The following is a 72,089-nucleotide window of genomic DNA, read 5'->3' as shown; positions in this document are numbered from 1 at the left end:
TGGTATTAGCATATTCATATTCACATTGTTATACAATACATATGTCAAAATGTTCATTGTCCCAACAGTTGTTTGGTAATATTTGCCTAAATAGATCTGGAGACATTCATAGGGCTAGTACACCTCATTCACACCTGTGTTTTGTAGATTGAACATCCAAAGCAATGAATATCCAAAATTCCATGGTTTGCAATTGTGCCCATTCACACCTGAGTGTAGTGTTGCTTGAAGCTTTTAGCTATAAAAAATCCATGAGTTTCTTTTATCCCCCATTCACACTATGTAGCATGTCATACATACTGTAAGCACGTTTAAGTGCGATGCATATATGGCAGCCCATTCATTTCAGTGGGCTGCTTTACCCGTGACAAAAGCAGCAAAGAAGCTTGAATATCTTTTTTAGCTTTTTGCATTAACAGTGCATTTTGCCAAGCATTTTTGGCATGCAAAACTGAATGTTTATTGTTGCATTTAGGGAGGAACTAACAATAAAAGGAACATAACATGTGACAAGCAATTTTGCATGTGATCTCACACTACACAAGTTTGAATGAAGCCTTAAACTACAAGCTTCAGGCAGCATTTACATTTGTGTAGTGTGTGAATGTGCAGCAAAATGTGCTTGAAAAAATGCTTGAGCTTCTTAGCTGTGTTTAACACTCTTAGAGCAGGCCATTGAAATGAATGAGCTGCCCTATGCATGATAGCATGCATATGTGTGATATGCTACATAGTGTGAATGTGTCCTGAAACATCAAGCAGTTTTGGCTCCAATGGACTTCAATGAAAAACATGTGAAAACACGCTTATCATATTTTTTTCACCCTTGTTTTCCCAGTTTGGAATTTCCACTAGCTTTACCTTTCCATTGGCTACCAATATTTAAAAAAAAAAACTTAAAAGTGCCTGCAAAAACAATAGAAAAAATACCTGTGAAAACACTTAAAGTGGTTCCAAAGGCTCATGGTTATTTTATTTCATGCAGGTAAAAAAAAACTTTGGTGTGCAGCGGACCCCCTCCCTCAATCATTACCTGAGCCCCTTCCAATCCAGCAATTTTCACAATAGCCTTGGTTGTATGGGGACTCTTCTTCCTCATTGGCTGAGACAGAAGCAGGAGCCCATTGTCTCTCGCTGCTGTCAATCACAGCCAATGAGGAGAAAGCAGGGGGACGAGGCCGAGCTTCGGCGACTCGGGAACAAGCATGCAGTAGTGCCCCCAGGGCAAGCAGCTTTCTTTTGGGGCACTGCTCGAGAAAGAGAAACACCGGTGGGGGACCCACAATGAGGAGGATCAGGGCTACTCTATGCAAAACTACTGTACAGAGCAGGTTGACATGTTTTGGTTTTTTTTTGCTTTTTAAACGAAACTTTAGTATTACGTTAAAATGAAAAAAAAGCCTGTAAAAATGACCAACGATGCTCATTTCAAGTGTGAATGCAGCCCAAGTGTTCACTAGCATATGTGTTAAGCTAGCCATAGATGGATCAAAATTTTGCCGGCTCAGCAGGGGCTGGACAAATTTAGATCCATGTGTGGCTGTGCCTGTTCAACAAGTCAATTGTTAGATCGACTTCTGTCAAACAGGCTTGTTGGAATTTTTTTTTCTCAATCTGTCTGCTGCAGCCGCTAATCAGTGTATTCTGACAGTGAAAAATCCCACAATCAGAATACAATGTGTCAGCAGGGAGGATCCTCTTATACACCTGTAAATGGAGAAATCAGTTAATTATTTTACATTCAGCCCGCAGGCTAAATAAAACAAAAAAAAAGAATCGTCTAGGGCTAGCTTTTTTCTTGCAGTGACCACTGAGACAAAGTTAATAATAGCCAGTTATGGCCACAACATGGAACAGTGATTCATGAAAGCCTCACAGTGACTACTTACAAATGTAACGTGTAATACTTTAATGGAAGAAATTTCTCATCAATCATTTTATGCAAATCGATCTAACTGTTTACCCATTATGGTATTGTGAAGCCAAACACTTAACTAAATTCTAAACATGAATGGAATAAAGCCACGAAAAACATTATACTGTGTTAAGTTTCATTTTGAATGAGTGACACTCCTTATTACATAGGAAGAGGCACATAATTAATGATCTATATGTGTGCTCTATTTCTGGACAATGACTACTGTGTTTTTTTTAATCATCAAAATAACATGCAAACTATTTTAACTGACTGTGTCATAATTTACACTGCACGCAGAAAGATAAGAATAAACTATGCAAATTATAGAAACGGTTTCCTTTTTTTCTGTTTCCTGTCATTGTGAGATAATATTTGGCTACAAACCCTAGCCTATACAGAGAGTCCTGTGTATTAAACTGGAACTAAGCTACGATGCAAGTCTGTAACTAGCATTAATACACATGTTGTGTTTTTCGATACGTTGCCTACAGTAGTTTTATTACCTGGAAACATAAAATGCAGCGCTAAATATTAAAATCGATGAGAAAGTGACAAGTGCATGAAAAGGCGCAAATGAATGCGCTAGGTAAGTGTAACAGAAAGTGTCATCAAATGAGTGACGAGAAAAAACGTGAATGGATAATCAATTAAGTGTATCAAGTGGCAAATATATACATTAGTGAACTGTATACAGTAGTGATCAATTAATGATTAATAATACTGGAAAATATATCGTAATAAATTAGATGACCATCGAAGATATCTTTAAAAATAGGTAGTTCAATAAAGATGATGCATCAAACTTCCGTGCTTCTGACTTCTTGTGATATAAAATTGAAGTGTGCTTGCAATATTAATGAGCATGTAATTATATCCGGGAAACACTGGTGGTCATCAGGGTTCTGTCAGGGACAGGGGGCTCTACTGGTACACACACAGCACACAGGAAAGTCACTCCAGACCTCACAAACCGGACCCTCTCGGCCAGAGGCGGACTGAAAACTCATGGGGCCCCGGACAATAGAGGATCTTGGGGCCCCTGTGTCCTTGCCCAAACTCAAAAAAGCCTATGAAAAAGGTACCAGGGGCATCTCATGGGGCCCCCTATTGACCCCGGGCCCTCGGGAAGTGCCCGAGTTTCCAAATGGTCAGTCCGCCCCTGCTCTCAGCATACAGGGACAGCTCCTTCTATGCGTCTTCACCAGGAAAATAGATTGCCAAACTGGTACTACTCCACCTTAAATGGCTCAGAAACAAGCCACCAAACAAAGGTACTGACGGAATCTTTTCTTTGGTTCTTCATCAGTAGCCTCTGGGTCAATCTGCAGCACCTCAAAGGGATTCAAATTGAAATAGGAGGATCCAGGCCTGGTCAGCTTCTCAATTTGCTGCTTTGGAGTAAGTACAGAGTCCCTCTCAATCTGTTTAACACTGAGATTCCCCCTCATACGGTTCATTAGTCAACTTGAAGATGAGCGCGCCACCCCCTCAATGTCTCTCCTAATGCTGCGGTTATGTCACCTCCAAGAAGAAATAAATACCTCTCATGGTCTGTGGCTTATGACAAAATCCCCAGGTGCTTGTCTGGTGTACAATTAATACATGTTGGTGATGTGGTGCCATTCATTCAATAATTCGTAGGGTGCATAGGACTGCACACTTTATAAACTGCCCCTATTTCTGTGCTTGGGAGTCACAGGGGATGTGTACAGCTGTCTACAATCAATGGCCATTTTATTAGGTACACCTGTTCAATTGCTTGGCAACACAAATTGCTAATCAGCCAATCACATGGCAGCAACTCAATGCACTTAGGCATCTATATGTGGTAAAGACGACTTGCTGAAGTTCATACCGAGCATTAGAATGGGGAAGAAAGGGATTTAAGTGACTTTGAATGTTGCATGGTTATTGGTGCCAGACGCGCTGGTCTGAGTATTTCAAAAACTGTGGATCTTCTGGGATTTTCACACACAATCATCTCTGGGGTTTACAGAGAATGGTCTGAAAAAAATATCCAGTGAGCGGCAGTTGTATGGACGAAAATGCCTTGTTGATGTCAAAGGTCAGAGGAGAATGGGCAGACTGGTTCAAGATGTTAGAAAGGCAACAGTAACTCATGTCAATATGGACCAAAATCTCTAAGGAATGTTTCCAACACCTTGTTGAATCCATGCCATAAAGAATTAAGGTAGTTCTGAAGGTAAAAGGGGGTCCAACCCAGTATTAGCAAGGTGTACCTAATAAACTGGCCGGTGAGTGTATATAAACCAAAGGTTTAATTCACCTTTAACCACTTGTCAACCTGCACCATTTTTGGGGATTTTAAACAGACTCCTGGTGGCTAGTGCATTTAGATTTGCTCTGTGGGCAATGGGCTTTCTTGTGGAAGTGGTTTGAGCAGCTGTAAAAGTTCCTGATCATTTCTACACCCCACTACGTGTACCACCCCACCTGCCATGTATCCCTGGCTCCACTGTCTCACCTGGGACAGGCTTGGTAGATGGAATGGTGGGGGGATTAGTGAACCTCCATTTGCTGATCTCCCCTCTGCTGAATCAATGCTGACGTGACATGTATTACATCACTTTTGGGATCATTTGATACTTTCCCAGGCTGCTTTGACCAGGGAAGAAGCTAATGGAGCATGATCTATTGGCTTTTTTTATGGTTTCTAAAACTCACTGCACATATTACAGTCTGATTATACAATCTCTTTTAGCTCTACCAACAACATGGTAATGCAAGGGCCTGGCAGAATGAAAACAAATTAATTGAATAGTTTTGGCAGGTCACCATGTTACATATGTAGCTTTGGTCATTCTAAAGCCGACTGTATGGTCAGATTGTAACATGTATGGTGACACAGATGTCTATGCAAATCGCACCAAAAGTAGTGCATGCAGTAATTTAGAAATCGGTGCGGCTCTGACCAAGTCGGAACTGCACCGATATGATCGCTCTAATTGCGGACAATAAGGTGAGACTTGGCATACGATTTGCAAGTCGCATGGCATTGAAATTGCATGCCAAGTTGCACCCGATGTGACCGGGTATTAAGTCCCACTTTTCCTGCTGCCATAGTCAGGAAGAGGTTATTGTAATTATGCAGAAAAATATAAATACAAGGCATGTGGAATAAGGACACAAAGAATTGAATATATTAACCTCTTGATGACCAGCGATGTACTACCTGTGCATTGGTGGACTTCAAGTGGTTCTACCAGGATGATGCCTGCAGCTGCAAGCATCATCCTGGTACCGTTTTTTAGCACCAATGGTTGGCTTTTTTGTACAAGCAAACCTAGCAGCTAACTAGCTGCTGGACTGCTTGTACAAGTAGCGGAAGGGGACATCCCCCCTCTTCTGCGGCTTTATCAGGCTGTCCCGTCCCACTGGGACACCTGATCAACCAGCCGGCACTTTTGCCAGCTGATCATAGAAATGAACAAAGACCAGAACCGCTTTGTTCGTCTCTATGATATAGGGAACTGGAAGCGATGACCTTAAATCACTTCTTTTTCTGGTAAATATAAACAGCTCCATTAAAAAAAAAAAAGATTTACCTGTAAAGGCGTTTAAAGCATCGCCTATGGAAAGTAATATTTTTGCTGTCGCCATTGCATGGGCATGCACAGTGTTAACCTCCCTGGCGGTAATCCCGAGTGTGGCTCGGGGTTCGTTTTCAGTACCAAAAACGGTAACACCGAGCCACACTGTAGTGTAACTTACCTTGTCCTGTGATCCCCCGATGTCCTCCCACTGTGTCCTCCGGCTGATGCCGGCATCCGTCTTCCGGGTTCCCTTCCCTGCGAGAGCCACGACGCAGGGGGGCAGAACCGGTGGGAGATTCAAAAAAGTAAACAAAACATGACATACACACAATACATTGTAATCTGTTAGGATTCCATTATTGTGTCAAACCATTTCACATACATTTTGTCCCTAGTACTTTGTCCTGTGCCCTGCCTGCATTTTTACTGTTCTTTCTGCCTGGAAACTTGAGAACATCCATGGCGTCCAAAAAGCGTCCCTTTAGGTCAAAAGTGGTTTTAGACCAGCAAGAGAACAGCGACTGTGAATTAGAACTACTTGCAGAATTGAGTGATAATGATTCATGGGGAAATTCGTCATCAGACACTGAAACTGACGAGAGCGACAATTCTGCGACTGAGCTCAGTGATGTGCGAACTTGGTGCTCTAGTTCAAATTTCAGTGTTTTTGGTTTGATTACTTTATTGGATTACATTTATTATTATACTATTATTTTTTATTATTTTATCATTTATTATTTTGTGTTTCAAACTTTATCGTACCTGGGATGTGTATTAGACTCTTGTTTGGACAGATTTAAGTAAGTTATTCCTAAGAATTACAGGCCTACAATATAAAACAACAAATGTCCATGCAAAACAATGTACTGCTTTGACATTCAAAAATATTGACATAATCAGACCGCCAGGAAGGTTAAAGCATGATATGTTTGGTATCTATTTACTCAACCTTCTTTTATTATTTCAGGTACTTATATAGCGCCTTCAATTTACGCAGCACTTTACATATATATTGTACATTCACATCAGTCCCTAACCCTCAAGGGGCGTACAATCTAAGGTCCCTAACTCACATTCATACATATACTAGGGCCAATTTAGACAGGATCCAATTAACCTACCAGCATGTCTTTGGAGTTTTGGAGGAAACTGGAGTACCTGGAGGAAACCCACACAGGCACAAGAACATACAAGCTCCAGGCAGGGGGTGTAGTGGTTGGGATTTGAACCAACGACCCTAGTACTGCCAGGTAGACCCATTTGGCCAGTGTCCTGCCCACATACCATCCTCTAATTTATCAAAAAATTGGATTATGTATTTTTTTTTTGCATCCAATCTCAAAAAAGTGTTTTTTTCTCAAAAAATTGTGTTTGAAAAACCGCTGCGCAAATATCGTATGACATAAAAAAAATTGCTACACCCACCAATTTATTCTCTAAGGCAAGGGTGTCAAACTGGAGGCCCTCCAGCTGTTGCCAAACTACAAGTCCCATGAGGCATTGCAAGATAGATAGTTACAAGCATGACTCCCAAAAGCAGAAGCATGATGGGACTTGTAGTTTGGGAACAGCTGGAGGGCCGCCAGTTTGACACCCTTGCTCTAGGGCCTCTGCTTTAAAAAATAGATATTGTTTGAGGGTTCTAAGAAATTTTCTAGCAAAAAAAAAAAAGTCTTGGTCATCAAGTGGTTAAATGCTGTCATTCCAGATAAGCAGGGCTTGCTCTTTTCCCCCATGAATGTGATGACAGAAGAGAGGACAGGATGACACGATAGCTGACAATAGGCCGTGCAGGCTCTCCTGTTCTGTGAATGGGAGATGGAGTGTACGTGTGACAGCAGGAAGCAACTGCAGAGCCCCGACGTCCATTCACACGAGGCCCCGCCCCGTCCTCCTCCCTCCCCGCACACTCTTATGAATGGAGCTCTCCCACACATAGGTGTTGTTAGGCCGCTCTGCCTGGTGACGTCATGGCTCCAGCTCCGGCTCATTCATTCACGGCCCGGCCATTGTGAAGGGAGGTAACAGGAGACAAAGACACGGCTCCTCATACATCCTTCTCCCTGACGTCTGGAGATAGAAGTCACACTACTGCTGAGTGAACGACGAACAGGGCTCATATACGCCGCCCATGTCCTCTACATTGCCAGGGGGTTCTCTAGACGTGTGTGTGTAATAATGGAGCGCGCACCGGATTCCAAGGTGTGTGAGGAAAGAGTGGTTGTAGAGAGGGTGAAGGCTAAAGCGCTCTCCCCTCCCCCCATTCTTTCTTTTCAGACTCTTTCCTCAGCCCTCCCCAACACACACAGCAACAAAGCTGAGAGCGCCTCAGCCCGCATCCATGTATACCCGCGGACGTGCCGCACTACTCCTGCTGGCCTTTAGGTGGCGCTGTAAATATATACAGTACACCTATCAGCCATAACATTATAACCACTGACAGGTAAAGCAAATAGCATGATCTTACAATGGCACCTGAAAGTGGTGGGGAAATTTTAGGCAGCAAGTGAACATATTGTCCCTGAAGTAGATGTGTTGAAAGCAGAAAAAATGGGCAAGGGTAAGGATTTGAGCAGCTTTGACATGGGCCAGATTGTAATGGCTAGATGTCTGGGTCAGAGCAGTTCCATGACTGCAGCTCTTGTGGGGTGTTCCTGGTCTGCAGTGGTCAGGACCTACCAAAAGTGGTCCAAAGAAGGTGACCAAGGCTCATTGATGGGTCCAGCCTTCTCACGTATCTAAAGGAAGAGCTACTGGAGCTGAGAACGTTGACACGGGTTCCGATAGAATGGTGTCAGAACACACAGTACATCGCAGTTTGTTTTGTAGGAGGCTGTGTAGTCGCAGACTGGTCAGGGTACCCATGGGGTCGGGGTCCCTCACTGTCACTTCTCTTAATCAAGGTAGAGCATCAGAGTCCACTGATAGCCTACCTCCTTGGCAAGGTATATCTCCCGATCCACACTCGCCACTTTCCAATTGTGTTGGTGAGAGTGGAGTAGTGCCTCATTGTTGGTGTGGATGGAAGGAAAAATGCCACATTATTGGTGTGGGTGGAAGGAATAATGACCCATTGTTGGTGTGGATGGAAGAAAAAATGCCACATTATTGGTGTGGGTGGAAGGAATAATGACCCATTTTTGGTGTGGATGGAATAAATAGTACCCCATCGTTGGTGTGGATGGAAGAAAAAATGCCACATTATTGGTGTGGGTGGAAGGAATAGTGCCCCATCATTGGTGTGGGTGGAAGGAATAGTGCCCCATCGTTGGTGTGGATGGAAGGAATAGTGCCCCATCGTTGGTGTGGATGGAAGGAATAGTGCCCCATCGTTGGTGTGGATGGAAGGAATAGTGCCCCATCGTTGGTGTGGGTGGAAGGAATAGTGCCCCATCGTTGGTGTGGGTGGAAGGAATAGTGCCCCATCGTTGGTGTGGGTGGAAGGAATAGTGCCCCATCGTTGGTGTGGGTGGAAGGAATAGTGCCCAATCGTTGGTGTGGGTGGAAGGAATAGTGCCCCATCGTTGGTGTGGGTGGAAGGAATAGTGCCCCATCGTTGGTGTGGGTGGAAGGAATAGTGCCCCATCGTTGGTGTGGGTGGAAGGAATAGTGCCCCATCGTTGGTGTGGGTGGAAGGAATAGTGCCCCATCGTTGGTGTGGGTGGAAGGAATAGTGCCCCATCGTTGGTGTGGATGGAAGGAATAGTGCCCCATCGTTGGTGTGGATGGAAGGAATAGTGCCCCATCGTTGGTGTGGATGGAAGGAATAGTTCCCCATCGTTGGTGTGGATGGAAAGAATAGTGCCCCATCCTTGGTGTGGAAGGAAGGAATAGTGCCCCATCCTTGGTGTGGATGGAAGGAATAGTGCCCCATCCTTGGTGTGGATGGAAGGAATAGTGCCCCATCCTTGGTGTGGATGGAAGGAATAGTGCCCCATCGTTGGTGTGGAAGAAAGGAATAGTGCCCCATCGTTGGTGTGGAAGGAAGGAATAGTGCCCCATCGTTGGTGTGGAAGGAAGGAATAGTGCCCCATCGTTGGTGTGGATGGAAGGAATAGTGCCCCATCGTTGGTGTGGGTGGAAGGAATAGTGCCCCATCGTTGGTGTGGGTGGAAGGAATAGTGCCCCATCGTTGGTGTGGGTGGAAGGAATAGTGCTCAATCGTTGGTGTGGATGGAAGGAATAGTGCCCCATCCTTGGTGTGGATGGAAGGAATAGTGCCCCATCGTTGGTGTGGAAGAAAGGAATAGTGCCCCATCGTTGGTGTGGAAGGAAGGAATAGTGCCCCATCGTTGGTGTGGAAGGAAGGAATAGTGCCCCATCGTTGGTGTGGATGGAAGGAATAGTGCCCCATCGTTGGTGTGGGTGGAAGGAATAGTGCCCCATCGTTGGTGTGGGTGGAAGGAATAGTGCCCCATCGTTGGTGTGGGTGGAAGGAATAGTGCTCAATCGTTGGTGTGGGTGGAAGGAATAGTGCCCCATCGTTGGTGTGGGTGGAAGGAATAGTGCCCCATCGTTGGTGTGGGTGGAAGGAATAGTGCCCCATCGTTGGTGTGGATGGAAGGAATAGTGCCCCATCGTTGGTGTGGATGGAAGGAATAGTTCCCCATCGTTGGTGTGGATGGAAAGAATAGTGCCCCATCCTTGGTGTGGAAGGAAGGAATAGTGCCCCATCCTTGGTGTGGATGGAAGGAATAGTGCCCCATCCTTGGTGTGGATGGAAGGAATAGTGCCCCATCCTTGGTGTGGATGGAAGGAATAGTGCCCCATCCTTGGTGTGGATGGAAGGAATAGTGCCCCATCCTTGGTGTGGATGGAAGGAATAGTGCCCCATCCTTGGTGTGGATGGAAGGAATAGTGCCCCATCCTTGGTGTGGATGGAAGGAATAGTGCCCCATCGTTGGTGTGGAAGGAAGGAATAGTGCCCCATCGTTGGTGTGGAAGGAAGGAATAGTGCCCCATCGTTGGTGTGGAAGGAAGGAATAGTGCCCCATCGTTGGTGTGGATGGAAGGAATAGTGCCCCATCGTTGGTGTGGATGGAAGGAATAGTGCCCCATCGTTGGTGTGGATGGAAGGAATAGTGCCCCATCGTTGGTGTGGATGGAAGGAATAGTGCCCCATCGTTGGTGTGGATGGAAGGAATAGTGCCCCATCGTTGGTGTGGATGGAAGGAATAGTGCCCCATCGTTGGTGTGGATGGAAGGAATAGTGCCCCATCGTTGGTGTCGATGGAAGGAATAGTGATCCCTCTTTGGTGTGGATAGGACTAGTGCCACATTTTTGGTGTGGGTGGAAGGAATAGTGCCCCATCGTTGGTGTGGATGGAAGGAATAGTGCCCTATTGCTGCTTTCGGTGGAAGAGATAGTGCCCCATTGTTAGTGATTGGAGAAGGAACAGTAGCCTATTGTTGGTGTGAGTTGAAAGAATAGCACCACATCGTTCGTGTGGGTGGAAAGAACAGTTCCCTATTGTTGGTGTCTGTGGAAGGAATAGTGCCCCATCATTAGTTATAGGGGAGGAATAGTGACATATTGTTGGTGTGGGTGGAAAGAGTAGCACACCATTGTTGGTGTGGGTGGAAAGCATAGCGCCCCATCACTGGTGTGGATGGAAAGCATAGTGCCCCTTCACTGGTGTTGGTGGAAAGCATAGTGCTCCATCACTGGTGTTGGTGGAAAGCATAGTGCCCCATCAGTGGTGTGGATGGAAAGCATAGTGCCCCATCACTGGTGTTGGTGGAAAGCATAGTGCTCCATCACTGGTGTTGGTGGAAAGCATAGTGCCCCATCAGTGGTGTGGGTGGAAAGCATAGCACCCCGTCGCTATTGTGGGTGGAAAGAATAGTGCCCCATCATTGGTGCTTGTGGAGTGAATAGTGCCCCATTGTTGGTGTAGGTGGAAGAACGAGTACCCCATCCTTGGTGTGGGTGGAAGGAAGAGTGCCCCATCCTTGGTGTGGGTGGTAGGAAGAGTGCCCTATCATTGGTGTTGGTGGAAGGCATAATGCCTCTTTGTTAGTGATAGAAGAAATAATGTCCCATCATTGGTGTGGGTGGATAGAATAGCACCCACATCGTTGGTGTGAGTGGAAAATATAGCGCTCTATTGGTGTGGTTGGAAAGACTATTGCCCCATCGTTGTGGGAGAAAGGAATAATGTTCCATTGTTGGAGTTGGTAGAAAGAATAGTGCCCTATTGTTCCTTTTGGTGGAAGGAATTATTATTATTATTATACAGTATATAGCGCCAAAGGGTATGCTCAGCACTGTACAGTAGCAAGGGGGACATAACATGAGACAAGACAGTAACAATACACTACACGAGGGGTTCGAGAGCCCTGCTCTTTCGAGCTTACAATCTAGGAGGGAGGGGAAGGTGGCACAGGAGGAGATGGCTGTGGGGGATGGAGTGGTGGGTGGAGTGGAGGAGGTTAGTTGTTAGGTGAGGTTGGGGTAGGCTTCCCTGAAGAGGAGGGTTTTCAGGGTGCGCCTGAAGGTGAGGAGGGTAGGTGACAGTCTGATGGATTGGGGTAGGGAGTTCCAGAGGATGGGGGAAGTCCTGCAATCGGGCGTGGGAGGAGGAGACCAGGGAGCTAGAGAGCAGGAGGTCCTGTGAGGAGCGGAGGGCACGGGTAGGGTAGTGCCCCATTGTTAGAGATAAGAGAAGGAACAGCGCCCCATTGTTGGTGTGCGTGTAAAGAATAGCGCCCCAGCCTTGGTGTGGTTGAAAAGAATAGTTTACCATCATTGGTGTGGGTGGAAGGAAGAGTGCCACATCATCGGTGTTGGTGGTAGGCAAAGTGCCTCATTGTTAGTGATAGTAAAAGGAATAATGGTCTATTGTTGGTGTGGGTGGAAAGAACAGCACCCCATCGTTGGTGTGGGTGGAAGGAAGAGTGCCCCATCAGGGGCGAACTGACCATTTGGAAACTCGGGCACTGCCCGAGGGCCCGGGGTCAGTAGGGGGCCCCATGAGATGCCCCTGGTACCTTTCTCATAGGCTTTTTTGTTTGGGCAAGGACACAGGGGCCCCATGATCCCCTATTGCCCGGGGGCCCCATGAGTTGTCAGTCTGCCCCTGTGCCCCATTGTTGGTGTGGGTAGAAGGAAGAGCACCCCATCGTTGGTGTGAGTGGAAGGAATAGCGCCCCATCGTCGGTGTGAGTGCAAAGGGATAGCGCGCCATCGTCAGTGTGAGTGGAAGGGAAAGCGCCCCATCGTCGATGTGAGTGGAAGGGATAGCGCCCCATCATCGGTGTGAGTGGAACAGCGCCCCATCATTGGTGTAAGTGGAAGGGACAGTACCCCATCATTGGTGTGAGTGGGACAGTGCCCTACCGTTGTTGTGAGTAGAAGGAACAGCGCCCCATTGTTGGTGGAAGGGACAGCGCCCCATCGTTGGCGTGGGTGGAAGGGACAGCACCCCATCGTTGGCGTGAGTGGAAGGGACAGCGTCCCATCGTTGGCGTGGGTGGAAGGGACAGCGCCCCATCGTTGCGTGGGTGGAAGGGACAGCGCCCCATCATTGGCGTGGGTGGAAGGGACAGCGCCCCATCGTTGGCGTGAGTGGAAGGGACAGCGCCCCATCGTTGGCGTGAGTGGAAGGGACAGCGTCCCATCGTTGGCGTGGGTGGAAGGGACAGCGTCCCATCGTTGGCGTGGGTGGAAGGGACAGCGCCCCATCGTTGGCGTGGGTGGAAGGGACAGCGCCCCATCGTTGGCGTGGGTGGAAGGGACAGCGCCCCATCGTTGGCGTGGGTGGAAGGGACAGCGCCCCATCGTTGGCGTGGGTGGAAGGGACAGCGCCCCATCGTTGGTGTGGGTGGAAGGGACAGCGCCCCATCGTTGGCGTGAGTGGGACAGCGCCCCATCGTTGGCGTGAGTGGGACAGCGCCCCATCGTTGGCGTGAGTGGAAGGGACAGCGTCCCATCGTTGACGTGGGTGGAAGGGACAGCGCCCCATCGTTGGCGTGGGTGGAAGGGACAGCGCCCCATCGTTGGCGTGAGTGGGACAGCGCCCCATCGTTGGCGTGAGTGGGACAGCGCCCCATCGTTGGCGTGAGTGGAAGGGACAGCGCCCCATTGTTGTTGTGGGTGGAAAGTATAGTTCCCTATCGTTGGTGTCAGTAGAAGGAATAGTGGCCTATTCTTGATGTGCCTTGAAGAAATCGTGCCCTATCTGTGGTGTCGGTGGGAGAATAGTGCCCCATGTTTGGTGTCATCAGGAGATGGTGTGCCCCAAGGACGGGGTAAAGTCTCCCTCGGTGTCATAGTTGTGGCAGCCCTGATGACACGTGTGTACGGAGGCCGGGGATGCTGTGTTCTCCCTCCCCGTCACAACTGTAGGGCGGAGTGAAGGACAACGTGCACCAGATTGGGCTCACTCATCTCGCTGGATGCAGACAACACGTCAGTGAGGGAGGCAGAGTAGTGCGTTGTGTTCTGTCGTCCAGCAGGTACCTTTGTACATACAGCCTTCCTCCCTCCCGCTCTGTATTATGCTGATCATGGATGAGCTGAGGGAGATGGATTGCAGCGTACTGAAACGGCTGCTCAAAAGAGACGGCATCCCGAACCGGAGCAGTACCGACAGCGGCCACAAGCTCCATTCCAGCCCGAGCGCTAATAGTAACGGCATGAGCGGAGGCGGCAGTGTGGGGGTCGGAGGTACTTGCCTGCTTCTGGACTGTAGACCTTTCCTGGCGCACAGTGCGGGCTTCATCCAGGGATCGGTGAACGTACGCTGTAACACCATTGTCCGGAGAAGGGCCAAGGGCTTTGTGAGCCTGGAGCAGATCCTACCGGCGGGGAGCAAGGACGAGGAGGAGGTGCTGACCCGGCTCCGTTCAGGACTCTACTCTGCCATCATTGTGTATGATGAGAGGAGCCCCAGAGTCGAGTGCTTGCGGGAGGACAGCACGGTGTCACTGGTGGTGCAGGCTCTGCGCAAGGACAACGACAGCACTGACATCTGTCTACTCAAAGGTACAACAATGCACAGGGTACCATTCACATACCACAGCACTGTCACATCATGGAAGGGGAGCTTTATCAATGAAGGCTCCAGCTCCATTCACAAGTCTGGATGTCTTAGCTATGGCTGACTGTTTGATCTACAAACACCATATGGTACATTCGGGCAAAAATGAAGAATAGTAGAAGCTTTATAGGCACCTCTATTGGACCAGGTGGGGAACCCAAAATGACAGTGCCTTGTATTGGTAGCCATCTTTTTGGGGAGTCTCCGAACAATAGCAATGCTGTAGCTTGGGTTCTCCGAGAACACCAACAACCAGTGTTTCTGCATCTATTCTCTATTTCCAGACATACACTTAAGTGTAGAGTAGGCTAGGTAGGTGCTCAGTTCTAGTTGTGTCATGTTGTGACTTAGTTGGTATCTTCTGGCCACGATTTGCTAAAAAACAGGTTGTCACAAGGTGGGTTGGAGACCTGTCAATCCTCCAATTTAGGTTTTAGAAGCTCACATTTATTTTATTTATTTTTTTACCCCTATGCCAACCTAGGTTCTAGCTCATATTTTTGATCCCTACACTTATCTAGGTTGTTTAAGATCGTATATTTGCTTCCTACACCAATCAAGGTTTTAGAAGCTCACGTTTTTGCTCACTACACTGATCTAGGTTTTAGAAGCTCACATTTTATCTCCCTACAACAGTCTAGGGTTGAGAAACTCACATTTTTGTTCCTTACGCTAGTCTGAGTTTTGGAAGCTCACATATTTTTTTCTCTACACTAGGTTTAGACACTCTAATTTTCACTCCATACAATAGTCTAGGGTTTAGAAGCTCACATTTTTGCTCCTTACGCTAATCTAGGTTTTAGAAGCTGACATTTTGCTCCATTCAACAGTCTAGGTTTTAGAAGCTTGCATTTTTGCTGCCTACAACAGTCTAGGTTTTAGCTGACATTTTTGCTCCCTACAACAGTTTACGTTTTAGAAGCTTGCAGTTTTGCTCCCTACAGCAGCCTAGGTTTTAGAAGCTTGCAATTTTGTTCCCTACAGCAGTCTAGGTTTTAGAAGCTCGCAATTTTGTTCCCTACAGCAGTCTAGGTTTTAGAAGCTCAAAATTTTGCTCCCTACAGCAGTCTAGGTTTTAGCTCACAATTTTGCTCCCTACAGCAGTCTAGGTTTTAGCTCGCAATTTTGCTCCCTACAGCAGTCTAGGTTTTAATTCGCAATTTTGCTCCCTACAGCAGTCTAGGTTTTAGCTCGCAATTTTGCTCCCTACAGCAGTCTAGGTTTTAGCTCGCAATTTTGCTCCCTACAACAGTCTAGGTTTTAGAAGCTTGCAGTTTTGCTCCCTACAGCAGTCTAGGTTTTAGAAGCTTGCAGTTTTGCTCCCTACAGCAGTCTAGGTTTTAGAAGCTCACATTTTTGCTCCCTACAACAGTCTAGGGTTAAGAAACTCATATTTTTTTTTCCTCTATATGCTAGTCTGGGTTTTAGGAGCTCACATTTTTGTTCCCTACACCAGCTTAGGTTTAGAAGCTTTCATCTTTGCTCCATACAATAGTCTAGGGTTTAGAAGCTGACATTGTTGCCCCTTACGCTAGTCTAGGTTTTAGAAGCTCACATTTTTGCTCCATTCAACAGACTAGATTTTAGAAGCTTACATTTTTGTTCCCTACACCAATCTAGGTTTTAGAGGCTCACTGATTTGTTCCCTACACCAATCTAGGTTTTGGAGGCTCGCTTATTTGTTCCCTACACCAATCTAGGTTTTAGAGGCCCCCCTTTTTGTTCCATACACCAATCTAGCTTTTAGAGGCTCACTGATTTGTTCCCTACACCAATCTAGGATTTAGAGGCTCACTTATTTGTTCCCTACACCAATCTAGGTTTTAGAGGCTCATTTATTTGTTCCCTACACCGATCTAGGTTTTAGAGGCCCACTTATTTGCTCCCTACAACAGTCTAGGTTTTAGAAGCTCACATTTTTGCTCCTTACACCAATCTAGGTTTTAGAAACTCACATTTCTGTTCCCTACATTAATCTAGCTTTTAAAGGCTCACTTATTTGCTCCCTAAAACAGCCTAGGCTTTAGATGCTCAATGTTTGCTCTACATGCCTATCTATGTTTTAGGCCCTCAGTTTGTCCCATACATTAATCTCCATTTTAGACCCTCACATTTTTGATCCTTACACCAATCTATGCTTCAGACCCCTCACATTTTTGCTCTGTACACCATATGGTTACCATATACGGTGTCTGTGAATTTAATAGCATATTGATATAACAATTTATTCCACAATATCTCTTGGAAGGTTTGTTTTTGCATGGCAGGCCGCAAGTACTATACTCAAGAAAGCTTAAAATGACCCTTCGACTATCACTGTAATTTAAAATTTAAGGGAACAGCTTTAATAGGCCCTAAATCTGGTCTTCTTCAGTAAGGCAATAAAAAGCAGAGTATCTCGCAGCAACTGGCAAATTATCTTTCACTGATTTGAGTAAACAGACATCCTATTCATATGGCTTTCTGCTGATTATCCTTTGTAGGATCTTGCTGTATAAGCCCTCCTTTGTCATGTTATTCATTAGAAGTGTGCTATTTTTTCCTTTTTGTGTGCACCAACTAAAAATATATATATTTTTTTTTGAGTCAAATGATAAAATGTTATAACATTGCAAGCATCTCCCATGTGGTAAAGGGGAGACCAAAAGCGAGATAATAAATACACACAAGAATTACATTTACTGCCAGGAATATTGTGTTTGCTGGCAGTTTCAGTACTTAAATGAGCTGTCAAGTAATGATAACACAAATATTGTAAGTATTAACATATGGTTATTCGCAGTTCTATTTCCTTTCCTCTATGGTTGCCCAAATGTATTTACTATGTTGTTTAACATGTAGAAATAATTAGATTTTTTTTGTATTGTATGGTATAAAGATTCATATCTTTATACCATACCATAAAATTTGATATGGTATAAAGATTAAAACATGAGATGTAGCAGATATTAATAGGTGACACAAAATGGTTTTGTAACAGAATCATACGAATGTCAATGTTGAATCATACACTTGAATGAAATGACTTCCAGCCGACAATCAGTTTGACTTTGGTTGTAAAGTGAAGTCATTCAGGATCTAAAGGCAGGGTAATATTGAGGTTCTTCATACAGTCACCCATGTGTAATACAGACCTGCTCAGCCTTTATTTGAATGGGTAAACCTCATTGCAAGCAAGCCTTGACCCCAATGAACCAGGGTGGGAAAATGCCATATGTTGTAAACTCATTAGGTGTTTTTTTTCTTTTTATAACTTTGATCTTTTTCCATATAGATGGGTATGTTTAAGAGAAATAAGTATTATCTATACAGTGAACACCCTTAACCTTTTAAACCTTCTTTGTCTCACTGTATCCTGTATAGGTTGAACATTGTGAATTGCTAGACACAGACATTTTTAAACCCGAATCTGTTTAGTAAATGCAATAACTACATTTAGATGTTGTTTTATTTCATACTTGTTAGATGCAGTGCTCTTGTGAAATCCAAGAACGTCAATTTCTATTTACACATGATGGATGGAACTGTGTTTATATTTAATTCATTGCTGTCTGTAAACCTGCCAGTCCATTCACGATTTCTCATTGATATCCAGCTATACTCATTCATGATTTTCTACAGCGGAAGAGCCCGCTGATCACAAGATCTTTTTTAACTTGCATTACATTCATTTTAGGAATTCCGCCCATCTGACTTTTTTTTTTTCATTTTCTTTTTTCTTCTGCTGAATATTTAGCATACATTCTTGTCATTTCTCAGCCTTTGTTGTCTGTGAGTGTGTGAACAGCCCTCGATCCCCCCTCCCTCATCCCACCCTGTTATTATCCAATGAAAAAAGACCAGAATTGTTACCTTTTTTCTAATCAATGAAACTTCAATATCAACAACTATGGTGCCTGTTTCATTTTGTGCTTAATTATTCAAAGACCGGAGTGTTTAAATATATGTCTAGGCCATAATATTATTTTTCTTTCTATACGTGTTACAAACAAAGAGAATGCAGAGCAGACATCAGAGGCTGGAGCCGTCAAAATTAAATATGTGCTAGCTTTTCCAAGTGTATTCACTGAGCATGGTGCACATTGTGAGAATGGGATACAAAGGGAATGTATTCACGCCAACCTCTCCTATTTTTAAATAGTTTAATCTATAAATGCTTTTGGTTGATATAGCTAACAGCACTTTGATTCAGATTTTTAGATTTCAGATTGTGCTGCCTTTCTGAATGTCTGTCTACGTTCCTGCTTTTACAGGAAATAATACTGCCATATAGTGATATATACTGTATTACTGTTCATGACATACATGAGTATACTAAGAGTATTGTTTTGAGACAGACATGTTGGTCTACATTAGTCATAATAGTAGCTGTAATGTTTCATTCACATTTGTAACCCTTTAGACTTCCACTTCCTTTTCAGTCTTCCTCTTTTTACCACATTCAATGCGTTTCTTTCATTTTGAACAAGAACCTATTACCTGAAAACAGCAGCATCTAAAACATGTGACCAGACACAGCACATTAACTGACTATAATACAATTAATGCATGTCATATTTGGTACAGGATAGTCCAGTATTCACCCATTTGACATGTGTATGAACCTACAGTTTTCTAGGCAGGAAAAAATATTAAGAAATTGAATATTCCATTTCCAACACAGAGCATGCTAACTGTACAAAATTGTTCTAGTATACAGCACTCATTGGACACATGCAGATTAGGTATATTAATATGGCATTTCATATATTTATTTATTTCAGGTACTTATATAGCGCCGTCAATTTACGCAGTGCTTTACATTTATATTGTACATTCACATCAGTCCCTAACCCTCAAGGAGCGTACAATCTAAGGTCCCTAACTCACATTCATATACAAGGGCCACTTTAGACAGGATCCAATTAACCTACCAGCATGTCTTTGGAGTGTGGGAGGAAACTGGAGTACCCGGAGGAAACCCACGCAGGCACAGGGAGAACATGCAAACTCCAGGCAGGAGGTGCCGTGGCTGGGATTCAAACCAACGACCCTAGTACTGCCAGGCGGAAGTGCTAACCATTTAGCCACTGTGCTGCCCCAATACATAGGAGGTCTAGAAGTTATTGCCTGATACTGATTATAAAAATATGGTTGATGGTAATTGTAAAACGTGTTTTTTTTATTTTCTTTAAGTGTGTAGTTGGGAGTAGACCATTCTATTTTTAATAAAGCATTGTAAATATAGAAGATATATTAAAGCCATGCTAAAATAACAGGGCTTGTTTACACTGTGGCGGATTGTTTTTCAGAGGGCGCTTGACAGGCGGCTGGGAGGCAATATGTCGCCTCTTCACATCTTGTTTAACACTAAAAAGCTGCACACACACGCCACAGCTATATAAATTGCACGTGGTTATAGCACGGCCCCAGGGGGAATCATTTTTTTGCAGCATGTGTACAACCCCCTCTGGTGTTCGGTTAAGAAGTGCGGTCAGGAGGCTGTGACACAACCACTGATTTTTACTGCTCCCCCCTTCCACTAGCCGTGTGTGTGTGTTAACAAGGTATAGGTATTCAGTTAGACAGACCACCTCTCCAGATAATGGGTATGAAAATCAGGAATACAATTAGCCTTGGACCAAAGTCTTGGTAGTGCAGCCCTACTCTGACTGGGGAATCAAACCGCAAACTAGAAAAAGAAGCACACGGGGCGCAAACACCTAGCGCACTATCCAAGGTTTATTTAAAATGTAGAAAGAAGCGAAAGCATACTCCCAGACATAAAAGCCTATAAACGTCACTGAGATGACTCAACTTGGTGACAGAGTTCCTGACTAGTATTGAAGTTGACATGTTTCAGGGATGTGTCCCCTTCCTCCAAGCTAAAACAAGAGCTTTTTTAGCTCTGAGGAAGAGGACACGTTCCTGAAACGCATCGGCCGACTTCAATACTAGTCGGGAACGTTGGGTCATCTCAGTGACATTTATTGGCTTTTATGCTCCTATGTCTGTGAGTATGTTTACGCTTCTTTATACATTTTAAATAAACCTTGGATACTGCGCTAGGTGTTTGCTCCCCGTGCGTGCTTCTTTATTCAGTAAGGCATTTTACTAAAAGATTTCAGTTTTGTAGTCTTACCCCCAGTTGCACAGTTGTCTAAATATATCTCTGCGGTTCAGTAGACATCAGATCATGCTGCTCACTGCACTCTATAATCTAACAGACCTGGTCACACCCACTTACTTTCTTCAACACTGTAGGTTCCATGTATATGAGCCTACCCTGACTGCCAGCCGTGGGAAACCACAAATTGCGCAAAAACCGCGGCAACCGCGGTTTTGCTACATTTTGCATTTTCCTGCAGTCAAAATGTTCCTATCCTGAGCGGGATTCTTCCGGAGGGAGGTTTCACCTCCTAAACTCTGCTAAAAGCCTATGTGTACATGGACACATAGGCTTTTATGGAGTTGAGTTTAGGAACTTTGGCAAAAAAATGCCAAAAGCTCCTAAACTCGAGTTTAGGAGCTGCTCGTGTACATGAGCCCACAGCCCATAGATTATGCAGTTTTATTTCCTTCCACCTGGTGGAAGGAAGAAAATTGCTTGATTCCCCCATCAACATGGTCAGCGATGGTGGGGGAATCCTTCCCGCAGCGCTATTATGTTCTGTTGGTGTCGAGCCCTCCCAGCCAGAAGAAAACCATGATCACTGTTTGCGGCTGCAGCCAACGGCAGTGATCGCATGAAAAAAATCTGACAGGCTGGTTGGTCGAAGTCAATCGAAGGACCGACTTCAATACAACCAGCCTGCCCATGGAAAGATCACATCTCGGCCAGAACCTGTTGAACTGGCTGAGATTCAATCCATTTATGGCTGGCTTTAGTCTGTGTAAAGCTGCTTATGATAATGGGTTTGACTGTTTTTCTGCTAGCATAGAACACCTGAGTGAAAGAGCAAGAATAATAGATAAATGAAGGTTTTTATTTTTTGCATTCATTATTATAATTATATTATTATTCATCTCCCTTAACTTTCTGGAGCTGTGGGACTTCTTTTTGGTATATGACGGTGTACATGGGTCTTTCCCATGAGATCTTGCAAGTTTAGAAATTGAAATTTCCCAGAAAGGCACTGGTGATGCATCTGTGAGGCCCTGCTTATAGTGCCTAACTCAACCAGAGAGTGGGAAAACACTGATGGTAATTAAAAGAAACAAACATTTAATGCATATAGGTTGCTTTCAAATCTGCATACCAGGGGCGGAATGACAACTCATGGGGCCCCCGGGCAATAGGGGATCTTGGGGCCCCTGTGTCCTTGCCCAAACTCAAAAAAGCCTATGAAAAATGTACCAGGGGCATCTCATGGGGCCCCCTACTGACCCCGGGCCCTTGGGCAGTGCCCGAGTTTCCAAATGGTCAGTCTGCCCCTGCTGCATACAGAGTGGCTGGATGATCCTATTAGTCTGCTACTATGTGGTATGGTTGATGTAGAACAATGCAACCATATATCAGTTTGGATTCTGTTTTGTGATGCTTTTGCGTGGTGCATGCATTGCTTCGTAGCATTGCATTGGTTTCTTAACTCAAAGTCTAAACCTCTACATTTTTTTTTTCATTTCTATAAAAGTGATGAAGCCTAAATACCTCCTGTTTTAAACAGAAGACATGGTGTTTTTTTTTAGCAAGCACTGTCATTTTTCCTTGAACACAATTTTTGTTGGCGTGGCTTTGTAACATTATCTGTGTCTGTCAATTTCAGATTTGTAGTTTCTTCTTTAAAATGGGTACATAAACATCAAAATTCAGCAAGGACCGGCCGAATTTTGATCTGTGTGTGGCCCTCCCTGTCTGACAGAAGTCACTCGGTACTGCAAGAAAACTCGTGATCAGCTGCTGCTCATAGTATATTGTTTTCAGCCATTCTGAGCTGAAGCTCCATCTTGCACAACACTACTGAACAGGAAGCAGTTGTGGCAAGCAAATACGACTACCTCATATGCAGTAAATATAGAATTTTAATAGTAAATAGCAAGATATTATTTTTTTTTTTTTTTACATTAAAAACATTCTTGTTTTAAGGTTATTGCATGCATTTCCTAAACAAAGAAAAAAAATATATATTTAATTTGGCCAACTTAGCCCCACATTGTACTGTAGTAGTAGGCACTCTAAGCCACTGCACAGTTTAAATTGTCAATGGTTTCAGTGGGTACAAGTATGGTAGGGTTGGAACCCAATGGCAACCAGGACAACTGATCAGGTCCTAGATTTTTAAAATGACCAATGTAAGAGCACCCTATAGCACAACTTAGCCAGTTCTGCCTTGTGGTTTTGTGGGATATCCATACAAATCTCTCTAACATTAAGATTTCATGCAAGATCTAGCAGCCACCTTGAAGGAGACCAAACTCTACCTTGCCTACCTGTGCAGTAAAAGATCACACAAAAAAATCTGATTGGTCACTATGGGCAACTACTCCACTTTGAGGTCATTTTCTTTTTCCATTTTTTTTAATTAAACAGGCTATTTCTTTGATGTAAACCTGAAACAATTTTATTTTAAAGTCACATTAAAGTGTTACTAAATCCAGGACCATGCATTCACCATATCTGGTCTCCCACAGTACACAGAATGTGGAAATGCAATTATTTTAGTAAATATAAACTGCTAAATACCTTTTCTCATCATCAGTTAGAGCAGTCTTGTGACTTCTATCAGTGTCCAGCCGAGCACCTGTTAAAGCTTGTAGGAGGAGTTTTCATTTTGCTCTAGGAGGATGGAGAACCCCTGGCCTCTGTCTGGACAGTGCTGATTGGCCCTGTGCTGATCACATGCGCAGTCTCAAGAAAATAAAAATATGTATCTCTAGCAATACACGCTAAACTCAGCATGTGCAGAGTGACTCCACACAATATGTCTTATCCGGAGATAAGAGGGGGGGGGAAAGAGGAGCATCAGAGAAGTCAGGATCAAACGGTGTTTTTACACAATGCAGAGGATTAACCCCTTAGGTTCCACAGTGCGTATAACACGCATGCTTTACTGCATATACAGACTGATTTTACTGTTGTGGGTTTAGTAACACTTTAACTGCTTCCACGACGCCGTGTAGCAGATATACTGCTACACGGCGGCACCTGTGTGCAAAATCACGTATATATATGTGATTTTGCATTTCCGAGTAGGGGTGCACACGCACCCTACCTGCGCCACCATTCACGGCCACGGATGTTAATCACCGGGTCCCGGACGATAATTACCCCCCAGCGCCTGGTGATTACCGACAATCACCGACGGGGAGGAAGACTGTATTGTTTACAGTCTTCCTCCCTGTCAGTTCAAACATACTGCTTGGGATGGCTGTGCTCAGCACAGCCATCCCGATCAGTGTGCTTACAGTAAAGCACCCGCCCCCTAGTAAAACACTCCCAGCACACAGTTAACCCTTTGATCACCCCTCACATTAACCCCTTCTTGCCCAGTGCCATTAGTATAGTGTCAGTGACACCAAGTTAGTTCAGAATGTTTCCCAGTGTCCGAATGTCCGCCGCAGTCCCGCTAAAAGTCGCTGACTTTTAGTAGAAAACAAAAAAAAATCCCAGTATCTATACCACCATTTGTAAACGCTATAACTTTCATGTAAAACTATCAATTTACACGTACTGGAATTTTTTTTAGCAAAGACATGTAGCACAATACATTTTGGCCTAAATTTATGACGAAACTTGATTTTTTTTAAAAAAATTTTACTGGACATGTTTAATAGCAAAAAGTCCAAAATATTGTTTTTTATTTCTCAAAATTGTCGGTCTTTTTTTGCCTTTTAGTGCAAAAAAATTAAAACCGCACAAGCAATCAAATATCACCAAAAGATAGCTCAATTTGTGGGAAAAAAAGGACACAAATTTCATTTGGGTGCAGCATTGCATGACCGCACAATTTTCAGTTAAAGTAACGCAGCGCCGCAACGCAAAATATGGCCTGGTCATGAAGGGAGGTAAATCCTCAGGAGTGCAAGTGGTAAACTATTTTTTATTTCTTATGTATATCTTCATAGGATGGTAAAGGGGGAAAGAATGCTCATCTAAATGGAAAGGTTGGCTTTTACTTTTGGCTTTACCACCCCACTTCTTGTGAGAAACTTTGCTATTTTGTGGCAATTTTCTAATGTCAAATATATCATTTTTTTGGCAAGTATCTCAGGTTTAGTTAATTGCCTAAATGTAGCATTGGGGAAAACTCACACAAGTTGCATATTTTTCATATTTTGTCTTCTTTAGAAAAGAAGGCAACTCTGATGAAATGGGTCTAGTGGTGGCCTATATGTTATAGAACATGTTTGTGATAGGTGTACTATATTTGGTTGAATCCAGTGGATTCAAAGATTGATTACTTTAGTTTCAAAGCTGTTCTGAACACTTTATTTGATTTAATATTGCAAGAATCAACCTGATGGACCAGCACCAACCATCTTGTGTTGGTCTGGGTTGATAGGGTTATCTCTGATTGCTTGCTGTGTACAATACTTTAAAATTTGTTCTGCACACAGTCTGTTGAATAATCTTGTATTCAATAAAACAAACAAACATACAGTGCCTTGAAAGAGTATTCATACCGCTTGAAATTTTCCACATTTTGTCATGTTACAACTAAAAACGTAAATGTATTTTATTGGGATTTTATGTGATAGACCAACACAAAGTGGCACATAATTGTGAAGTGGAAGGAAAAGGATAAATGGTTTTCAAAATTTTTTACAAATCTGAAAAGTGTGGCGTGCATTTGCATCTGAGTTGATACTTTGTAGAATCACCTTTCGCTGTAATTACAGTTGCAAGTCTGGGCTGTATACAAATGCACGCCATACTTTTCAAATATTTATTTGTAAAAAATTTTTAAAACCATTTATCATTTTTCATCCACTTTCCAATTGTGTGCCACTTTGTGTTGGTCGATCACATAAAATCCCAATAAAATACTGTGACGGTCGCGGCGTCAGACCCCCAGCCCTTCTCACCAACTCGTGACCGAAGGACTAGCCAATCTAAAACCGCACTGTCAGGTGTGTAACAATACCACGCTCAGCTGCACCCTGCACACAAATTTTCCAGCTAATGTTCCACAATCTATGTACCGCAGCCTGAGAGCGATTGTTACTGGGTCAGGTTAATTACGCAATTAACCCTCCACACTGCCACCACCTCCTTTTTGTACAGAGTAGGAGGAAACTCGGCAATCTTAGCAGTAACACTATGATGTTTGAATAAGCGTCTGTAAATGGTGCAATAAAAATATTTACAAAAAAAGATGTAGCGCATATATATATATATATACAGTCATGGCCGAAATTGTTGGCACCCTTGATATTTCTCCAGGAAATCATGTATTTCTCACGAAACGTATTGCATTAACACATGTTTTGCTATACACATGTTTATTCCCTTTGTGTGTATTGGGACAAAACAAAAAAAGGGAGGAAAGAAAGCAAATTCGACATAATGTCACACAAACCTCCAAAAATGGGCTGGACAAAAGTATTGGCACCCTTTCACAACTGCGGATAAATAAGAATGTTACAAGCATGTGATGCTCCTGTAAACTCACCTGGGGCAAGTAACAGGTGTGGGCAATATAGAAATCACACCTGAAAGCAGATAAAAAGGAGAGACGTTCACTTAACCTTTGCATTGTGTGTCTGTCTGTGCCACACTAAGCATGGACAACAGAAAGAGGAGACGAGAACTGTCTGAGGACCTGAGAACCAAAATTGTGGCAAAATATCAACAATCTCAAGGTTACAAGTCCATCTCCAGAGAACTAGATTTGCCTTTGTCCACAGTGCGCAACATTATCAAGAAGTTTGCAACCCATGGCACTGTAGCTAATCTCCCTGGTCGTGGACGGATGAGGAAAATTGATGAAAGATTGCAACGCAGAATAGTCCGGATGGTGGATAAGCAGCCCCAAACATGTTCCAAAGACATTCAAGCTGTCCTGCAGGCTCAGGGAGCATCAGTGTCAGCGCGAACTATCCGTCGACATTTAAATGAAATGAAACGCTATGGCAGGAGACCCAGGAGGACCCCACTGCTGACACAGAGACATAAAAAAGCAAGACTACAGTTTGCCAAAATGTACTTGAGTAAGCCAAAAGCCTTCTGGGAAAACGTCTTGTGGACAGATGAGACCAAGATAGAGCTTTTCGGTAAAGCACATCATTCTACTGTTTACCGAAAACGGAATGAGGCCTACAAAGAACAAAACACAGTACCTACGGTAAAATATGGTGGAGGTTCAATGATGTTTTGGGGTTGTTTTGCTGCCTCTGGCACTGGGTGCCTTGACTGTGTGCAAGGCATCATGAAATCTGAGGATTACCAAAGGATTTTGGGTCGCACTGTAGGGCCCAGTGTCAGAAAGCTGGGTTTGCGTCCAAGATCCTGGGTCTTCCAGCAGGACAATGACCCCAAACATACGTCAAAAAGCACTCAGAAATGGATGGCAAAGAAGCGCTGGAGAGTTCTGAAGTGGCCAGCAATGAGCCCAGATCTAAATCCCATTGAACACCTGTGGAGAGATCTTAAAATTGCTGTTGGGAAAAGGTGTCCTTCCAATAAGAGAGACCTGGAGCTGTTTGCAAAGGAAGAGTGGTCCAAAATTCCGGGTGAGAGGTGTCAGAAGCTTATTGATGGTTATAGGAAGCGACTGATTTCAGTTATGTTTTCCAAAGGGTGTGCAACCAAATATTAAGTTAAGGGTGCCAATACTTTTGTCCAGCCCATTTTTGGGGTTTTGTGTGACATTATGTCATATTTGCTTTTCTGCCTCTGTTTTATATTTGTTCCAATACATACAAAGGGAATAAACATGTGTATAGCAAAACATGTGTTAATGCAATACCTTTTTTGTGTGAAATACTTGATTTTCAGGAAAAATATCAAGGGTGCCAACAATTTCGGCCATGACTGTATATAATATATATATAATTATATATATATATATATATATATGCAGAGAGCAATACCACAACAGAGAGATAACAGAAAGAAGTTTAGAGAGGTAGAATACTTGCCGTCAGCCTTGGTTTAAGCAGCTTCAAGGGTCCTGAGCAAAAGGGTGCCTTTTCTCCCAAAGTTGGTTCCTGATGTTAAAAGGGAGATCTCTTCAACTTATCTCTCTCAGGCCTGACAGCCTATTTTCTAGTCCACCAGCAGGGTGTCTCCTTAAAGCAGAGAACCAATCGCCTCATTTGGGGAGGGTGTTTAGGTGGGGAACTCTGCTATGACCAAATTCCTCACACGTTTATACCATGGTAAATAATCTTCCATAGGTACATGGAGCATCCTATCCACTGGTAGGATAATATGCAGAATTATCTGCTAAACGTCTAGATATCAGATATGACATATCTACCTGTGATGGTTAAAGAAATATCGCTTTCTGCTCTCGGGTAGATGTAATCTAGGGGTGTAATATATCAGGCGACTCACATTAAACTGAGCTATCCGAATATATGTTTTGTTCAATTGTATGTATTCCCTATTTTAAGTTATGAAAAGTGGTTTTTAAATAGGATGTATGTTTTACTACTATTCTGGAATGTGTTTCATGTCCAGTGAAGGACTGGTTTATAGCTTTACAATCATCTCAGATCGAGAAGCTAACAGACACCCGGGCACCAGCTAATTGGGATTACAACCATGAAGTGTATCCAGCTGTGCCTGATGCCCTTTTGAACCCAGCACACGCCACATTCCTGAGGGAGGGGGATTGGAGGGAGAGATAATGATACAAGATGGGGAATCTTGAGCAAGATGGATGACCGCATCCATATCTATGTGCACAATTGCTACAAATACATTTTACGTTTTTGCTTGTAACATGACAAAATGTGGAAAATTTCAAGGGGTGTGAATACTTTTTCAAGTCACTGTACTTACTGGACCAGCCCCAACCATCTTGTAAAGGTCTGGTCTAACAGGGTGAATTAGAATTCACTCAAGAAACATCAACATTCAAATAAGATTACCCATGTCTCTGTATTTAGAACATATTTGTTTAGCCTGGAGTTCAGCTTTAATAGTCTAAAAACCGAATCATGCCCCTTTTTTATACACCTAATTGCTTTTTCTGAACATGAAGCACAAACATACAGAATACGGTAGGAGAAAATTCAGTAGCAGAGGGGATTTATCAACAACGTACTAGCAGATCTGGGCTCCAGACTGGTTATTTTTGTGGTGCCTGTCATTTTAATAACGGATTTTAACTCCTGTACCTGCAGTCTTGGGCAGGTAAATGAGATGAATTTACAAACATGAGCAAACAGATTTATCAGGGCTGTACCTACAGGGGTCACAATTGCGCCCCCCCGTTACCTGTATAGGCAGCTGCATATAGAGGTACCAAGCTCTCCATTTTCCTCCTCCAGCCACTGAATGCCTGCGAGAGTGAGAGGAGCAGAAGCGGGCATTCAGCAACTGCAGGAGGAAAATGGAGAGATTGATTCCTTTATATGCAGCCGCCCCTGTTGCTCCTCCTATCCAGCTTCTTTCTGCTACCCCCCCCCATGCTATTTCCCGCCCCCTGTAACTCTGCTGGGTTCTCCCCTTCCCTCTCTTGTCGGCTGCATTGACTCTATCCATTCATAACTGAAAAATGTGTTTGCTGTGCTTCAGTTTATGAATGTACGGGAAGCTCTGTACAGAGCTACTCCTGTCCATTCATTCAGTGCAGCTGAGGCTGCAGAGAAGGAGATTGAGAGATGTGTCCTCAATCTCCTTTCTCAGTCTCAAAGGTGAGATGTCTGTTTAGACCCTGATATCTCACCAAAGCCCCCCAGCGGGGCTCTAAAAAAAACATGATAAAAAGAAACAAAATTGTAAAAATAAAATTTAATTAAAATAAACTATCACCACTGGAATGCTCAGAGGGAAGGGCCCCGACCAGGGGAGCCCTTCATGGTTTCTTGCACAGTGGCACTGTAGATTCTAGTTACTCCACTGAGATGTATCATGAATCTTATGGCAGTTTTTGTGCAGCCAAAGCATTTTTTGTCTGTCCCTGTTGCAGTTTTTTTTTCCCTTCTTTCCTGTTATCTGGACAGGAAGTGAGGGTGTTGTGTAATGATATCATGCCATGTGCTGGACTGCATGATCACTGTATGTACTTTTAACCTATTCATGCCTGGACGTGGATTGTTCTTCTAAGTACCCTGCAATACTGGCCACAGGACTCCTCAAGGTACCTGGGGGCTTTGGAAGCCTCCATTGCTTTCCCCTTTGCCTGAGCTCACCTCTGCAGAGACACACGGCGAGGCCTGTGCAGTATTCTCCAGCTGCACTTCCACATACCCACTACAGGTATTACAGCAATGAGTCCCACAGCAGGTGTCACAAGCCCTTTATGTTACCAGGAGATGTTTCCAATTGAGATTAGGAGAACAAGTCCAGAAGTGGAGGGCCTTTTTCAATGCTGTATTGAACAGCTGGTCAAATCCATAGTATACACACAGTCATCCTGATCCCAAGAAGGGGCTTACTTGCCAACAGTCATTAGATGGCTGAGAAGAGAGAGTCAAGGAGTAGCCCTTACTAGAGTCCTGCATCCTTAGACAAGGGATCAAGTAATTCCAAAAATCCTTCCCTGTAAGGATCCTGCAGTGGATCCTTACAGTCTATATCTTGTAGCCTGGTCCTTAGACACTTTCCATGATGAACCCCTGGTGACTCCATACCAAATCTATTTATACTCTACCCAGGGGTGTCAAACTGGTGGCCCTCCAGCTGTTGCAAACCTACAAGTCCCATCATGCCTCTGCCTTTGGGAGTCATGCTTGAAACTGTCAATCTTGCAATGCCTCATGGGATTTGTAGTTTCGCAACAGCTGGAGGGCCACCAATTTGACACCTGTGCTCTAGTCCTCTACTCAAGGTACCCCAGGGTAGGGCTGGCATTAGCTCTAAGTGCCCCCTAACTATATGTATCTTACATAGGGGACCTTTAGTGGCTCCCATAGCACCTGACTATTAATCCAAATGATCCCCTACCACCATCTTGTTTTTGTGCCGTTACCCTACACAGATCAGTCTCTCTGGAGCCCCAGAGAGCAGTAAAACCCCCCAAAAAACAAAACACTGGTTCTAATTGTTAATTCTTCCTTGCTATATCACCAACTAGAATAAAATTGTTGGCTTTACATACAGTTTAAAGAAAACAAGCTTTGCAAGTGGTCAGGGGCATGTTTTATATTAGCACAGAGAAAGACGAGAATCAAGCACTGATGTTATTGTACATCTCACTGTTCTTGGTATGCGCTGCAATGCTTTGCAGCAAACCTAAAACATCTCTGTTTCTTAGAATCTGACCAAAAAGGGCAACTTTGTAAAAAAGATAAAACGTGGGCCCTAATTTTGTCTGGCTATAAAAAAATATTTTTAACATGAATCACATTGCCATATTGCACTTAATCTGTATTTCCATTTCCATTACTGCACTTGTATTATTAGGGTAGTCTTCACAGTAAACTGAGTGTTTGGTTATGGCAGATGGGGTTGTTACAGTCCATATTTTGTTGTATCATTATTAGTATATTTATTTGTACTGTAGATAACCGGAGACAGACGCCTTACTTTTCAGTCTCGAATTAGCGTTGGTTGCCAGGTCAGCTAATTAAAAATGGACACCCATAAAATCACATGCTGCCTGCTTCCGATACATGCTAGCATAGCAGCAAGCAGAATAGTAGCCAGTATGGAGGACTAATTGTAAAACAACCTTGGAGCATGAATATTTCATGTGTCTGGTTTTAAATGTCTGACCTAGCAACCCTACCAAGCAAACCTGCTCTGCCCGGTCTTGCCTTTCTGCTTCTTATAATTATAGACTCCCTCCATTGGTATTCACAGACCATTTTTTGCGTAATTTAAACGAACACAAGGCTTAACGCACTGCAATGCCAAAGTAACAAAAGTACTTAATGTAAAAGTACTGGAATGACTGAATGATTGATTGAGAGAAATGCCATGTTTTCGTGCCAGATATCTATCTTCCTTTATTCTATTTTCATGGAGTGTGCATTGTGATACAACAGATATGCTGCCATAGAAACTGGCCTATGTGATTGGTATATTTTAATGTGGTGTACATGAAAATATGAATCATCGCAGTGATACAGATCGTATAGTCAGCACGGCTCCTCTCTTCAGGCCCTGTGATGACGATAATTAATGGACACAGGAAGTCTGTCCTTGGATGCTGTTGCAACGTAGGTCCATTCAGAAATTTCTGAGCGACCCTAGGGAAATTAAAGCGGGGCAGCTGCTCTGCTTCCTTCCTGAGCTTGTGTTTCCAGTTGTAGTTGAGGTGTTAATCCTGCCTCCCACTCAGATTTTCCTCATGGTTCCATTCACAAATGTGAAGGCAGTTCTCCTGGGCTCATATTGTTGCAGCTTGGCTCAAACATAGAGCAGAAACAAAAGAAAATACATTGGATTACAGAGTCCTTACAGCTTTATCATATGGGGGAGTATTTGGAGCATCAGTTAAAGACATTGTGCCTTGTAAATAGAGGCTCTTTCCTATGTAACTGATATTACCCATATTGCATTCCTGTATTGAATTGACCTGCTTTAGAGTCATAGATGTGGATTTACTAAAGGCAATAGACCAGTTGCTTTACAAGGAAAAATGCACTTTGCAAGGGAATTATCCCCAGAGCTTAGTAAAGGATGTGATGTTGTGCTGACTTCAAACATATGCAAACAAAAATTTGTTTTTTGTTTTTTTTTATTCTTCTTGCACGTTGTTGGGTATTCCTGGCAAACTGACGTTGCACCACATTACCTAAGCTCTGGGGAACATTCCCTTGGACAGTGCAACTTCCCTTGCAAAGTTAACAGCCAATTTTGTCTTTAGTAAATCAACCCCATAGTATCCTAGAATTATACATGCAGAATTTGTATTTAACTACGTAAATACACATTCGATTACAAAGGTTTAATGCATGAGAAGTAATTCTTTAATTTTGTAATATGTAAATTACAGTGGCTAAGTGGTTAGCACCTCTGCCTGGCTGCACTAGGGTCGTTGGTTTGAATCCCAACCACAGCACCACCTGCATTTTCTCCCTGCGCCTATGAGGGTTTCCTTTATGTTCTTCAGTTTTCTCTCACACTTCAAAGACATGCTGGTAGGGTAATTGGCTCCTGTCTAAACTGGCCCTTACATGCGTATGTATGACTGTTAGTTGGGGATATTAGGTTGTAAGCTCCTTCAGGGCAAGGACTGGTGTGAAGGTGCAGTGTATGGATGAATTGCCGCCTAAATTGACGGCGCTGTATAAGTACTGGTAATAAATAAAATAAGTTCCCTTTCCAATGTACCAAAAAAGTGAAAAAAAATGTGGAACATGACACCTTCTTATGGCTACCAAGTCTCACTTTAGAAACTCAAAATTCATATGAAGTCATTAAATATATGCAGCACCCTGTGTCGGTCCCCTGTGCCCCCCACTCCCCTTCTTCAATCAAGCCTCCTGAAAACCCCCTAAAAGAAAGTTCCTTTCCCCCCCTCTGTTTTCCTTCTTTTTTTTTTCTAATTTAATTTATTTTTAATCCCCATTACCTGTTAAATTGGTTGCCGAAACCTCCTGGCATACTTGATGGGGGTATCCCAGGTGGCAAGAATGGCAGCAGGGAGTGGGCCAGACTTAAACATTTTTTTTAGGAATGTAAGTAAACAGAAGGGTTGCAAATGAACATTTTCTAGATTGAAGGTCCACTTTAATAATAATCACATATTTTAGGACCAAGCAAAGCCCCATTTATTTCAATACATGGTGGGGTGAGGATTCAAGAGCGGAAACCGGTCACATGACAGGTTTATGGAGAGCCAAAAATGTACCCCCTATCTTTCCTATTGGAAAAAAGTAAGACAATTAACCGATTTATATTCCATGATTTCAGCTCCATCCCATTCTAAAGAGAACATAAACCCCTATGGCATTTAGTTTGGTAAAACAATCTGAATGTTCCCATTTTATTTTATTTTCTCCTATTTTTCTTTTTTGTTGAATCTCTGTGCCGCTGTTTCCCTGCAGCCTCTTCCTGCCACTCCTGTCCACATCATTGATCTAGACTGGTTTACCTGTTAGTGACAGTAGCAGCTCATGCCTGCCTGTGCTAGGTGTGTTGCCACTGTTCCTTATAGTCCCCAACTGAAGCACTTACAGCAGGGTGACCATGCAAGAGCAGTAACAGGGTGTTGTCCCCCATTTCCAGGTAATGCCTAAACAAGGACCTTCATGGCAGGATCACCAGGTATTCATTTGTTCAGGGCTGGTTCACACCAAAGAAATGCAGTCCAGATTAGTTTCTACATGTACAAATTTTGATGCTTTTGGTGCGTTTTTAATGCATTTTTGATGCATTCCTGTGCATTTTTTTCCCCTTTTTTTTTCTTCACCTTAAATAAGGATATGTGCTTCCGGTGCGTTTCTGGCGCATTTTTTATTTTTTGTATTATTATTATTATTATACAGATTTATATAGTGCCAACAGTTTGTGCAGCTCTTTACGAAATGAAGGTAGACATTACAATACAATTTGGTACAAGACAGAGGGCCCTGCTTAGATGCATTTTACAATGTTCCAGTACCATTCAGTGCAGAAAAAAATGCTGCATGGTCGGGGTTTTTTTTTTTCCCTGGAACTGAAATGAGTAAAACTGACAGCACCATGCCATTGGAAACCATATAACCTACTATCCATGTGTTTTTGATGCAGAAAAACGCATTGGACTGCATGTGGTGTAAATTGGCCCTCAGTGAAAGTTGTAGTTTAAAAAAATAATGTTTGACATGACATTAACACATTTAAAGCTTTTATGAGATCTTGGATTTGGATTACATCTACAGTGTCTCTCTTTTTAATTAGCCTGGCATTTTTCTTTCAGACAGCTGTAGTGTAACTAACAGCTCTCGGCAAGCTTGACAATGTCTGCTTCAAGATAATGTTTGCAAATATAGTAATTGAACTATGGAAAAGATTACGAAAAAAAAAGGACTTTTGTGAGATTAACCCCATTTTAAAAATAGTAATGTTATCTGTATGATGAAAGGACATAGACTCTTGTAGGTGTGGGGTTAGAGGGTTTCTAGGAAACATGGACTGAGGAAGTAAGGAGGCTGCCATTGCTGACCTCTTTAAAAAAAATACTGCTTCCTTCACTTATCCTATGGCATAAGAACTGCACTATACATTAAAAAAAATGCATCAAGAAATGGTAATTGTGAGTGCAAATAGCTGTGTCCCACTCACCGGCCACTTATACCACCAGCGTGAACCGTTGATACAAGGCAGGATGGATCCATGCTTCCATGTTGTTTATGCCAAATTCTGACCCTACCGTCTGAAAGTCGCAGCAACCAGTCGGCCCATTCTCCTCTGACATCAACAAGGAATTTTCATCCACATAACTGCCGATCACTGGATATTTTCTCTTTTTCGGACCATTCTCTGTAAACCCTAGAGATGGTTGTGTGTGAAAATCCCAGTAGATCAGCAGTTTTTGAAATACTCAGACCAGCCTGTCCGGCACCAACAACCATGCCACGTTCAAAGTCACTTAAGTTCCCTTTCTTCCCCATTCTGGTGCTTGGTTTGAACTTCAGCAAGTCATCTTCACCACTTCTAGATGCCTAAATGCATTGAGTTGCTGCCATGTGATTGGCTGATTAGCAATTTGTGTTACCAAGCAATTGAACAGGCGTACCTAATAAAGTGGCCGGTGAGTGTATATTTTACAGGTGTTTTATAGATATTAATAAATATCACCTTTTATACATTTGCATGTAAAATGTGAATTTCTGAGAGTCAGCAGGTCTGTGATAACTGTAACTATTTTGAAACTGATAATACAAGGTGTCTTTGCAATGTGCTATATAAACTGCATATTTCCCTTGTCTGGGAAGTCCTGGTGACGCACACAGCTGCCAATGGCTGTATTTGGGAATAAACCAGTACATGCGCAAACGCTTGTATGTATGTGTGTACTCTGAAAATAGAAAATGTTCTATTCTTGTAATACATCCAAATGCTGTACACAAGTACTGGCGTATAACTGAGTACAGCAATGCACAGCTATTCATATCTATCTATGGGTGAATATACACAGCACCTGGGCTGCACGCCGGACTTTACGCTGCACAGGTTCAAAGCGCTCATGTGCAAAAGCCCTAAGTGCGCAGGACTAACAAGATCCCTGTAATATTTTTTGGTAATGTTTGGTTTTCAGTGGTTTTTTCTTGGTCTGCAGAATGTATTTAAACGTAGCGGATTACATTTGAGTTGAGTTTGCAGCTGCAAAGGATTTTCACCTTTTTTTTTTTTCTTCTTTTTGCTGCAGGAGGTTATGAAAGATTTCACTCGGAGTACCCAGAATTCTGTGCAAAGACAAAATCTATAAACAGTATTTCCCTGCCTGCCAGCTTAGAGCCGACTGAAACAGGCTGCAGTTCCTGTACAACACCACTTCATGATCAGGTAACGGACCATAAAGATTTAATTCTGTTCTAAAATGTTTTCTCAACCAATTGATGCAAAGGATATGATTTGCTTGTATGCTGTCTAGAAGAAAAGCTAAAGGATTAGGGTAACAGGTTCTGAATGGATATTCAGGAATTCAGTATTTTATTACGTTCGTGACCAGAAGTCATTGAAGATTGCATGCTCAAATCAAATTAAGCACGGTCTGTATTTATCAATTAATAAACAGTAAAGATGACCATACTGTACATTAATTGTTTTTGTTCAGCCTGGAGGCTGAACAAAAAAAAATAAAACTGATTCTTCTATCCATACGATGTATCGCATGAACGCCATGCGATTGCAATGCGGTGCATACAGATACAATGAATCCTCCGCTGGGGCTGGCTATCAAAATATTATTATTGTTATACAGGATTTATATAGCGCCAACAGTTTGCGCAGCACTTTACAATATAAGGGAGACAGTACAATTACAATACATTTCAGTACAGAAGGAATAGGAGGGCCCTGCTCCTTGGAGCTTACAGTTTAAAGGAAGGGGGAGGTGGTACAAAAGGTGATAGCTACAGGGGATGATTCAAGTACAGTTCTGAGGTGGAGGTGGGGTAGGCTTCCCTGAAGAAGTGAGTTTTCAAAGATCGCCTAAAGGCAGACAGGGTGGGGGCTGACCGGACATGCTGTGGTAGGGAGTTCCAGAGGATGGGAGAGGCTCTGGAGAAGTCCTGGAGGCGAGCATGGGAGGAGGTCATGAGGGAGCTAGGGAGGAGGATATCATGGGAGGAGCGGAGTGGGCAATTTGGGCGGTATCTGTGGATGAGGTTGGTGATGTAGCTAGGGGCAGTGTTGTGGATGGCTTTGTAAGCTGTGGTTAGTATTTTGAATTTTATATGTTGGGTTAGTGGAAGCCAGTGAAGGGATTGGCAGAGAGGGGCAGCAGTCACTGATCGGTTGGTAAGGTGTATGAGTCTAGCAGCAGCATTCATAATAGACTGAAGGGGGGATAGCCTGTGTAACGGTAGACCAGTGAGGAGGGAGTTGCAGTAATCGAGGCGGGATATAACCAAGGCGTGGATGAGTTGTTTATAATACCTAAAGACTGGGTCTACACTAATGTTGTGCAGGACACCGCATGTAATTCACACAGGAATCGTACCACATTCCTGAGCAAATTACATGCAATATCTGTGCAGTGCGATTTTTGTATGGCTCAAATTGCATTGCATCTGCACCAAAAAGGTGCAGGACCCTTCTTTTTTTTTTTTTTTTTTTTGTATCCGCACCTGAATCACATCACATGGGTGTTCTCATCCATGCAATGTGATTTCTGGCAATCACATCGCGATTTGTGATCTGTTTCGAGGTGTCATTAATTTATAATTGGCACCCGCACCAGATCGCATGAACGCCATGCGATTGCAATGCGGTGCGAGAAACACACAGGATTCTCAGCATTTCCCACACCGCATTTGTGTGAACCCGGGCAAAAAGCAGCTGCAACTGATTGGGTACTGACAATTTCCACCTGGCTCCTTAGTTTTTTTTTTCAGTTGATGGGATGTCAGACTGGAGGAGGCTTACAAAGCCACCCACTGATCGAATTTCAGCTGGTTCATCAACAGTGTATGGCCAGCTTAAATCTATTGACTAATTCAAATACATTTTCTATTGTGCCTTTTTAAATACTTATAGGGCTCTTATTTTGTTTTAATAAATACCATGCTCAGTTTTGGGGTTGTTTCTTTTATAATTATAAGCTGAAAAATGGGTAAAATTTTTAAATTTTTTTTCAATCAAACATCTAGGCTAGAGCTGTGCTGAGAGCATTGTTTAAAGCTGAATTTCAGGAACTCAACCACTTTGATAAATGTGCAGGCATATTATGAGTTAAGTCCATTGAGGTGCAGGCCACCTTCTGGACTTATGTCTATCATTTGCATCTGACAGGTTGATGGCTCTCCCAGAGGATACACTTAGGACTCTGAGAGGAGATAAGCACACAGAGTATCTCTTTCCTCCTCTCCCCTCTGCTGCCCATTCACAGAAGCCTTTCACATAACACAAAGGGGTTGATTTACCAAAGGCAAATATACTGTGCACTGCAGTTTCTCTATATCTCCTTACTCTTGTTTTAATGGTAGCAGAAACTGCCCTTTTTAGTGTTAAATGAAAAAGATTGTATGAATACAGTCAGTATATAGAGTTTATTTGCTCTAATGTCCAAACTAGTTGGCCTGTCCAATATCCCTAATGGACCATACTCCTTGGACATGTAGGTCTCGGTAAGGAAATTAACAAGAAAGGAGCATGTTGTAAGTTAGATGTTTTCTAACTGTAGGGAAACTCATGTTTGGGTGGTCTGTGTAGCTTAACTGAGAAACTTGGTGAAATATTCTTATGCATATTTAGTATGCTTCCTCCTCCATGCTGAGAAACAATTGTTTTGTATTTCTTTTTGAAACAGGGTGGTCCAGTGGACATCCTTCCCTTCCTTTACCTCGGTAGTGCTTATCATGCTGCCCGAAGAGACATGTTGGATGCCTTAGGTATCACAGCCTTACTGAACGTATCTTCCGACTGTCCCAACCATTTTGAAGGGCATTTCCAGTATAAATGTATTCCAGTGGAAGACAACCATAAAGCTGACATTAGCTCCTGGTTCATGGAGGCAATAGAATATATTGGTAAGTATTACTGCTAATATAATATCCAAAGTACCAATGTTGTATATGTATATTTTGGCTTCTATGATGTTGCCTCTGAATAAAGCAATACAATTATCACAATTTGTTTATCATGGTGACATTAACCACTCGCCTCCTGAGCGGTTAAGACCGTCATAAAAAATTGTAAACCTTTCAAGAGGTTTATCAAAGCGGTATTAAACCCAAAAGCAAACCTTTATTGCAGCTTACAAATTCTTAGATGCGATGGCTGTATTAGTTTTCTTGTTCAGGCTTTCTTTCCTCTATTTTAAATGGAGATCTGGCCAGTAAGTGTTGTTCTTCAAAAGAACAAGCTCTCTTACAGATGTATCATTTATAAGAATAAGACGAAATATTCAACACTGGCTGGGGTGCTTACAATAATCAGCTCTTATTTATTTGTAGAACAACCTTATCCCAAAAGGAAAAAACTGTTGCTGTAACTGCTTCTAAAGTGTGAGCTGGAGTTTGACATCAATTTGTTAGTGTATTTTAAATCTGATAATCTATTTAATACTCCCTCTCCCCAGACTGATAATGCTGCATTAAAATGTGCCCCCTATGCTCCTGCATCCAGAGCTAGGGCACTCTAATACAGGTGTGTTACTGGCCAGGTCACCATTTTGAAAACAAAGCCTAAAGAAAATGAATGCAGCCACCACATCTAATGAATGGTGAGCTGTAATATAATCCATTTTTGGTTTTGAATTTAATACCACTTTTAGCAAATATATTCCCATTCTACAAATAACGGGTATTGTGTTTCAATCCCAAGTAAAATATCAGAACCTGCATACAGTTGCACACCCCCTGCTCTCCTTTCTATGCAAGGTCGCATAAAATAATGCTTTGGGACTGTTTGACATTCTTGCAAAAAGCTGTTTGTACACATTACTATCTGATTGTAGAATCTCCTTTAAGAACCCCATAGTTGGATCAAATTTGTAAATCCCCTGCAAGGTCCCCCCCTCCTTCCCCAGCTCCACAACTTGATTTAAAAATCAACTGAAGTGGGTGGAAAATTATCAACCAAACAGTCGCTTACTTTGTGAGATGCATGCACTGTTTGACAGCCCCACAGTAGCAAGCAGAGGAGATTCTGCCATTCCTTCTGTTAGCGCAGGGGTGGGCAACTGTGGCCCTCCAGCTGTTGTAGAACTACAAGTCCCATGAGGCATTGCAAAACTGACAGTTACAAGCATGACTCCCAAAGGCAGAGGCATGATGAGACTTGTAGTTCACCAACAGCTGGAGGACCACAGTTGCCCACCCCTGTGTTAGCAGGACTCATGATTTACTTGCAGGCTGAAAGAGAGAAAATCAAGCTGTGATTGGCAGGCTTTGTATTATCAATAACTGTGTGGTATGGGGGCTTGCCTAAAAGTCCATTCAATTTAATATCCATCAAACAGGCCTTCAAACTACATAAACACTACTTAACCAAAAAAAAATTGTACAATTAGATGGCCAACTTTAAATCTCTGCAAAATTTGGAAGGCCCTGGATATAAACTTGCTTTAGGAGAAGGGCATTTTTTTTACCATGAGCTAAATAATTCCTGTTCAGCATACTAAATAAAAGTAATAGTTTGCCTACTATGAAATGGCTAATACTGAAATGTGAGCAAAATTCTTCTGCAATCTGAAGTGCTTCAGATTTGAACAAATTAAATTAAGAGTTTTAGGAAACTGTACAATCTCCCAGAAGTTTGCAGGCTTATAAATAGCAGCCGTCCCCTCCTGCTTTGTAACCGTAATGTACCCCGTAATGTACTTGGTGCTTCTACACCTGGTCAGGGCTCCCAGCATTTTCATCTCTTTAATGGAGGAAACCACAACCTTTACCCGTAGCATGTTGGTTCAATAATTTAACCACATATATAGTAAACCAAACAATAGGCATAAAAGGTGCTGAAGAGACCTTCTGTTTAACCTTGTGATGTTAAACCATGATATTTAGTACCACTGCAGAGTATTCAAACATTCTGCATTCTACACAGGATCACATAAGACAGAGTCCCCTATGTATTGGATGAATCACAGCAGGAGGCTTTATGCACCAATAATTGACTAAACTTTAGCCGGCCATAGACGGTTTGAATCTCAGCCGGTTCAGCAGGAACCATCCAAGATTCGAACCATGTATGGGCAGGCTGAGATTCAAACCATCTATGGCCGGTTTTTGATGATCGTTCAACTTGGGTACTACCAGCCTGTCGGGTTTTACATGCAATTATCGCTAGCAGCTATTATAACCACGAGCAATAATCACAGTCTTCTCCTGGTGGGGAGAGCTTCCCCTGCCCCCTGTGGGAGAACACAATGGCTCGGCGGGAAAGATTCTACATCTGTCAACATTAACCCAGGGTTACAGGAAAGAAATTTGCACCATCTATGGCTTGCATTATTATGTCACAGGCCACTGTCCATGTACTCTGCCTTCACTAGCCCTTGGAGCCACTTCTTTTTGTCTTTCTCCTAGTTCATCCTTTAACATTTGCTTCCCTTTTCATTAGTACATTCAATATACTTTTCTTTATTATATGAAAATGTTATTGAGAAACGTTAGGTGTAAAGAGACTACTATGCATTCTTTTGGAAATTATAACTTGTATACAGTATTGGGTATAACCTTGTCATTTATGTAAAATATACCTTTGGACTGTTAATATTCTATTGATGTTTAGTTACTTCTGTCGAAATTTGATGTTTCCTCTGTTCTTGACATATGGGATTTTTTTAGTTCTGTATATGGATACTTCATTATTTCCGCTTAACTGTAAAATATTACAAACATTAGCAAAGGATTCCCTCTTTCCTTTTTTTCTCTTGTCTGTGATACACTTTATTGTACTTTGTGATAGCACAGTACTAACGTGCAGATAGAGGCAATTTTTTAATTTAATGCTTCCATACATAGATAGGGATGAGGCATACATATGAGGAATTATAACTTTTCTTTGCCGCTTAAGTAATTGCATTTATTTATTTATTTTTAGACTCCATCAAGGATAATCATGGACGTGTACTGGTGCATTGCCAAGCTGGCATTTCTCGGTCTGCTACCATATGCTTGGCCTACTTGATGATGAAGAAAAGGGTAAAATTGGAAGAGGCCTTTGAATTTGTCAAGCAACGTAGGAGTATAATCTCTCCCAACTTCAGTTTCATGGGACAACTGCTACAATTCGAATCTCAGGTCTTGACCACTACCTGTGCGACAGAGGCTGCCAGTCCCTCTGCCACACTTTTAGAACGCAGTAAGACAACTTCTTCACCCACATCTCCTTTTGTCTTCAGCTTTCCTGTGTCAGTAGCAGCTCCAAACAGCCTCCCTTATCTTCACAGTCCCATCACAACTTCTCCCAGTTGCTAGAAGTGAATGGAATGGGCAAACTGACTGTCTTTCTGTCTTTGGCCACTTTATGTCCAAAAGACCTTTTATATAGAGAGAAAAACTTTACACTGCAGAAAATGTAAATCCTGAAATAGGGGGAACCCCACAAGCAATAATAATTTAGATGTTTTCCATCTTCAAAGCCATCTGAGGTGTAGTTGTCGCTTTTATTTCAACATTTGATTTTGACTTTTATTATAAATATTTATATATATATATATGAAAACATGGATATTTCATGTTTAACTTGTATTTATAACTTTTTAAGTTTCTTTTTTTCTTCTTAAAAGAGTGGCTTCAGGGCAGCTTTTTTTGTCTTAAAGCAAATAAAGTTTGGGAAATTTTTTTATTTTCCCAAAGTGCCTATTTTTATTTATATGTTCCTCCAATTTCAATCTGGTATTGTATTTTAAATTATTTTGTATTCTGTCCTCCAAAAGTATCAAAATGCAATAAAGGAAAAGCAACATTTCTGGAACATCAAGGTTACTAGATATTGTAATCAAGAGCACAACAAAGATTACACTGGATATTATCTTCGGCCATCATTTCTGAAGCTCAAGCCTGGAATTTGCTTTGTTCTGTATGCGTTTCTCTAGTATTTCATACCTATGATACAAGATGGATTTTAAATGTTCTTGGCATGTTCTTACCATAAGCTAGCCTGTTAGTGGGCATTTTTTTAGAGTCTGGAAAATGACACTGGATATGTTATACTCATGTAATAAGCTTTTAGTATGCAGACATTTAAATTATATTTAATGCTTTATACAGTTGTTCCTGTTTGGATTACTGTTGATTCCATCCTGTTCATACCCACATTACGTAATCGTATGATAGATGCCAGTCTGCTGCATCATTTGCAACTAATTAGTGCTGTGTGTAGTTCCATAAACCATGTCTACTTAAGGTGTTGCACACCTTAGCAATGCTGTCAGTATTTCATTAACATTGTGAGTGATGCCTTTTTGTTTTTAAAAACAAAGTGGGTATATGATGCAAAAGGTAGCATATGCATTTTACCTGAAAATTTTCATCAGTGTTGGGTTTTGTAATCTGACCTATAACTTTCTGATCCATAAGGAAATGTGCAGTTTAATTTCCCTTTCATGATCTTCTCAAACAGAAACATTTAATGCCTTCATATAAGCTGCCTTTTTGATGTCTACTGCTTTAAACCATGCAAATACATTATTAGTTAAGGTCCTTCCTAAACATTTAGTTAGAGGCATTGGAATAGAAGAATGTTAAACAGTAATCATTTAAAAAAACGATTCACAATTTTGAGTTTGTTGACCTATATTTTTTTTAAAAGGCCCAGGTGTTTGGTGACAGGTTACTGGAATATTACTGCATCATACCTGCAGGATAATTCAGTTCTGTTCTTTACAAAAAAAGAGAATGTTTTAGTGTAATATTAAGACTAAAAGGTGTTCTGGTCTATATGCCTAAAACAGGCATAACAAGATTAGGCCAAGTATTTACCAACTTGTTATAAAACAGTTGATTTGTAAATTCTACAGAAGCATTTCCATATTGCACATTTGATTTTGTGGTCAAACCAAATGATTTAGATTGTAATCTACATGACCAGCATAGCAAAAATCAGAGTAGGACCCTTGTCCATATGTTCAAAGGACGCCCATTGTTTCCTGTTGATAAAGAATACAGAAGAAAAAAAATCAGTGCCTCGCTTGCTTTTGGTGATAAATTGCTTTTAGGGGAGTCCCTTTTAAACTATGCCATAACACAACATATAAAAGGCATCATGAAAAAAAGGCAGTTTTTGCTCTGTACTATTTCATATAGTCTTCCATTGAAGATGCATGGTAGGCTTTTGAAATATCAATTTTAAAATGATATTGCATCTTTAATTTTATCTGTTGTGTTTTGTGTCTTTGTAAGAAGGTAGGTACAGGGGAGTGCACCCATGAGTTTTTATCCATAGCCTTTTTATACTTGAAGGTACTCATGAATATAAATTTCTCTTTTTCTGATACTAGAAACATTGCATGGATTACAATCCATTGCCAAGAAAAAAAAAATCCTTGAGATTCTGAGGATTTAAGACATTTTTCTTTACGTTGTTCTATGGAAATGGAGATTAACCTCTTGGCGCTGGCCAAACGCAAATGTGCGGCCTCCCGGCATCTGGGCCTAGACGCCAAGCTGCCGCATATGTGCGTTCTATTAAAAAAAAAAAAAACACGTGCTGAGAGCGTGCGCCCTGCGCGCTCCCAGCACACATGTCCGGTACTCACGGAAAGGTCCTGATCTCTTTCGATCGAGACCTTTCCCAATTATGTGACGGGATGTCACAGCAGTCACATGACCCTAAACCCTGCCGCCCTCCAGGCTTCTGGAACCCTTAAAGGGCCGGGAGGCACGGCACCAAGGGGATAAAGGATAAGTTCACCTTTTGGCCAAAAATGTGCATTTTATTATTTTTGGTTGCAGGAGCCTGTAAAGCGTTGCACCAGCGATCAGCAGATCACTGGTGCCATGCAGGTCTCCTGCAGACCTGTCAGTATATCTGCTTGCCTGTACGGACAAGCAGCTGCAGCATTGGGAACATGATACATGTTCCACCCTAAAAATGGGTAACATGTTTCTAAAAGTGAACGTATCCTTTACATTTTCTTCAGCAGTTCCCAACCTATGTATAGATCTTAAAATGTGAACAGGATATTTTTTTGTTTGCCAGACATGTTCAGGTCCTATTAGTTTGCGTATTACCAGAAAACCATTAGTGCATGTTAGGATACTCACAGACATAAAAGACATGTCAGCTTTCACTACATCTACAGCAGTAGAGATCCAATAGGCAACATGTGTTTCTTGAATTGGTGCATGCAAAAGGCTGAATGGAGTTAATTGGCCGTAATGGATCTAAAGAAATTTGTTCTTGAATGCATGTTTGTAAATGACTCCTATAGTCATAAAATTCTTTTACTGGTAGGAAGGAGAATTTTCAGGCATCTAGGTTACACGGTTAACAATATTCAGTGTGCCAATCAGAAATCATCTTTCTATGAATTTGCCTAAATAAATTGAAATGTGGCAGGTAGTTTACTGCACTTAGTGCACAATTCTCACCCATTACATGCATTTATTGAATAACCCCTTCTGGAATTATTCTGGCACTTGTGTGGTAAAAAGTACTCCTTTAACCTTTCAATGCCAGATGAGTATTATTCTGGTAACATAAATTGTAATACCACTGAAAATTCAGTTCAGTTAGACAAAAATTAGCACGTTTTAATGGCATTTCTAGTAAATGACTTCACAAGATGGTTACTTTTAGTACTTCTTAAATTTTCTTAGGTTGAGAGGTCTGGTGGGGTATATTCTGTAACTCCGCTTAAAGCTGAATTCCAGTCTTCACAAAAGTTACCCTTTTCAGTATCTCTTTACGGATTATTGATAGAAAAATATACCATAAATACCTTTTTATTTCTAGTATGATCCTAGTTAAAGTGTCTATTGCATAACAGACGTTGCTGGCCAGGGGGAGAAGAAACATGGAGTTGCTATTTCACAATTCATTGCTGTAGAGCGCTTGTCCGGGGACTACAATTTCCACTATCCAACGTGGCTGTGCAGCAAAAGTCACACTTACTGAGGCATTCATGGTGTCTGAATTTCTATCCAAACAGCAGTAATGATCTGCTAAGGGACAGTGCTGCCACGTCAGTGGTTAGGGGCATTTTTAGGGGGGGGGGGGGGTTTACACTGCACCCACATTAGCTGTAAGGTTCACATTTTTCAAGATCTCATTTCATCCTACATTTTTCTATTTTATCTGAAGGTCAGCTTTAAATGCAGATTAATCAAAACTGATTAGATACCTGTGCACTTGACAGGGCCCATGCATAGGTATCATCCATTTCATACAGGACTTGATTTCTGCATAGGCAACATGGGCTGGGAAGGCAAAGCTGCAAGGGGCAATATACAGACACCCACACATTTTTTTTTTAATTGCAATTTTTACATATAACATATCTGTTCTAAAGAGAAATTAACATTGGACACTTTGGAAAAGAAGGAAATAAATTTGTGTTTGCACAAGCAGAATAATAACATTCAGTTTGGCTGCATACATGTTTGGTGGTTCAGTCTTTATAGACCGTATCATACAAGTATTTTACATTTCTGGATTTTTTTTTTAATGAAGGCACTATTGTGCTACCCCATTCTAAGAACTCTGCATCAGCTTGTTGTAGAAGTCTTTAGAGGAATATCTCCCCCTTGTACATCAGTGGGCATATACCAACATAATCCTGATGGAGTATTATCCAGCTCAACATGGACAAAGTATGCCAAGGCTTTTAATAATGAAAAAACTGCTTATGTTCATACTCACGACAAGAAGTGCTAGCACTTTTACCATCAGTTCCCTGTGTCCTTTGTGGCATGTCTGACCAGCCTAAATGATTTAAGTATTTGAACTGCATTTCAATTACACAAGATAGAATTTTGAAATTTGAAGTTAACAGATTACTAAGGTTCCACAGGCTGCATAAGCATCATGGATGTTGTCATTTACTTGTAGCAGAAGTGCTTTTACCACTCGAAAAATATTTTTTAAAAATGTTAATTTCGTATAAGTAATGTTGTGCAGATAAAATAAAGTAGAGAGGACTATTCATGCACTGAAACCTGGTGAAAATGTCTGTGGGAAGATGTGTGGTAAGGTAGGGAGGGTAGGGAGACTAGTCTTTACCACTGGAAGCATGAGATTCTAAAACTGATGCAATAGCATAATTCTATATTTTAGTGTTGTTATCATTTTAAGTGGTTTTATTTCATTCTGTATCAGGGCAGCTCTTATGATGTGTGTATATATGTCTGTTTTCTGATTATTTAAAATGCTAATTTATTGCCTGAAAGATTGTTTGAAGAAAAAAATAAAAACTAATTTAAAAAAAATGAAAAATGGTATCCATGTTTCTGTTTATTAACATTTGTTTGCTAAGTGAAAGGGCAACACCAAACTGAAATCTAATTGCCGTAGATGACTCCACTTTGAATGGTTGCTCTTTGTAATGCTGTATTGAACCTTCTCATTATTACAGAATCCAGGTAGCCAAATTCATTGAAAGTAAACCCACGGTATAGCCTTATGGCCCTAATACACTTGCCTGTTGTCATGCAGTAAAACACATGCAGTTTACTGCCTATAAATGCATTTCAAGCAGAAATCACATTCATGACTGTTTCACACCCACGGGCTTACAGTTCAGGACATGTAGCTTTTGTTTGCACATGTGCACATTTTACCAGGATCATAGAAATGAACACATGTATCTCTTGTTTTTGCACAATGAAAAATGTTCCTTCAATGTTCATATTGTATGCACAATAATCTTGCAATAAAATCACATGTAAGTTCATGAAACATTTCATAAATGCATGTAGCTGCATGTGTGAGAAGACCCCTATAGACCTCTTAAGAGCCTAGGTCCAGTATCCATGGGCATCATTGTATCCTGCTACTTTGCACACTACTACAGTGCTTTAGCTTTGGATCAAATACAGTAGTAAAAGCTGGTCACAGAATGTATCATAATGAATAAATCATATAAAACATGATCTTAGCTCTAGATGTTCTCCTATGCATTACCCAACATTATATATTAATTACATTATAGTCTCGCTGATCCCAGAACGTAGTCAGAAAAGGCTTCTTTCCTTACAGCTGTTAGAATAGATGCTCTTTAAAGCAACCTTCTAATTTTTTAAAACCACAGCAAGATATAGAGCTTTCCCTCATAGCCAATCCGGTTTCAGCATTTCTCCTTGAATCTGTACTCGTAAAATGACTCAGCTACTCTGGTTGATATGAACACAACACCTTTTTTCTCTTACTTGTGCTGTCACAGATCCACTCTTAAATTTAATACACATCGATATGCAGAGTATAGAGTGATATACTATGCAAACAGGACCGCTATATGCTTCTATCTACTAGTTTTGCAGCTTTTTGTCCCCATGATTTTGCTGTGGCTTCCCTACAAAATGCAACAAAACTAAAAAGTGATATAAACTGTACTTATTAAACTACAGGTGTCAAACAGGCAGCCCTCCAGCTGTTGCCAAACTACAAGTCCCATGAGACATAGCAAGACTGACCGTTACAAGCATGGCTCCCAAAGGCAGAGGCCCGATGGGACTTGTAGTTTGGCAACAGCTGGAGGGCAGCCAGTTTGACACCCCTGTATTAAACAGATATATAAAGTAGCTTGTGTGACAGAATTAGTGACATTTCTTTTCTGCAATCATCATGGCTTTTGCCAGCTCACTGTTTTCTTAGTCACTTAAAAGTTCTAGCATATTGATTGGCTGTTTCTGGCAAACATTGGTCCGTGTCTTTATAGAATGCTAAATTTTTTTAAATAATGCTTTTATTTTGCAACAGCCAGCGTGTTTCAGGCTCAGCATGCTTCCTTCATCAGGGTTAAAAACTAGAGAAAAAGTATTCCTTAAAAACGGGTGGCAAACTGCGGACCTCCAGCTGTTGCATATCTACAAATCCCATGAGGCATTGCAAGGCTGACCGTTAAAAGCATGATTCCCAAAGGCAGAAGCATGATGGGACTTGTAGTTTCTCAACAGCTGGGGGGGCCACAGTTTGACACCTGTGCCTTAAAATGTGTTAAAAGATGTGTGTGTGTATATTATATACACTGCGCAAAAAAAAGTTAAGGAACACTTTGAAAACACATGAGATCTCAATGGGGAAAAATATCAATCTGGATATCTATACTGATATAGACTGGGTAATGTGTTAGGAACGTAAGGACGCCTCTGATGCAGGCAGGTGGGAATCCAGCGAAACAGGTCAGGCTGGGTCACCGGTCAGACTTGGATCTGTGATGTGTCAACCGATAAGTATATTAGTAAAAGAGGGACAATACTTTGAACCAATGGAATGAAATCTGGTCATTATCTCTGCACCATCAATGGGAAATGTGCCTGCTATCTACATCTGCGTTGTTGATATCCATGCAAGCAGGAGCAAACATAGCTCCAAGTGGCTTTATGTATGAGGATGGTATCTGTCTATACCAGGGGTCTGCAACCTTTAAGACATAAAGAGCCACTTGGACCCGTTTCCGAGAGGGAAAAAAAGACTGGGAGCCGCAAAACCATTGCAACATTTAAAACAAATCCGACACTGCATATATTGCAAAAAACGCTCTGGTCATGAAGGGGGTTTAAGGGCCCAGTAAGCAAAGGGTTAATCAGGGCCACAGTGTATCGTCATAATCACAATCATAGCCTTAGATCAGTGGTGGGCAACCTTTTTTTTCGACTGAGCCAAATCTCGCCAAAACCACGATTGAAATTTATTTTGAGAGAAACATTTTTAAAACTGAAAATACATCCCCCATATAGTAATTCATCCCCCATATAGTAATTCATCCCCCATAGTAATTCATCCCCCCTATAGTAATTCATCCACCATATAGTAATTCATCCCCCATATAGTAATTCATCCCCCCTATAGTAATTCATCCCCCGTAGTAATTCATCCCCCATATAGTAATTCATCCCCCCTATAGTAATTCATCCCCCATATAGTAATTCATCCCCCCTATAGTAATTCATCCCCCATAGTAATTCATTCCCCATATTGTGTGAATTCACTTACCTTTGCTCCGCGCGTTCCTCTCGCTGGGTTTCCCGCGCCGTTCTGGTCTTCAGGGCGGACTGTGAGAGGAGAGGAGTTCGTCACGCTGCCCCGCCTACATCCGGGCTGCCCCGCCTACATCCTGACAGCCAATGTTTGCCAGCGGGCGCCCGGCACACAGAAGATCTGCATTAAAAGAGCCGCGGCTTGCCGACCCTATTGCCTGTCACCTGGTGGGCAGTGTGCTCCGGAGCCGCAGGAAAGGTGAAAAAGAGCCGCATGCGGCTCCTGAGCCGCGGGTTGCCGACACCCGGTCTATACATACGCTAGTGGATCTACATTAATAGGCAACTTTTAAATTCCACTTTCCTCCTCTGGATCACATTCAGCTGCTCTTTTCATGACCGGGACACACTACAACCATACATATCCATCCAGGATGGCCTAAATGCAATCGATCCAATGAAATTACCAGTTGGTTGTCTTTATGTCAACCAGTCTATTTTTGATCTTTACCACCTTGGATTTCCATGGTCTATTCAGCATATTTTTATACAAGATGAGCAACGAACAGGGGGGAGGTATATCAATACAGTAGCTGCATTTTTTTAGTGGCCACCTTTTTCTCATATACAGTATTTCTCTTTACTCTGTCTGTCCCTCTTCTCTAAAAGCTCTCAATTCAATTAATAGAATATGATCATTAATGAAATATATAATATATAAATGATATATGATCCACTAGATCAGTGATGGCGAACCCGTGGCACGCGTGCCACAGCCGGCACACCGAGCCTTATCTGTGGGCACGCCAGGAGAATCCAGCAGCGCGCTGTCTTCCCGGCTGTAGTGTGCGTGACAGCCGGGTCCCAAGTGCGCATGCACAAGAAGCAGTGCTCTTTGTGAATGGTAAGGCGGTACCTGAGACACATGACAGATCCCAGAAGCCGCCGGACCAATCACAAAGCGCAGCGCTTCTCGCGCATGCGCACTGGGCATCCGGCTGTCCGACGAGCGCCCACACTACAGAAGCCGGGAAGACAGCGCGCGGCTGGATAAAGGAACAGGTAAGATAAAAAAAAAACTCTGCGGAAGTAAGAGCGGGTACCTGTCAAATTCAGGTACCCGCTCCCCCTCCCTCCCCAAAGGTCAGCAGTCATCTGTACTGTCCGCAGTCTCTGGTCATCCCTGTGCTGTCCGCAGTCTCTGGTCATCCCTGTACTGTGTCCGCAGTCTCTGGTCATCTCCTGTACTGTGTCCGCAGTCTCTGGTCATCTCCTGTACTGTGTCCGCAGTCTCTGGTCATCTCCTGTACTGTGTCCGCAGTCTCTGGTCATCTCCTGTACTGTGTCCGCAGTCTCTGGTCATCTCCTGTACTGTGTCCGCAGTCTCTGGTCATCTCCTGTACTGTGTCCGCAGTCTCTGGTCATCTCCTGTACTGTGTCCGCAGTCTCTGGTCATCTCCTGTACTGTGTCCGCAGTCTCTGGTCATCTCCTGTACTGTGTCCGCAGTCTCTGGTCATCTCCTGTACTGTGTCCGCAGTCTCTGGTCATCTCCTGTACTGTGTCCGCAGTCTCTGGTCATCCCTGTACTGTGTCCCCAGTCTCTGGTCATCTCCTGTACTGTGTCCGCAGTCTCTGGTCATCTCCTGTACTGTGTCCGCAGTCTCTGGTCATCCCTGTACTGTGTCCGCAGTCTCTGGTCATCCCTGTACTGTGTCCGCAGTCTCTGGTCATCCCTGTACTGTGTCCGCAGTCTCTGGTCATCCCTGTACTGTGTCCGCAGTCTCTGGTCATCTCCTGTACTGTGTCCGCAGTCTCTGGTCATCTCCTGTACTGTCCGCAGTCTCTGGTCATCTCCTGTACTGTGTCCGCAGTCTCTGGTCATCTCCTGTACTGTGTCCGCAGTCTCTGGTCATCTCCTGTACTGTGTCCGCAGTCTCTGGTCATCTCCTGTACTGTGTCCACAGTCTCTGGTCATCTCCTGTACTGTCCGCAGTCTCTGGTCATCCCTGTACTGTCCGCAGTCTCTGGTCATCCCTGTACTGTGTCCGCAGTCTCTGGTCATCTCCTGTACTGTGTCCGCAGTCTCTGGTCATCCCTGTACTGTCCGCAGTCTCTGGTCATCTCCTGTACTGTGTCCGCAGTCTCTGGTCATCTCATGTACTATGTCCGCAGTCTCTGGTCATCCCTGTACTGTGTCCGCAGTCTCTGGTCATCCCTGTACTGTCCGCAGTCTCTGGTCATCTCCTGTACTGTGTCCGCAGTCTCTGGTCATCCCTGTACTGTGTCCGCAGTCTCTGGTCATCCCTGTACTGTGTCCGCAGTCTCTGGTCATCCCTGTACTGTGTCCGCAGTCTCTGGTCATCCCTGTACTGTCCGCAGTCTCTGGTCATCCCTGTACTGTGTCCGCAGTCTCTGGTCATCCCTGTACTGTCCGCAGTCTCTGGTCATCCCTGTACTGTCCGCAGTCTCTGGTCATCCCTGTACTGTGTCCGCAGTCTCTGGTCATCCCTGTACTGTGTCCGCAGTCTCTGGTCATCCCTGTACTGTGTCCGCAGTCTCTGGTCATCCCTGTACTGTGTCCGCAGTCTCTGGTCATCCCTGTACTGTTAATTAGTTTGCACTACTGTACGAGTTGTTTTTTCTAAACCAAAAGCTCGATATTCAGGTTTCATTGCAGTGTTGGCACTTTGAAAGAAATAAGTTGGTTTTGGGTTGCAGTTTGGGCACTCGGGCTCAAAAAGGTTCGCCATCACTGCACTAGATCCATGGTCACGACCTCTGACCCATAATTTTTTTTTCCAATTATTGATGGTCACTACACATATTTTGTACAGCAGAGTATTTTTGCACCAATAATGATGTAGATACAATTTTGATTATATAGAGGGTTTGCACATCCATTCAATGGTATCAGTTCCTTCAGCCTCCAAGAGCTGCCTGCATACTCATGCCACATGAGGCCGGGCATTGTCGTGTACCAGGAGGAACCCAGGACCCACTGCACCAATGTAGGATCTGACAAATGGGTCTAAGGATTTCATCCCGATACTAAATGTCAATCAGGGTGCCATTATCTAGCCTGTAGAGGTCTGTGCATCCCTCCATGGATATGTCTCCCCAGACCATCACTGACCCACCACCAAAATGGTCATGCTGAATGATGTTACAGATAGCATAATGTTCTCCATGGCTTCTCCAGACCCTTTCACATCTGTCACATGTGCTCAGGGTGAACCTGCTCTCATCTGTGAAAAACACAGGGTGCCAGTGACAGACCTGCCAATTCTGGTGTTCAATGGCAAATGCCAATTGAGTGCTATGGTGCCAGGCAGTGAGCACAGGGCCCACTAGAGGATGTCAGGCCCTCAGGCCACCCTCATGAAGTCTGTTTCTGATTGTTTGGTCAGAGACATTCACACCAGTGACCTGCTGGAGGTCATTTTGTAGGGCTCTGGCAGCGCTCATCCTGTTCCTCTGCACAAAGGAGTAGATACCGGTCCTGATGATGGGTTAAGGACCTTCTACAGCCCTGTCTGAAAGGATTAAATGGAATATAACTGAATCCATTTTGTATACACTAATACAAGATGCTAGTTTAACATATATATGAAATTTGTACACACTAACAAAACTGAAAGTAATAAGGGATGCAGCGCTACATTCAAATAATGCAACTATGTGAATGAGGGATCTTAAATCAACAAACTAAGTGAAATTAGATAACAATGGCAACATTAATAATACATATCAATACGTGCTCGTTAAATATCATTAACACAAATAAAGTAAATAGCTCAAAACTTGTGAAAAACATTTTTGAAAAACACCATCCATATATATATGAATGAAGCAAAAATACACATATATATGGTGCAATCCCACGTGCCTATTGTGAAGTGAAATGATGGTAATAATAGTACAAACAAAATGAAATCTCAAAGTCCAAAAAATATATACTAATGGTGACAAAACAGTAAATGGTGCTTCCAAATAATACGCGTTGCGTCACAATGTCATGTGACTTCATCAGGGCTTCACGCAACGCGTCGGCTTGACGTGGTGACGTATTTCCGGCGTGGCGGCCATCTTGGTACACCTGTGGATTCAGCTGTACACCCAAACAGATATATCCTCATCTGAAAGCATGAGGTTTTTTTCTTGAACTGGCTGCTACGTAAGTGTAATGCAAAAAATGCTGTTTGTCCCTATGGTATAATTAAATATACTACACTATGGGAGGATTCCTTTGTCTCCTTTGAGAGATTGATACTACAACTTTTCCTGGAGAAGAGCCAGTGTGGGAATATTGGTCTGAGAAAACTGCCCTTGGAGTATTTCATTGCCTGGAGGATCCGTGAGAGGGATCCACTACTGCTCTTTGATCCGCAAGGGTCGAAGGGATGAGGTGAGAGGCTAATCCAGATGGTGGTTGGATTCTCAGATTTGGACGCACTCAGAAATTTGCACGAGTTTCACCTATGGTCACTAACAGTATTATTTGGAAGCACCATTTACTGTTTTGTCACCATTAGTATATATTTTTTGGACTTTGAGATTTCATTTTGTTTGTACTATTATTACCATCATTTCACTTCACAATAGGCACGTGGGATTGCACCATATATATGTGTATTTTTGCTTCATTCATATATATATGGATGGTGTTTTTCAAAAATGTTTTTCACAAGTTTTGAGCTATTTACTTTATTTGTGTTAATGATATTTAACGAGCACGTATTGATATGTATTATTAATGTTGCCATTGTTATCTAATTTCACTTAATTTGTTGATTTAAGATCCCTCATTCACATAGTTGCATTATTTGAATGTAGCGCTGCATCCCTTATTACTTTCATTGTATATGGTCACTGGTATATGATTTGATGTTAGCAGCTTTCTTTGGGATTTAGACACATATTTATTTTGTTTAAAAAAAAAAAAAAAAAATTTCAAATAACACTTGGGAGCGCAGGAGGTTCACACCATCATTGTTATAAACACTAACAAAACTGTCTATGCCAGCTTCATGTAGAAATGAGTGTTTTTGCAAACTTTACAAAAAAGCAGATAAGCTTTACTCTCATTTCTGAAAAGTTGTAACCACAACTTGGGCGTTGGGTCAGATTACAGCCATCGTCTGTATGGCATGATAGATAAAGCAGAAGAGTGAAAATGCAAACCTCATACAAATAATTGTTGAGTTAAGGTAAAAAAAATGTACATGTATTTGATTGGATGGTCTGAGGGTGTGTTTGCCCAAAGACTACAGTATAATAACCCCGATGTTATGCCAATAAAACTGAAGTGTTTGCAATCGCAACTGAGGTGACTTGAATGCATTCACTTTCCGAGATCTCGTAGTTGTGTCCAGGTGTGACCGTTGGTATCTTGAGGGGGCCCCCAAGGAAAACAGGAAAAAGACCACCTACCTACTTTCACTGTCCAGCTCTCCAAGAGTAACTGCCTGTCTCCTGGAATCTCCTTTATGCTCTTGAGTCTGTGCTGGGAGACACAGCAAACCTTCTGGCAATGGCACGTATTGATGTGCCATCCTGGAGGAGTTGGACTGCCTGTGCAACCTCTGTAGGGTCCAGGTATCGCCTCATGCTACCATTAGTGACACTGACCCCAGCCAAATGCAAAACTAGTGAAAAACAGTCAGAAAGGATGAGTAAGGAAAAAAAATGTCAGTGGCCTCCACCTGTAAAACAATTCCTGTTTTGGGGGTCATCTCATTATTGCCCATCTAGTGCACCTGTTGTTAATTTCATTAACACCAAAGCATTTGAAACTGATTAACAACCCCCTCTACTACTGAACTGACCAAATCAATATCCCAGGGGTTTAATTGACTTAATGCTATACTCTGATTAAAAAGTGTTCTTTGAATTTTTTTTTTGAGCAGTGTATTTAATTGCAACACCAGCAGCAAGAGGGGAAGAAAGGGCTTGTTGAGTTATCAGCTCCCTACATGCCACCTACACCGCAGCAGGAATTTTATAACAATTCAACACTAAGTTGAATAACAATGGCCTTAGAAGAGGAAAAGTCCCTTCAACTAGAGATTGCGACTTCTGAAAGTTCTGCGATGTTTTAAGTTCCTGATATGGTGGTATCTGCTGTCTTTTGCTAGCAATGGTGGGGCCAATAAGCATTAGTGTATACTGGTAATTCAATTAAGTTAAACAGATAAGCCGTGGTACTTCTCAAAGCAAAGATCTCCTGATACTGAAGTGTAAAGGTGTCTGCATATAGTGTCTCTAGAGTGATGACAGAGAGAGGTTAGGTATCCATCCGCTCACCAATCCTATGGATAACACGGCCTCCTAGGAACAAGGCTGCCCAGGCTCTTCACTGTTTTCAGGGATGTACAGAGTTACCACCTGATGGCCTGTCAGCGTGGCGAGCAGAGATGTCTGTGTGAAGACCAGACAGTAACAGTTCCGATGCAGAGAAGTTGATGCGATTCCGGTGTGGTGATTGATGTCACCACTGTGGTGAACTGATGTGCAGAGTCCCACAGTAGTAGGCCAGCAATCTGTCTCTGGAGAACTGCAGACCCCTGTGGTCACTTCTGAATTCCGCACCCAGAGAGAGAGCTAGTCTTTTGCTGTAGAATATTTCTGCCTCCCAGCATCCTGCTGGTTCACCAGCTCTCTGGTAGTTGTAGTTCAGTCAGCACTCATAAATATAGTATGTACTGGCTATAGGACTACTGGTCCCAAGATCCTTTGCTGTCAGAAGAACTGGATCCACTCTGCTAATGGAAGTGATGTGGCAGCCCAAGTACTGATATTAGGGCTAAAAGGATTAATCATAGTCTCATCTCTAAATGTCCCTGAAAGGCATAATGATATAGCCAGCACCCGACTACATGTCCATAATTGATGCATTAAGAACCTTTACAGTTTAACCTTTACAGGCTATGGTGCCAGAATTATTGCTCTTGTGCCAACATTCATGGCAATGCCTCACATGTGTGGTGCAAGCACTGTTTATATGTGTAAATTTGCATTTACGAATGAGCAAGTGGAACAGGGGTGCTTTAAAATATTTTGAATTCTTTTTATTATATTTCTAAATAATTTTTTTTTAACTTAAAAAACTTTTTTTTCATTAAACTTTATTGTTATCACAAGATGTGAACATGAGCCCTTGTGAAAGCTTTGGGCAATGACAGGTACTATTTATGGAGTTAGCAGGGGCCTATCAAACACTTGATGCCTCCCCTACTCTCCAAGGCAGCTGATCAAACACAGATCTGGTACTTCACATGTTATAATGGCCAGGGAAAGACAGCTCTAAACCATAAAGTGACATAATCCTTATTGCTTTCAGTTTCCTTCTCACAGAGGAGATTGGGAATGGATAAGATACACTAGATTGCCAAAAGTATTGGGATGTCTGCCTTTACACACACATGAACTTTAATGGCATCCCAGTCTTAGTCCGTAGGGTTCAATATTGAGTTGGCCCACCCTTTGCAGCTATAACAGCTTCAACTCTTCTGGGAAGGCTGTCCACAAGATTTAGGAGTGTGTCTATAGTAATGTTTGACCATACTTCCAGAAGAGCATTTGTGAGGTCAGGCGCTGATGTCGGACGAGAAGGCCTGGTTCTCAGTCTCCGCTCTAATTCATCCCAAAGGTGTTCCATTGGGTTGAGGTCAGGACTCTGTGCAGGCCAGTCAAGTTCCTCCACCCCAAACTTGCTCATCCATGTCTTTATAGACCTTGCTGTGTGCACTGGTGCGTAGTCATGTTGGAACAGGATGGGGCCATCCCCAAACTGTTCCCACAAAGTTGGGAGCATGAAATTGTCCAAAATGTCTTGGTATGCTGATGCCTTAAGAGTTCCTTTCACTGGAACTAAGGGGCCAAACCCAACCCCTGAAAAACAACCCCACACCATAATCCCCCCTCCACCAAACTTTACACTCGGCACAATGCAGTCATGCAAGTACCATTCTCCTGGCAACAGCCAAACCCAGAAACATCCATCAGATTGCCAGACAGAGAAGTGCGACTTGTTAGTCCAGAGAACACGTCTCCACTGCTCTAGAGTCCAGTGGCAGCGTGCTTTAAACCACTGCATCCGACGCTTTGTAATGAACTTGCTGATGTAAGGTTTGGATGCAGCTGCTCGGCCATGGAAACTCATTCCATGAAGCTCTCTGCGCACTGTTGTGCTAATCTGAAGACCACATGAAGTTTGGAGGTCTTTAGCTACTGACTCTGCAGACAGTTGGAAATGTCTGCGCACTGTGCGCTTCAGCATGAGCTGACCCCATTCTGTCATTTTACATGGCCTACCACTTCCTGGCTGACTTGCTGTTGTTCCCAGTTGCTTCCACTTTTTTATTATATCACTAACATATGACCACGGAATATTTAGTAGCAAGGAAATTTCACAGATGGACTTATTGCACAGAATACAATCTATCACGGTACCACGCTTGATTTCACTGAGCTCCTGGGAGTGACCCATTCTTTCACAAATGTTTGTAGAAGCAGTCTGCATGCCTAGGTGCTTGATTTTATACACCTGTGGCCATGGAGGTGATTGGAACACCTGAATCCAATGATTTGGAGGGGTGTCCCAATACTTCTTTCAATATAGTGTATGTATACTTACATTGTACCAAGCAGGACCAATGTATATCTGCAATACAGTTCATTCCTAGAGTTCAGCTTTAAGTAACTACTAAGCTTGAAATTTGCTTAGTGTTCTTTCTGTGATTGTGGCATCACTTCCAGGGCTTCAATCAAAAATGAGAACCTTGAATGGGCTCAAAGAAAGGCTTTCCTGTTTGAATCTGTGCAGGGGAGATGATTGCTGGAGTAGCATTCCCGACCAGCAGTGTCTGCACCAGCAGTCAGAATAAAAAGTGCTTCTTATTTTGACCGCTGATGCAGACACTGCTGGCTGGGAATGTTAGACTGACAGCACTGACCAGAGCATTGGAGCCCTCTCTAAGGTAACCCTCTCCTTCTAAGGCTGCAGTGCAGGAGAGCACAGGAAGATAAAAAAAAGGAATAATCAGTTACCTAATTGCTTAAACTTAAAAAAAAAACACATTTACCCTGCGTTCACATACAGTTGTGTTCAAAATAATAGCAGTGTGTTGAAAAAAGTGACTAAAGCTCAAAATCCTTCTAATAGCTTTTATTTCCATACACACAAATGCATTGGGAACACTACACATTCTATTCCAAATCAAAACATGAAGAAAAATATATCAAACTTGTGTTGTTCCTCTAAAACAAATTGAAGAAAAGCGGATATTAGACTGTTCAAAAAAATAGCAGTGTTTGTATTCTTCTTTACAAACTCAAACATTCACTATATAAACTGAAAAATGTTTGAAGATTTTGCTTTCCTTTGAATCACTTAATGAATATTTAGTTGTATAAGCACTGTTTCTGAGAACTGCTGTACATCTGTGTTGCATGGAGTCAACCAACTTCTGGCACCTGTGAACAGGTATTCCAGCCCAGGATGATTGGACTACATTCCACAGTTCTTCTCTATCTCTTGGTTTTGCCTCAGAAACTGCATTTTTGATGTCACCCCACAAGTTTTCTATTGGATTAAGATCCGGGGATTGGGCTGGCCACTCCATAACGTCAATCTTGTTGGTCTGGAACCAAGATGTTGCACGTTTACTGGTGTGTTTGGGGTCGTTGTCTTGTTGGAACACCCATTTCAAGGGCATTTCCTCTTCAGCATAAGGCAGCATGACCTCTTCAAGTATTCTGATGTATTCAAACTGATCCATGATCCCTGGTATGCCATAAATAGGCCCAACACCGTAGTATGAGAAACATCCCCATATCATGATGCTTGCGCAACCATGCTTCACTGTCTTCACAGCGTACTGTGACTTGAATTCAGTGTTTGGGGGTCGTCTGACAAACTGTCTCCGGCCACTAGACCCAAAAAGAACAATCTTACTTTCATCAGTCCACAAATGTTGCGCCATTTCTCTTTAGACCAGTCAATGTGCTCTTTGGCAAATTGTAACCTCTTCAGCACACGTCTTTTTTTCAACAGTGGGACTTTGCGGGGGCTTCTTGCACATAGCTTGGCTTCACATAGGCATCTTCTAATTGTAACAGTACTCACAGGTAACTTTAGACCTTCTTTGATCTTCCTGGAGCTGATTGTTGGCTGAGTCCTTGCCATTTTGGCTATTCTATCCATTTGAATGGTAGTTTTTCACTTTCTTCCACGTCTTTTAGGTTTTGGTTGGCATTTTAAAGCATTTGCGATCATTTTAGCTGAGCAGCCTATCATTTTCTGCACTTCTTTATATGTTTTCCCCTCTCCAATCAACTTTTTAACCAAGGTACGCTGTTCTTCTGAACAATGTCTGGAACGACCCATTTTCCTCAGAATTTCAGAGAGAAATGCACTGTAACCAGCATGTACAACATTTGCTGCCTTCCTTCCTTAAATAAGGGCAATAATTGCCACCTGTTTATCAAAGAATGAATGACCTCACTAATAGAACTCCACACTGCTATTATTTTGAACATGCCCCTTTCAATTAGTGATTCAATTACACAGAATCAGCAGCATGCATGTCATGACTGTTGGGTCTGTTGCATTTCTATTACTCTACTACACCCAGGGGCAGACTGACCATTTGGAAACTCGGGCACTGCCCGAGGGCCCGGGGTCAGTAGGGGGCCCCATGAGATGCCCCTGGTACCTTTTTAATAGGCTTTTTTGAGTTTGGGCAAGGACACAGGGGCCCCATGATCCCCTATTGCCCGGAGGCCCCATGAGTTGTCAGTCCACCCCTGACTACACCTGCTAGTAAATTATTTGCCATGTAGAAATATCATTTCTACCAAAAACAGTGATTGATCAGGTTAGTGATGTCTGACTGCTATTATTTTGAAAACAACTGTATATGCAGTGCAGTATATCACATGTAATTCGCACAGGAACTGCACCGCATTCCTATGCATATCACATGCGATTTGTGCGTGGTGCAATCAGAGTCACACATTTTGTATGGCTCTAATTGCACCGCACCAAAAAGGTGCAGGACACTTTTTTTGGTCCGCACTAGAATCGGATAGCATGTGTATTCACACCTATGCGATCTGATTCTGCGTTTTGCAGACCGCTTTCGGGGTGTTGTTAACTCAACATACACAACCGCAGCGGTTCGCATGAACGGGGCGCGATTCTGAGGCGGTGCGGAATTCACACTGAGAACTCTGAATTCTGCACCACATCAGTGTGAACCAGGGCTGAATGATGTTTTATTGAATACATAACATTCCTAAAATGGTGTTTGTCACATGTGCCCAGCGTCTAGCTTTAAACAGAGCAGCACAATAGGCTTTCAGTCAGAGACAGTCAAAGCAAATGAATGCGCCAATAAGATTTCTTTTTTTTCTGTAAGTCCGGATGATCTGATTTTGCCCGGCCTCTCTGCATTTGTATCACAACATTCACATCGCACTTAGCTCCAGCCAGCAGATGTGGAATTATGTAACACAAACAAGAGGGAATCAGGGCTATTTCATAACTCGGATCAAGATGACGACAAATACCCTGCTTCACAATCACAGAAAAGCTTTCCTTTTTTGTCACAAGGCCATGAACTCTAAAGAGGAAGCTGTTTACATGTCGCCCTCATCTTTTATTGATACATTGATTGCTATTGTATGACGCATGCTTTATTTTGGTTCACAAAACATTTGTCTCTTGGATTTCGTAGCTAGGTTTTTGAGTGATTGCAAATGCTGCATAAACCACTAATCCCACCTGAGTATTTGGATGTGCCATTCCTGAACTGCAACAATGCCCTTGTAGCTGAGAAAGGTTTAACTGCATGTTTAGGTCTAGGAGATATAGAAAGGAAGATGTACTTACCCCGTGCACTGCTAGACTGGTCCCCACATTGTCCTCTTACCTAGGCTCTGAAGTCCTGATGTCATCAAGACCAATACAGGGTTCATAGAGCTGCATTGGATGTAATGCATACCACGAGACGTGGGTGGGTGAGCACCATCTCTCAGGGGAGTAAAGGATCAGGTAAGTAAAAGCAGCCCCACTGCAAGGGATGATTTCCAAATTTCCCGCAATTGGGTTTTAAAGTGTTACTAAACCCACAACAGTAATATCAGTCTGTATATGCAGTAAAGCATGCTTGTTATACTCACTGTTTAACCTAAGGGGTTAATCCTCTGCTAGGTGTAAAAACACTGTTAGATCCTGACTTCTCTGATCTTCCCCTTCTTCCAGTGTCTCCCTCCTATCTCCTGATTAGACATATCGTGTGGAGTGACTCTGCACATGCTCAGTTTGGTGTGTAATACTAGAGAGATTTTTTCTTTTCTTGGTAGAGTGCACGTGATGAGCACAAGGCCAAACAGCACTGTCCAGACAGAGGTCAGGGGTTCTGCATCCTCCTAGAGCAGGGGTCTTGAATTAAAATTTACGTAGGTCCGGTCAGCATAATTTCCTTCCAGCAGAGGTCCGAATCTCGTTAGCAATATAACACATCACAGTCCCCCGATACATTATCATCTTTAGCGTTCCTTTCACACTGTAGTCCCTCTATGTCACAGTCCCCTCTTTAAATAAGTCCCACAGTGTCATCAGTTCCCCTTCACATCACTGCCCCCCTTTACATCACAGCACCCCTTAACACAACACAGCTGCCCCTTAAAGGGGAGATCCAGCTGGAAAAAAAAAATCATCAGCTACAAATACAGTAGCTGCTGAGTTTTAAAATACAGACACTTACCTGTCCCTCGGTCCAGCGATGTCCTCGCCACGGCTCATTTCACCAGCCATCTTCTCTCCCTGGTGCCGGAATCTTTAGTGTAGTCACCCGGGTGTGACAGCTTGCGGCTTCACAGCCGGATGCCCACTGCGCATGCGTGAGAAGCGCTGCGCTTTGTGAATGGCCCCGTAGTCTTCTAGGACCTGTCATGTGTCCCAGAAGACTACGGGGAGGGAGGGGGGAGAGCAACTTCTGCTTTTGATCGCCTAGATGATTGCAGCGGAAGTGGGAGCGTGTACCTGTCAAATTCGGGTACCCGCTCCCCAAAGGTGCCAATCCTTAATGGGGAGTGGGGGACAAAGGCTTAAAGCGGAACTTTCCCTTTTGAGTGGAGCTTCGATTTAACACAACACAGAGCCCCTTAACACAACACAGCGCCCCTAACACAACACAGCACCCCTAACACAACACAGAACCCTTAACACAACATAGCGCCCCTAACACAACATTGCGCCCCTAACACAACACAGCGCCCCTAACACAACACAGCGCCCCTAACACAACATAGTGCCCCTAACACAACACAGCGCCCCTAACACAACATAGCGCCCCTAACACAACACAGCGCCCCTAACACAACATAGCACCCCTAACACAACATAATGCCCCTAACACAACATAGCACCCCTAACACAATACAGTGCCCCTAACACAACACAGTGCCCCTAACACAACACAGTGCCCCTAATACAACACAGCGCCCCTAACAAAACATAGCTCCCCTAATACAACATAGCGCCCCTAACACAACATAGCGCCCCTAATACAACACAGCGCCCCTAACACAACACAGCGCCCCTAACACAACATAGCGCCCCTAACACAACATTTACTAAAATAATTACATTTCCATGTTGTGTGTACTGTGTGAGACCAGATATAGTGAATGCAGGGTCCTGGGTTTAAGACAGCAGTATTAGGTTTGAAGGAATGCACGCAAATGCAATATCACAGTCTCATGCTAACAGTAACAATTAAATACATACATACCTCTTTTTGAACCCTATTTACACTTTGTGTGAGCATAGCTAGGAGATTTAGGAGCTTTTTTGCTTGTTTTTAGGCACAACTATTAGTACAGAAGCAGCATTATGCATTACGGGCAGCACAGGAGCTAAATGGTTAGCACTTCCGCCTGGCAGTACTAGGGGTTGTTGGTTCGAATCCCAACCACAGCACCACCTGCCTGGAGTTTGCATGTTCTTCCTGTGCCTGCATGAGTTTCCTCCGGGTACTCCAGTTTCCTTCCACACTCCAAAGACATGCTGGTAGGTTAATTGGCTCCTGTCTAAATTGGCCCTTGTATGTGTATGTATGAATGTAAGTTAGGGACCTTAGATTGTACACCCCTTGAGGGTTAGGGACTGATGTGAATTTACAATATATATGTAAAGCGCTGTGTAAATTGACAGCGCTATATAAGTACCTGAAATAAATAAATACATTTAAAGTGTAATTAAAGGCAATCCTTTGTTTTCTTAGGTTTGGATAGAGTGGAGAAGAATTAGAATGCCAGCTTCTATTGCAGTGTGTGCCCCCCGTTAAAGAGATTAACCACCTCTATTCGTCCTGATTATCATCGAAAGTGAAAGTAAAAGAAAACCTTAATTTTTGGGTTGTCCCCAGAAAAGTAATAGATGGGAAATCTTCCAATGGGGACATTTGTTCTGGTAACCTGGGGGTCCCCAAGGAATTCCTTAATTTGCAGGGATTTCCTCTCACGTCCTGTTTTGGCTGTGGGACAGGAAGTGAAGATAAAACGGGGCACAGATGGTGAAAAAAAATCAGACTTCTTTACTCTATTCAAAATGAAAAAAAAATGTTTTCCCTATAGTTCTACTTTAGGCCAACAGACTTTGAAATGGGCAACCATGAAAAACTGTAAATGTAAAGCAGAACTAAACTGCTGCGGCTGGGAAGTGGGCTGTTATAGTGTACACTGCATACTTGTACATTGTGGGACGCTTACATTACCCTCCTCTAGTGTGCCCTCCTCTACAGGGCTGGTGCTACCACTAGGCAAACTAGGCAGCCACCTAGGGCACAGCCATGGGGTGCTGGGAAGGGCCACTGAGTACCTTCCCCCATCCTAGCACTCACTGCTGGGACAAGGGGAGAGCAGCCTGGAGCAGTGAAGCCTGCAAAGGAGAAATGACAGAAGAGAGCCGGGAGGTGCGGGCTGTGCTCTCCACTCCTGTCAGTGGAGCGATCCTCCAGAAAGTAGATGACACAAGATCGCTCTTACATCGGCATGTTCACCGTTTGATTCATACCCTGGCCCCCTGCTGCCGAGAGATGAGCAGTCAATTGAGGAGATAGGGGACAGGGTAATCAAACTGTGTACAGCATGATCCACAAGCAGTCCTGTGTCATCTGCTGTATGGAGGATCTATCTACTGACAGGAGTGACAGCACAGCACAACCTGCACCTCTGCCTGGTTTCCTGCCTGTAAGTTCGGGGGGGAAAGCTTACAGGCCAGGGGAACTGTACACAGTAAAGGGGGAGTGGAAGAAATGATTTGTGTGATGAGATGAGAGGTTTTTGCTGGGAAGGGAGGACTGGGGGGATATGTGCTAAGAGTAGGAGGGAAGTTTGGGGGGGGGGGATTTTCGTGCTAAAAGGGGGGGGGGTTATTTGGGTAAGGTGGGAAGATAGTATGCTGGGAAGGGTCATTTGGAGGAGTTTTAGCTAGAGGAGAGATTTGAGGGAATTGTTTTCTAGGTAGGGCGATTGAAAGAAGAGGATTGGTGCCAGGAAGGAGGATGGGGGAATTAGTGCTAGGAGAGGGGACTGGGGGAATTTGTACTAGGAGGAGGGATTGAGGGTGTTTTGTTAGGAGGGGGGATTGGGGAGGTTGTGTTAGGAGAGGGGATTGAGGGAAGATTTGTGCTAGGAGAGGGGATTTGCACCAAGAGAGGGGGATTGGGGGAGAATTTTTGCTAGGAGGGGAGATTGGGGGGTAAATTGTGCCAGCAGGTTGGATTGGGGGGTTGTGCTAGGAGGGGGAATTAGGGTGGGGAGGAAGAATTTGTGCTGGGAAGGGTAATTTGGAGAGAGTTGTGTTAGGAGTAATTGGGGGGATTTGTGCTAGGAGAGGGGATGGGGGGGATTTGTATTTGGAGGGGGGATTGGGGGGGATGTGCTCAGCGGGGGGATTGGAAGGGGTTGTGCTAGGAGGGGAGATTTGTGATAAGAGGGTGAAATTGAGTGGGGAGGCAGGATTTGTGCTGGGAAGGGTAATTTTGAGGGGGTTTTGCTAGGAGGCAGGATTAGGGGGATTCATGCTAGGAGGGGTGTATTGGGGGAGAGGATTTGTGCTATGGTGGACAATTTGAGGGCAAAGAGGATGTATGCTAGGATGGGTGAAGTAGAACTACAGATGAAGTTTTATTTTATTTTTTTTTGGTAGGGTGCAAGTAGCTGGACTTGCCTAGGGTGCAAAATAGTCTAGCACTGGCCCTGCTCCTCTAACACCTCTTAGTCAAGGCTGTCAGTAGTTTGTCCATCAGCTGGGAGTGTACACAGAAAAAAAAGTGCTGGGGGAAAGAGGAAAACATTTACCTGAATGTGCAAAATGTACACAAATCGCATGTGATTTGCACAGGAATGCGGTGTGGTTCCTGTGCGAATCACATGCAGTGTACCGCACCGCATACATGTGAACCCAGGCTTAGAGTTGGTTGCACAGACAATTGTATTCATTTGTGTAGAAATGTAACACAGATCATTACTGAAGATCAATTAGCATTTTTATTCAGGGGTGGGGAACTAAAGGAAGAGCAGACCTTTATTTGTCTGCAAGGTCTATTTTAATTGTTTTGTCTGCCTATGTACCAAAAATAGTTTTTATTTGGCTGGCATGTTCACAGAGACAGCTGTGGCACTTTTAATACCTTTTAGTGTTTCTGGAGATGCTAAGAATGGAGGCAGGGAGTAGACTGAACACACAGAGGGACATGTATCAAGCGATACAATGAGTACAAATCAGGATTCTCTCATTTAGGAATGTAGATGTGATAGTTTTTTCTAATTGTTCGAACATCATGCAAAAGTTCATTTATTTCAGTAATGCAACTTAAAAGGTGAAACTGAAATATGAGATAGACTCATTACATGCAAAGCAAGATAGTTCAAGCCGTGATTTGTCATAATTGTGATGATTATGGCTTACAGCTCATGAAAACCCCAAATCCACAATCTCAGAAAATAGAATAGTGTGAAACGGTGCAATAGGCTCGTCTCAAAGTGTCCCACTCTAATCAGCTAATTAAGCCATAACACCTGCAAAGGGTTCCTGAGCCTTTAAATGGTCTCCCAGTCTGGTTCAGTAGGAATCACAATCATGGGAAAGACTGCTGACCTGACAGTTGTGCAGAAAACCATCATTGACACCCTCCATAAGGAGGGAAAGCCTCAAAAGGTAATTGCAAAAGAAGTTGGATGTTCTCAAAAGTGCTGTATCAAAGCACATTAATAGAAAGTTATGTGGAAGGGAAAAGTGTGGAAGAAAAAGGTGCACAAGCAGCAGGGATGACCGCAGCCTGGAGAGGATTGTCAGGAAAAGGCCATTCCAAAGTGTTGGGGACTTTCACAAGGAGTGGACTGAGGCTGGAGTCAGTGCATCAAGAGCCACCACACACAGACTGATCCTGGACATGGGCTTCAAATGTCCTATTCCTTATGTCAAGCCGCTCCTGAACAACAAACAACGTCAGAAGCGTCTTACCTGGGCTAAAGAAAAACAGACCTGGTCTGTTGCTCAGTGGTCCAAAGTCCTCTTTTCTGATGAGAGCAATTTTTGCATCTTATTTGGAAACCAAGGACGCAGAGTATGGAGGAAGAATGGAGAGGCACACACTGCAAGATGCTTGAAGTCCAGTGTGAAGTTTCCACAGTCTGTGTTGATTTGGGGAGCCATGTCATCTGCTGGTGTTGGTCCACTGTGCTTCATTAAGTCCATTGTCAATGCAGCCGTCTACCAGGAGATTTTGGAGCACTTCATGCTTCCTTCCACAGACGAGCTTTATGGGGATGCTGACTTCATTTTCCAGCAGGACTTGGCACCTGCCCACACTGCCAAAAGCACCAAAACCTGGTTCAATGACCGTGGGATTACTGTGCTTGATTGGCCAGCAAACTCGCCTGACCTGAACCCCACAGAGAATCTATGGGGCATTGCCAAGAGAAAGATGAGAGACATGAGACCGAACAATGCAGAAGAGCTGAAGGCCGCTATTGAAGCATCCTGGTCTTCCATAACACCTCAGCAGTGCCACAGGCTGATAGCTTCCATGCCACGCCGCATTGAGGCAATGATTGCTGCAAAAGGGGCCCAAACCAAGTACTGAGTACATATGCATGCTTATACTTTTCAGAGGTCCAATATTGTTCTATGTACAATCCTTGTTTTATTGATTGCATGTAATATTCTAATTTTCTGAGATTGTGGATTTGGGGTTTTCATGAGCTGTAAGCCATAATCATCACAATTATGACAAATAACGGCTTGAACTATCTTGCTTTGCATGTAATGAGTCTATCTCATATATTAGTTTCACCTTTTAAGTTGCATTACTGAAATAAATGAACTTTTGCACGATATTCTAATTTTTCGAGTTTCACCTGTATTTGCAAAGACACAAGTTTAACACTGAAATTAGACTCCAAGCTAAAGTACTTGCAAAATTTAATAAAATGTCTGACACTCCCAAACATGAAGCTCCACCTGCTCAGTGAAGATCCTTCCCAGAAGCTGACCCAGAATGACGTTTCTATATGTATATGCCAATTGTCATGTGAATAAATGTGTTTTTGTACTGCTACACTCAGATGCGCCCTGTGCTGTCCTTATCTATTACTGTAGAGAATCTTGAGAGGTGCTGCACTACAGTGTTTTGGAGTTTTTGTATGGCTACACTTATATGCGCCCTGTGCTGTCCTTAACTATTACTAGAGTATCTTGAGAGGTACTGCATTACAGTGTTTTGGAGTTTTTGTATGGCTACACTCAGATGCGCCCTCTACTGGCCTTATCTATTACTGTAGAGAATCTTGAGAGGTGCTGCACTAGTGTTTTGGAATCACTCCACCACCCCATGCAGCCCCCCCAAGCCATATCCTTCCAGTGTGTTGGTCACATACACTTTTGCACCATAGCTCTCCGGAGCCGGGCTGTGTGCACTCATAGACAAACACTGCGTGGCTCAGCCCAGGCCCCCCTCTCCCTCCACACAGGATTTGCTTTAGAGCAGCAGGAGCCAATGGCACCCACTGCTTCTTCTGTTGTGAGAAAAGGAAGAGGGGAAAGAGCCGTTGCAGAAGGGCACAGTTCTGGATCAAGAGAGGACTCAAGTAAGTGTTTAGGGAGGTGGGAGGGCGATACAACTACTGGGACATTTTGCAGAGAATGCATTAAGGTATAAAAATGCCTTGACTTTAGAACTTTAGAAGCACTTTAATGGCAACATTTCCAGTTTTAGTATGCAAATATATTGCTGCTGTGGGAGTGGGGCATGGGACTGTTCACGTGGCTTCTATCGTGGATTAGGCCTGTAAGGGCGATATTATTTGTAGCCATTCCTCATATATGAGGTCCTCCAGCTCCCCTCTATTTTGTCACTCTTCTCTGAACTCTCTCAAGTTCAAGGACATCCTTCCTGAGGACCGGTGACCAGAACTAGATGGCATAATCAAGATGTGGCTGAACCAGACCTTTGTAAAGCGGTAGAAATATAGTTTATTATCTTGCATTAACCACTTCCAGTCCAGCCCATGTACATAAACGGCCGGATGGTGGCAGTGCAGGAGCAGGTGGCCGTTTATACATTCCGCTCCCTGGGAGCGCGCGGCACAGCAATCCGGTAACCACTGTGTCTGGAGGACACAGCAGAACACCGATCACTGTATGGGACCTCTGTGTGAGGTCCCAATCATGTGATCACTGATTGGCCAATCAGTGATCACATGAATAGTAGTACGAATAGTAGTAAGCAAGATGTCACTTCCTGACAACATTGCTTACTAGTGACCCCTCTGACCCAGTGACATTTGTACCTTTCAGTAACACCACTGAGGTAGGGACATTTTTCCTTCCAATGGCACCAGTCTGGCAGGGACATTTTTCCTTTCAGTGACACCAATGACGCAGGGACATTTTTTTCCTTCCAGTGACCCCTCCGACCCAGTGACATTTGTACCTTTCAGTAACACCACTGAGGTAGGGACATTTTTCCTTCCAATGGCACCAGTGTGGCAGGGACATTTTTCCTTTCAGTGACACCAATGACGCAGGGACATTTTTTTCCTTCCTGTGACCCCTCTGACCCAGTGACATTTGTACCTTTCAATAACACCACTGAGGTAGGGACATTTTTCCTTCCAATGGCACCTGTGTGGCAGGGACATTTTTCCTTTCAGTAACACCACAGACTCAGGGACATTTCTTCTTTTCAGTGACATCACGGACATCGGGACATTTTTGTCTTCCATCGATGCAGGGTAATTTTCTCCCTCTGGTGACACCTCCGACACAGCAACATTTTTTCCTTTCAGTGACACCACTGAGGTATGGGCATTTTTTCTTCCAATGGCACCAGTGTGGCAGGGACATTTTTCCTTTCAGTGAGGCCATTGATGCAAGGACATTTTTTTCTTTTCTATGACACCACCGATGCAGGGCAATTTTTATTTTCTTTCCAGTGACACCACTGACTCAGGGATACCTCAGGTGGTGCTGAAGTAGGGGAAAAGTTTCCAATTTTTGCCTTGGGCACTGGATGACCTTGTCCAGCACTAATTACAGGAGAGACAATATCTCCCCCTCCCCTCACCCCCTACTGAATTGCGGAAGAAAACAAAAATGCATGTACATGACGCTCCTGGATACAAAAGAAAGTGTGAACAAATCCAATTGGTATTATTACGTCATTGTGTTTTCCTTCTGTGATAACAGGCTATAAATCTTATAATGAAATAGTGAAGTGGAAAAATAAACAGCCACGATGCTCAGCCCCTTGCACTGGGGTCAGAAAAGATGAATGAATTGATAAAAGAGACAGCGAATAGCTGGGGATCCTGCTGACTGGTTCATTCATTCAGAAAGTGATTTGTCCTCTCGAGCGTATCCAGGGAATGAAATGTCTCCTCTCTATTGAGTAATAGTGACATCCAGAGGCCGTTTTGGCCCACTTGCATTTTTTCTGCCTTTGGGTACTCATTTTGTGCATTTTCTACAAGTACAGTTTTAGCTGAATGAAATATTTATAATGTTGAACTAAGTCTCTGCTATCAGTGCTATTTTTAGCTCATTTCTTGGCAAACAGTTAGGGTAGTTCATGTTTAAATCCCTTTTCTGCAGATGTCACCTGAGGCTGCATATTGAAGACATGTTTGGAAGGCCAGTACCAGGGGCGGACTGACAACTTATGGGGCCCCCGGGCAATAGGGGATTATGGGGCCCCTGTGTTCTTGCCCAAACTCAAAAAAGCCTATGAAAAAGGCACCAGGGGCATCTCATGGGGCCCCCTACTGACCTCAGGCAGTGCCCAAGTTTCCAAATGGTCAGTCCGCCCCTGGCCAGTACATATCCTCTGCTGAAGAGTGTTGGATTTTTAGACACATATAATACTGCTTCTAGTGTCTTGAGGCGATTATGAATGAAAGAGCCATTGAAATAAAAAATGAAGTGTGATTTTTATTCTATCACACAATGGTGTAAAATAACAATGTAAGCGTATTATGAACAGTTCCATGTAGATGAAACTACTGTGAAAATGACAAGCGAAAGTTCAAAGAAAAAGTCACCATTATCTGTCATGGCTGTTCTTGCCATGTGCGATGCTCCATGTCCTTGTCCTTAATGCTGTCCTTCTAGACTTTGTAAAGAAGCCGGAAGTAGACGGAGATGATGATCTAGCAGCTGTTGCAGCTTCTCAAACGTGTGTATGCAAGAGTGTCATGTAGCGCGTAAGTGTGTGTGTGAGAGAGAGTGTCTCTGTCCGTTATCCGATGGTCTTTTATGAGGCAAATGTACGTCATAGTTAGTGATCTTAATACCTTCTATGGAAAGTGAAAGTAGGTAGGTGGTCTTTTTCCTTTTCCTTGGGGGCCCCCTCAAGATACCAACGGTCACACCTGGACACAGCTACGAGATCTCGGAAAGTGAATGCACTCAAGTCACCTCAGTTGCGATTGCAAACACTTCAGTTTTATTGGCATAACATCGGGGTTATTATACTGTAGTCTTTAGGCAAACACACCCTCAGACCTTCCAATCAAATACATGTACATTATTTTACCTTAACTCAACAATTATTTGTATGAGGTTTGCATTTTCACTCTTCTGCTTTATCTATCATACCATATCTCCTCTAAAGCCCAGACCATGGCTATAATCTGACCCAACACCCAAGACCATGGCTGTAATCTGACCTAACACCCAAGTTGTGGTTAAAACTTTTCAGAAGTGAGAGTAAACCTTATCTGCTTTTTTG

The 72,089-nt window shown here is 43.0% G+C and overlaps 1 protein-coding gene across 1 annotated transcript; it reads left to right on the top strand.

Annotated features, from left to right (window-relative positions):
- The first annotated feature begins 13,808 nt into the window (after positions 1 to 13,808).
- On the top strand, positions 13,809 to 47,085 carry DUSP4 (dual specificity phosphatase 4). Its single transcript, XM_089670595.1, has 4 exons — positions 13,809 to 14,458; positions 35,906 to 36,042; positions 38,510 to 38,729; positions 41,749 to 47,085. Exons 1-4 carry the CDS (start codon positions 13,972 to 13,974, stop codon positions 42,123 to 42,125), a joined length of 1,221 nt encoding a protein of 406 aa, XP_089526721.1. The 5' UTR covers positions 13,809 to 13,971; the 3' UTR covers positions 42,126 to 47,085.
- The last annotated feature ends 25,004 nt before the right edge of the window (positions 47,086 to 72,089 follow it).

This window comes from Staurois parvus, unplaced genomic scaffold (genome assembly GCF_062004578.1).
Source record: "Staurois parvus isolate SC_StPar_1 unplaced genomic scaffold, SC_StPar_1.0 ptg000091l, whole genome shotgun sequence".
Taxonomy (NCBI): domain Eukaryota; kingdom Metazoa; phylum Chordata; class Amphibia; order Anura; family Ranidae; genus Staurois; species Staurois parvus.
The sequence above is the reverse complement of the archived record's forward strand: the minus strand, read 5'-3'. Positions and strand labels throughout refer to the sequence as shown.

Bases quoted from the DNA above. Each gene is read 5' to 3' on its own strand.
- DUSP4 (XM_089670595.1), top strand. From the start codon at position 13,972: ATGCTGATCATGGATGAGCTGAGGGAGATGGATTGCAGCGTACTGAAA. The intron at 36,043-38,509 runs GTAACGGACCAT...TTTTTGAAACAG, and splicing joins CAACACCACTTCATGATCAG to GGTGGTCCAGTGGACATCCT. The intron at 38,730-41,748 runs GTAAGTATTACT...ATTTATTTTTAG, and splicing joins GGAGGCAATAGAATATATTG to ACTCCATCAAGGATAATCAT.